This window comes from Antennarius striatus, chromosome 15 (genome assembly GCF_040054535.1).
Source record: "Antennarius striatus isolate MH-2024 chromosome 15, ASM4005453v1, whole genome shotgun sequence".
Lineage (NCBI taxonomy): Eukaryota > Metazoa > Chordata > Actinopteri > Lophiiformes > Antennariidae > Antennarius > Antennarius striatus.
Genome location: NC_090790.1, coordinates 7248583 through 7303184, shown reverse-complemented (window position 1 = coordinate 7303184; position 54602 = coordinate 7248583). Strand labels below are relative to the sequence as shown.

Genomic DNA, 54602 nt, shown 5'->3' with positions numbered 1-54602 from the left:
TAAAGCAGAGGAAGATGAACAGTCCTTTCTGTCCTGCTTTGTAAAGCATTACTTTTCAAACACGAAAATATTTACTCCAGGGTAGGTCAGGGTTCCCTGAAAGTAGTACCTGACAAGTGCGTAGTTGTGACCTTTCAAGGTAGGTCAAAGCTATGCACTAGCTTTGACCATAGATCAAAGCTAGTGCATGGATCTAAGCTAGTGCATTGATTTATGGTCAAAGCACTAGCTGCAGATATGAGGTTGGATTAGGTTGTGGATGTGTGTGTGTGTGTGTGTGTTTGTGTGTGTGTGTGTGTGTGTGTGTGTGTGTGTGTGTGTGTGTGTGTGTGTGTGTGTGTGTGTGTGTGTGTGTGTGTGTGTGTGATGGATAGGGACGTGAACCGGTAACTATCTGGAGATGACAGGACATCTGAATGTGATACAAAAATATTTAATTCTCTATGAGAATTAAATGGGATCCTCGTCAAACTTATTAATATTATTATTATTATTATTAATAATAATAATAATAATAATAATAATAATAATAATAATAATAATAATAATAATAATAATAATAATAATTAGTGTTATTATTATTATTATTATTATTAATGTTATTCATAAATATTTATATTATTCATAATAATTGAATAAATGTACCAGCGGGAACCCGTGGAAATTCCACGACAAAACAATAATATCAGACTTTTTTTGTTATCTTTTTTTTTTTGCTGTCACTACAAACCGCTGTGTCCAACAAAGCCGTGCCGGCTTCGTGTGTGTGGGACGGACAAACTCAAAGACGAAGGCCGCTTCGGCGTTACTGTCCGGCCATTGAGGTAGACGCCGGCTTTGAGAGTTTGGTGAATAAAGCATCGGGGTTCCCCACATGACAAAGTGAGGTCCGTCACAATTAAAGAATATAGACCGCTATGTTTGACGAAGCCAAAACGGCTCCGTAAGTTAGAAACATGGACAAATGTGCAGACCGGAGCTAACTCGGCTAGCAGGCCAAATTTCCGGGTTGACGCCGGAGGCGTGACAGCATGAGGTTTTCAAGTGAGCTTATTCAAATTCATATGTGAGGAGATGTGAGTGACAAAACATACATCAAAAGAAAAAACAAAGAATATTCATCAAGAAAAAACATTTTAGTTTTCCTTTTTTTTGTAAAAGCATAAAGAAAACTCTGGAAGATCCTTGATCTTCTGTTTGTTGCTTTTATTTAACATTAAAATTTTCAGGGATCCAGTACAACCTGGGATGGCTAATGATGCACAACTACATTCACGTTCAAGACCTACAGCAAAATGGTAGGGTCTCTTACATATGACATGACATGCAGTTCTAATTATAACTCCCTCTTTGTGCTTTGACCATCATGTATCCATTTTGGAAACAGCCAGAGCATCTTTGGCTGTGGAGCAAGATATCCATAACAGTGCATCCACCATAAGTGGCAGTCCATTTCCTTCCACATTAGGGCCCGGCCAAAAGGAAATATTTTTTCCACTTCTCATTGTGCACAACAGCATATCCGTCTTTCATCTGAGCCAGTGACGATCAATTATGCATGCAAGCTAGGCATGCTTTTCTAACTAAAGTACATGACAGCATCACAGCTGACGCTGTGAGGCACCAACATGTTTATGGAGGTCAATGTGTCGTCAGAGTCCCTTATTTGTGTTTTGCTTTAAACCTTCCACTCACATCACAGGCTGCAACAGGATACCCAATTTAAACTTTATTTCCACAAAATCTTGATCAGATGTGTTCTTGAAAACCACTTGTTAAATATGTCTGAAAACAGATTCTAACAATCAACTCTGCATCTTTAAGAGCCACACCCATTGTAGCTGAAAGCACTGCAACAAAGGGATCTGTAAGCCATGGTATATCCCTGCATTAATATTAATGTTAATGATGTGAAAGACCTGAAAGCCCATTTTCTAAATCAGCTTTTTTATTGTCAGGAATGTTTTCATCTACAGAACACTTTACTTATCAAACATGAAAGATAACTGTGATTAGATGTTTCCCAGTCTTTTCAACGCTTTGAAGTTGATGGAGGTCAAATTGTGTGCTTCACTTGCCCAGGCTGCTGTCAATCAAATCAGATCAAACTAAAACACCACAAGGTCCTGAAGAAAAGATTGTGTTTCATAGATATTTAGAGTTATAAAAGGCATTAATTCCTTTCTACTTTTAAGGAGGATGTATCGTATTTGTCAGTTTTTGTGTGTTCGTCCGTCCGTCTGTTCGTCCACCAAATCTTTGCAACCGTTGCCGATAGATAGATCAAAAAAAGCACATTACTTGGGCGGCAAAAGGATGAAAATGAGATGATGACCATGGTCTTGAGAAAACTAGGCCAAGGTCATGTTTCAACTTTTGTACACTCAGGAACCGGATAAGATAGAAAGACGAGAGAGAAGGTCACTGTAAGTAAGACCATAGATCAAAAATTGTGTTTTGATCTACTTTTGCTTTGATTTACCCTGATCTATGAAAGTAGGTCAGGGTAAAATTTTGAATTCTGGGGTGTCACAGGATGTTGCAGTCTCTGACTGCCCTGGTGTAGTTTATGAATTGTCTTTCTCTGGAGACTTCTGTACAAACCTCCCCTCAAGAAAAAAACAGCCGACCTCCAGTGGAGGATTTTGCACGGTGCCGTCGGTTCCAATGCTTTTGTCTCTGTTTTTGCCCCTGCGGTGTCCAGCCAGTGTCCCTTCTGTCCTCTTCAGGAGACATTCTTTCATACTTTCAGTGAGTGTGGGAGACTTGCAGTGCTCTTCACTCTTCTAACGAATGTTTTTAACTTGTTCAATGAAAACTTTAGTATCAGGAAATTCATCTACGGTGCTGGGTACAATAGATCGAATCAGAGAAAGTGGCAGCTTTTAAATTTTATTTCTGGGGAGGCAAAACTTGCAATTCATGTGACCAGGAAGAGGAAAATTGAAAACGATACCGCTCAAGAAGCAGCTACTGTTTTTTGCTGTAACATCAGATGTCGCTTAAAACTAGAATTTGGTTTCTATAAATTGACAAAAGACCTGAATAACTTTAGGAACATCTGGTGTTAGAAAAATGTCCTATGCACTTTAGTTGATGACCACCTCACTTTTGCAAACTTCCTGTTATAATGCACTAATTCTTATATTGTATTTCCCTTTGTTTCTTGGTGTTTAATGTTTTTGAGTGTTTAGTGTTTTTGAAATTTCATCTGATGAAAATTTGTAAAATGTTCTAAATGTTCTTAATGTTCTAAATGTTAAATGTGATTGAAGTTTGTTTGGAAAAGATGTTCTGAGGCACTTAAATGCTTTCATCTAATGTAAAACTGCAAAATGTTTGAATGAGATTAAAGTGTTTTTGCAAAAATCAAAAAATCCTCTGTTTGTTTACCTTTAGTTAGCAGCATGGCTTTGAGGAGTACCATATCAGATCAGTACTATGATTTTTTTGCTTGATGGATGGATTACCATGCATTTAAGTAATAAGATCCATGTCCTTCTAGGGATAAATTAGTAGGAATTTTTCTTTTAGCAATGCTTTCTCCTCAAAAGTTCAGCTTACAATACTTTTACCATTATCTTACTATAATGCTAAGCTAATGAGATAAACACGATGACTACATTTTATTATATTGGCATATAAACAGCTGATTTGCATTTATTTGCTTACTACTATGTACAGCTAAGAATTTGATGTTGGCATCAAAATACATCATTATATTAGTATTAGTGTTGCATGCATGCTAGTGTGCTAGCATTAGCGCTTATCTTACAGTCCTAGCAGTGTTAAAACTCTTATATGCACCATCTTGTGTGGCACAAGAAACATATATGTTAAATATCTCACCGTGAATTCAACAACTACTTTATATGAAGCTCCAATGCAGCGCCCTTTTTTTTTTGCCAGTGGTTTCCCTGTTATTGTTGTCCCCCCCCCCCCATGTAACAGAGTTGTAGCATGAGAAGTTTTACTTATTAACATACTCTGTAATTTAGGGCGGCAGCTGTACAGTAATTGTGCAGGATGTGCAGGAAGAAAGTAATTAGATCATTGCAACGCTGTGTATTGCCTGCAGCTGTCTGTTTTTCATCAGTTTTTTTCTAAATGGGTCTGTCACAGCCCCTTCTCTGTAGTCCAATTACATTGTTATTCATGTATCATAATTCTTTGAGCAGTGAATGATGGCTGTTTTAATATGCACTGGATGTGGCAATGGATTTACACAATGTCCACAGGGTGTGTTTGACTTGAGTAAAATTAAGGACATAACAGGGACAATTTCATATAAAGGAGAACCTGTTTTTCTAGAACATGTAACTCATTAGAGCTGAATTTTCCCCACCAGTTATTATTAATTAGTTACTTTGATGTGTTTCTGTAGCTGAAATACAGAATGCTGACCACATATCACATGTTATGATCTTTCTCAATTAATCAGATGCTTCTGAAATGGTGGACATCCGTTGCAGGAAGGGTTCCCACGTAATATTAAAATGGGCTGAAATGCATTGTTGGGTTGCTGTCATTCCTACTCTCTAGACAATATCTGCTCCTGATTTCTTAGATGTACTGTAGATTACAAAAGAGTATCTTGTAAGCACAACTAAATGGCTGTTCCCTTCCTTACTGCCTTCCCCTGAGCCTATTTAACCTCCACATGTTAAAAGATGAAGATGTCAGGTGTAGAAACAATTCTGTTAGCTTCTCTAAATAAACATGGGGACTAAACCTCTTTCTAAGTGCTTCCAGGGTCTCTGATAAGATCTATTTCGGCAGCTGAACCTAACTCTCTCCGTCATCTGTGGTGGTCTGTGATGTTGTCTTTGTTTCTGTAACCTCATGTCTTATTAATTAAGCTGGCCACGTCTTTTCAGAACTCTCTGTAGCAGAGGCAGGTTACCGTGGTAGCAATATCACACTATGCTTCAATGTGAATGGTGGTGTGTGAAATGGAGCAAATAACTGTCTCTTTTTTTTTTTTTTTAAGAATTCATAGTTATTCTAACATGTCCATTTCTGTTGAGACAAACAATCATGTGGCAGAATTTGAAGTTGTGTACAATTTTTTTTTTTTTTTTAATGGGGTGAAATGTATTGGTTGCTGCCATAGATATATGGGCTGCCATTGATGTTCTTGTCTGTGTTTCAGTGCGACATACAGTGTTTAAATATCATATATACTCTGCAGGTTTCACATCTGAACCTAAAGCAGTTAATTACAATGCCTCCTCCTTTCTTGTATTTGATTGTGACAATTATTAATTTAAAAAATGTTTTAATTAAGCTTCAATGTAGCCGCAAGAGGACACAAGCCAGTGTCTTATTGTGCCGTTCCCAAATCCAGATAAATACAGAGGGTTGTGTCAGGAAGGAGATCCGAAACATGTGAATCAAATCTATGACTTCTATACCGGATCGATCGAGGCCCAGGTTAACAACGACCGCCATCAGTGCTGTTCACCTACAGGGTGTCGGAGAAAATTGGATTACTGTTGGTCGGAGAAGAAGAAGAGGAAAGTGTGTTCGTAGGGAGAAAGAGAAGCGGAACGCCAAGAGTATAGGGACTGAGAGTAGGGACGTTGAATGTTGGAACTGTGACAGAAAAATGTAGAGAGTTGGTTGACATGATGCAGAGGAGGAAGGTAGACATACTGTGTGTCCAGGAGACCAGGTGGAAAGGTAGCAAGGTTAGTACTTTGAAGAGTTGATGAACGAGGAAAATGAGGGGGAGGAAAGACCAAAAGAGGTGACTGTTGTGGACCAGGAAGTAGCAAAGATTAGTCAGGATGAAGTGACGAAGGCATTGAAGAGGATGAAGAGTGGAAAGGTACTCGGTCCTGATGATATACCTGTGGAGGTATGGAAGTGACTAGGAGAGGTGGCAGTAGAGTTTCTGACTGGGTTGTTCAACAGGATCTTAGATAGTGAGAAGATGCCTGAGGAATGGAGGAGAAATGTGCTGGTGCCCACTTTTAACAACAAGGGGGATGTGCGGAGTTGCAGCAACTAGAGAGGAATAAAGCTAACGAGCCATACAATGAAGTTATGGGAAAGAGTAGTTAGACTAAGGGCAGAGGTGAGCATTTGTCAATAGCAGTATGGTTTCATGCCAAACAAAAGTACTACAGATGCAGTATTTGCTTTGAGGATGTTGATAGAGAAGTACAGAGAAGGCCAGACGGAGCTGCATTGTGTTTTTGTAGATCTGGAGAAAGCTTATGACAGGGTGCCCAGAGAGGAACTGTGGTATTGTATGAGGAAGTCTGGAGTGGCAGAGAAGTATGTTAGAGCGGTGCAGGACATGTATGAGGACTGTAAGACAGTGGTGAGGTGTGCTGTAGATGTGACAGAGGAGTTCAAGGTGGAGGTGGGACTGCATCAGGGATCAGCTCTGAGCCCGTTCTTGTTTGCCATGGTGATGGACAGGCTGACAGACGAGGTTAGACAGGAATCTCCATGGACTATGATGTTTGCAGATGACATTGTGATCTGTAGTGAGAGCAGGGAACAGATGGAGGAGAAGATAGAGAGGTGGAGGTTTGTCCTGGAAAGGAGAGGAATGAAGGTTAGCCGCAGTAGGACAGAGTACATATGTGTGAATGAGAGGGACCCAAGTGGAAGAGTGAGGTTAGAGGGAGAAGAGATCAAGAAGGTGGAGGATTTTAAGTACTTAGGGTCAACAATCCAGAGCAATGGAGAGTGTGGAAAAGAGGTGAAGAAGCGTGTACAGACAGGATGGAACGGGTGGAGGAAAGTGTTAGGTGTGATGTGTGATAGAAGAGTTTCAGCTAAAATGAAAGGAAAGGTGTACAAAACTGTGGTGAGACCAGCAATGTTGTTTGGTCTAGAGACAGTGTCACTGAGGAAAAGACAGGAGACAGAGCTGGAGGTAGCAGAGATGAAGATGCTGAGGTTCTGTCCCTCTGATGAGTACATCAGAGGGATAGCACTTGTTAGAGGTTTTGGAGATAAAGTCAGAGAGGCCAGACTGAGATGGTTTGAACATTTGTGGACACATTAAACTAGATTTGGAGAAGTAGAGATTAAAAAACAAAACAAAGTCAGAATGGTTGAAACAATTGATTAGGCATAGCTTGTTTCTCAATGAAATCAGTTTAATGTATTCCATATTATAAAACAAAGTGTGCATGAATCACCCTGCTTACTTTAGATGATCAATTTGTCTAATCAGACACAAAACTGTACTGCACGTCTCTCTGTACTTTTATTTATAATATTGATCTTTACTGCCAGACAATCAAGTTAATTCCAGAAAGTCTCCCTACAATTTATTATTGAGCAGTTTTCTCTTACAATTTGAAGACAACATGAACGTGTGACCTGCGTCTGTAGTGATAGTTGTTTTTGTTCTTTGCAATACTGTCTACAGAGTTCTTTTGTAAATACAAGGTTGTATTTCTTTTCTAAATGTGTTGTGATAATAGCTGACAGGCAATATTTATCCTTCATGAAGTGTGCCTGTGATTTTATTTCATAATCTGCTATCTTGGAAAATCTCAAGCCCCATATACTTAAAATTTGACATTATATATTTCTCCCTGCACAGTGGGAGATAAATTGGGTAAATTGTCTTCTGTGCTGGCAGAAGTTACAGCATGTTCCTATTATTCTATCAAGGCCATAAATAGTCAGAAACCTGTGACACTTTTAATTAAGCTCAAAAGCTAAAGCTGTCAGACTTTGTGTTCAGCCCTAGCCTTCTTTGATCTTAATGGATGCTTGTGGTCCATTATGCCTCAGTGCTGGATCCCCTGTGTCAGCTCCGGAGAGTGATGCTGAATAATGGGGCTCTGTCAGATCTGGTGGTAAATATGCATCATCACACGAAGACGTCAAATTGTCTGAGGAAAAGAAAACATCTCCTCGTCATTAATCAACCAATGAAATGAGGAAATGACCATGCACATGCACATTTGAAATTCAATTTCTAAAATGATAAAATGTAACATGCGATTGGCAATTTGCTAAATTAAGAGGTAAACAATTCTCTATCAGAGTGCATTCCCTGATTTGATTTAACAAAGAAGAGAAAGGGCAGAGTTTGGATGAAGCTTTGATGTAATGGAAATGCTCGAGGAGCATGAAATGGCATGTCGCATCTGGACCAACAGCACTTGATTTGCGAGGCAAGCCGCATGTAGTTGAATGAGCTCCACCATGTGACAAGACCAGGTCTGCTCAAGATTTGACAGAGTTCTTCATCTCTGCTTAGTCATACTGGTCTGCACTGATGGACAGGTAGATAAGGGATTACCATTTTGCAGCAGTCTATCAGATTGCAGTGTGAGGATGGAAATCCAATTACCACTTCATTCTCTGATATCATGCAGGGAAGGAGCTACTCCAGATAGAGGATGCTAGAAATATTGTTAAGGGGAAGAAAAACCTTGTTACGATGTACTACATGCAATTATTTTATATTTGATTAACAATAAATATATTATGAAGCATTTTAGCTTCTGCAATGGGATGAAACAGATGCATGAGCAGCATGAATTGGCACACATGGAGTCTCAGGATTGACCACAGTGATTGCACAAATATCAGCCACTCTTTGTTACTGTTGCTAAGTCAGGCGATTTTTTTAACAAGCATTTGGTGATGTCTGCATTGTTAAACCACCTACTGTGGTGAGAGCTTGTTTAGATTTTGGACACAGCACAAAAATGAAAGTGAAAACTTTGTGGAAATTGTCAGAATTTCTGCTCTGCTGTGTTTTGTGGGTAATGCCCAGGGTTGTCTCTTAGAGGCCAGTTCAATTCCGGTGTCACATTTAATAGGACACATTGACGCATTATGTCCCAACAATATGTCAACAGAAATATTGCCAAACAAATGAACAGAAAATGAAATACTGCATGTATAATATAGTTATATAAATTTTTTTAAGTTTATATTAACTGTTGGCTGTGGCAAAATTAGGTTATAAGCACTGATATATCATGTTTTATTAATATTAACTAAAAGGCAAAATTGACCAACAATGCCCCTGTTGTTCGCTATAATTTGACATGAATAAGTAGAACACTGTCTCTGTTTTTTGGTCTGCAGCAACTCCTGGGGAAAATATATGTAATTTCACCCCAATAAGATCAGCAGTTAGTCCTTAAAGTTGTTTTTTAGGTATTTAGTGCAAGGACTGAGGCATATATCCGATGAGTTTTTCTGCTGAAAATCTGCTGCCTGCTGAGCCTACAAATAATGCGATTGAGACAGTGACGTGCGGTCAGGGATGCAGGTGAGACACGGCATAATGTACATAATGTACAGTGTTTTTTGTCAACAACTGTATGTGTGTAACGTCTTTCTTGAGTTGAGTGATCCTGAAACCACTGGGAAGAGGCATGAAGTGAAGCACACAGTTCTCCTGCCTCATGGTAGGGGGCGCTGGTGATCCCAGGGTATCAGCCGATGATTCCTCTACCTCGGCCACAGTAGAGGTGACAGCAAACTACAGCCATTTGTTTTCCGCTCACCTTGCCTTACTATAAAAATGGAGGATTACATATCTAAACTTATTTTTTTTTTGCTGCGTTTGTTCAGAAGGAGCGGCACATGGACTTAATTTAAACGTAACATATAAACAAACATGTAGGTAACAACAGAATGTTTTTTTTTTAATCCAATGTGCTTATTTGTGTGTTACAGTTTATACGTGTAAAAAATTCTGCTCTGGGACTTTAAAAATAACCCACTCCCATTTGATAATTACATGGTGAATAAGCTACACTTTAGGTTCATATGTTTGTAAATCTAATTATGATGAAATCATTTCCTCACCAGCCATGAACCTCACCGCACGTCACTGGATTGAGACATGCCAGACTGAAATAAGGTAACAAAGTTGTGAATCTGTGATAGCTGAAATATGCTGTAATGCTCAAAAATGAACGACAACAAACCTAGGTTTTAACTCTTTGTATGTGTGTGTGTGTGTGTGTGTGTGTGTGTGTGTGTGTGTGTGTGTGTGTGTGTGTGTGTGTGTGTGGTGTGTGTGCGCGCGTGTGTCAGTGTGTGTTTGTGTGCTTAGATTGAGCAACTTTTTTCACATACAAGTAATTCCACTAGCCATATTAAAACTAAAATGTGGGTCACAGCACGGAGACAAGCAGAAAAGGATACCTGCCACATGGTACAGCAAAAGTTGAATTTTAAAAGTAATGTGGTTTCACTACCTTATCTCACTTGACCCATAAAATCCTTGCCACAGTATTTTTAATAAAATCCTGTGTAAAATCTAGAATTGCCAATAGACATTGATGTTTGTGTGACTGTTACTTCTTTTCTCAACAGCTAATATTGACATCATGTCTTATAATATTCCACCAGAAATGATCATTTAAACTAATTTTAAAAGGTGTTTTTTTTTTAAATAATAACAACAGGTCATAAATCTGTTACATCACAATATTCTATGTACCTTCTGGATCCGTATCTTCAGGGATGTGAGATATTTTATATGTACATGATGAATAAAGTTCACCAATTTCTCACCTGATAGAAAGATATGTATTAAATGGAAATTTTACAATTAATATCACAACATTGCTAATGCTGATGAGCTTATCATTTTGAAAGAGCTTTTATCTTTCATTACACTTTCAAAGAGAACAAGAACCAATGAAGTCAGAGACTGCAAGATCCCGCAACACCCAGAACTCAAACTTTTACCCTGACCTACTTGCATAGGTCAGAGATCAAAGCTAGTGCTCTGACCTACTGTCATTGATCAAAGCACTAGCTTTGATTAACAGTCTTACTCATACCGGCCTTCTCCCTTGTCTTTCTTTCTTATCCAGTTCCTGAGTGTACATAAGTTAAAATTTGACCTTGACTTAGTTTTCTCAAGGTCAAGGTCTTCATCTCATTTTCATCCCCTTTGCCGCCTGAGTAATGTGTTTTTTTTGTTTCGTCTTTCTATCTGCAACAGTTACAAAAATGGTGAACTAACGGACGGATGGCTGAAGAGACAAAGGCTGACAACTATAATACATCACTTCTTTGAAGCAGGATGTAACTAGAACCACAGCAGTCAGAGACTGCAACATCCCAGGACGTCCCTGAATTCAAAATTTTACCCTGATCTACTTTCATAGGTTAGGGTAAATCAAAGCATAGGTAGACCAAAGCACTAGCTCTGATCTATGGTTCAATCGACGGTCTTACCCAAAATGGCCTTATCCCTCCTTTTTCTATCTAATCCGGTTCCTGAGTGTACAAAAGTTGAAATTTGACATTGACATAGTTTTCTCCAGGTCAAGGTCATCATCTTATTTTCATTCCCTTTGCCACCTGAGTAATGCTTTTTGTGTCATCTTTCTACCTGCAACGGTTGTGAAGATATTTGGTGGACATACTAATACACGGACGAACAAACGGACGGAAAACACGATACACTGACAATTACAACACATCACCGCTTTGAAACGGGATGTAATTACAAACATCCCCTTCGTGGAATGTAAAACTTTCAAAATGAACAATATCCAAGTTATCAATTGAAAAATAAGCATTCACTTGCATAAAGCATGTTTTTTGGCAGATTGATTAAGAACCTTCTAAAAATCTCCAACACACTAAACATTGGAAGAGAAATTTGGCTGATTTTGGCTGAATCTAAATCAGATGCAAGACTGATCAGTTGCCTGGCAACAGTGTTGGTATTGGCATCAACAGTTTTTTTTCCAGCCTACAGCCTCTAAAGCCATGCCTTTTGTCATTCTGTGTGTTAGTACAGATACACCACATATTTTTTAATTGAAAATAAATAGTCCTTATTATTAGGAGGTTAAAATAATAATAATAATGACAGTTATAATTTAAGGCAAAAGTTACAATACATGAAAAGCACCATAGTCTATAAACACTGATCAAGTGAAGTGCTGAATATATTTAAATGCCTGAAAGCTCCTTTCATTGCTTTCCTCATCCACACTGTGTTCGAACAAGGCTGAGTCATGATCTAGCTAATCTGATCATGTTGGAACAACAAACAAAGGAGAGTTTTCATACTCAGACTTCACCTTGGCTCATCCTAAACTCCTGCAGAAAACATCTTTGTATAAAACTTTGAATAAATGTTCAGATAATGTTGTGTAGAAGATGTCATATATATTTCCCGAAATAATTTTGCATCCACAGCTGTTAAGCTCTATGGCCATGGAGTATGTTTGACCTTTGGATCTTGCTTTTTTGGGGGTATTTTTTCAGCTATGTGGACTGAATAAAGAAATATGACCTATAGACATGTATTTTTTCTTTTCATATTCCTCAGGCATGAATAAATATCAGTTTAAGCTGATAAAATGCAAAGGTTAATCTCTTATAACTCATATGACACCTATACAGCTTACAGTTTTAACTGCTGCAGATTTACCATCGACATTGTAGTAGTCATTCATTTTGTACCATTTCCTTCGCTTTCACAGGTCACAGGGATTTCACCACCAAGCTCATTCTTAACATTGTAAAACTTTAGACATACAGTACTTGACATCATACTAATAACACCAATGTAAATCTGTTGCAATGTTGACAAAAGTCATTCAATATCTACAAAACCTCTTATTGTTTTATTGTGCCTCATGTCTTATTTTATTAGTTAAAGTGAACAAACTTACTCAGCTAAAAGCACAAGGAACAAGATGAATCATGAAGAAGAACCAAAGGGTTCTATATAATTAAATGTAAGTTGTAGTCCTGTTATGTTACTCACAAAAAAAAAAAAAACTGATGTAAAACACACAAAGCACCAAGTATCATTGACGCTGCAAGACAGAGCCTTTCTCCCTTCATCTTCTCCTTTGTTCTCTTTGCACTAGACTGTGTGCATTAGCTATCAGGAATGTGATGGCACAAGGGTTGTCTTTTAAACCTTGAGCTTTTTTTTAAAATCCATTTCAGTTTCATGCAAACTGAACCCGGTCCTGAGGTTTCATGAGAGGTGGGACAGTCTTTGGTACAACCTCGGTTATCTTGTTTCATGTTCCAATCCTATCTGCTTTCATCCCAGATCAGTTGTGTAGGTTCTGGTCCTGTTTGGTCTACCTGTTCTGAAATAGAAATAAATACTAATTGAACCTGATTAGTCTAACAAAATCCAATATCTGCACTTCCGTTTCCAATGATGATGAGTGTGTTATTGTCATACATTAAAGAAAAAAAAAATATAGTGACGTTCAATGGAGCCATCCCCATGGTGATACTGTAATATTCATGAGTTGTTGTTTCCAGCTCACTGGGAATGGATAAATGAGCACTTAATCACTATACATTGCATTTCTTTAAAAGAACAATGCAACGTTGTATGCTAAGGTAAAACTCTCATCCTCACCAACTGATGATGTATCACAGAAGACATGAAATAAAAGAGATACAGCTTCTGCACTTGAACAAAAAAAACAAAGGTCAAGTAGGTAGAAAAAATTTGTCTTGTTAAAGATTCGATGCTTGTGTAGATTGTCATTCAGCCAGGTCATGGTTATGTTTAAAGTTTCTATCTAAAGCAACCACTCTTCTAGGGGTTGAAGATATTTTACCTCTCATCCAAGAGACCTGAGTTTTATCTCACTGTCACTGGTTGGGAGTACAAATATAAACTCTTCCAAAGTTGATAAAACACTGATAGTCATCAAGGTCACATATCAGCAGTCGATTCTAACAGCATTGTTATAGCTCATTACAGACTTTGAGAACATCAGTGTGGATGCCTGTATGTTGTAAACTGTATTTCTTACATTAATACAATTTTAGGAGTAAGTGTTGCTGTAAGTGTTGTTGATGAATGTAATCGCCCTATGTTTGTGACAGTCCATTATTTCAGAACTCCAGGACTCAGAAAAATGACACACTGCACCAAAGCCCATTTTCTAAAAAAAAAAAAATATATATATTAACAGAACAAAGGGTATTTTCACCCATGCAGTGACTACTGGCCCTTTCCATAGTGCTGATTAAGAGTACTTGTATTGCGCTTTCCTAACCTAACCTGACCTGACAAGAAAGTGATTGCAAAAATCTTCAGGAAGCATCAGGACAGACTTGAGTTGCCATGCGTAGAATTATTGAACCATGAAAATCACTGTTCAAGGAACAGCACAAATATATGTGTTCATAGCAACATATACAGAATTTATATCCAAGGTTGTATAACTTTATACATGAGACTCCTTATAAGTGTTGTCAGTTGCTAAAAAAATGTATTGAGTTAATCATGAAATGAAATATTAGTATTAGTGGATTTCAAACAAATCGATATGTTGTGGAATGAAGAAAGGCATGACAAATTGGTCATAACAATCAGAGTGTTTTTACTTAATGATATTCCTGCTTTTCTTTTTTTAATTCTTTTTTTAACTACACATAGTTCTGGCTGGTCACAACGAGACTTGTATTACATTAATTGAATGTTTTAGTGGACAGGGATTCCAGCGCACCCACATAGCTGAAGCAGTGCTTCTACTTTGCCAGCTTATACTCAGTTGAGGTTTATATGACTGAATTGTGTTTCTGTTCTGCTATTGTTGCCTTCATTGGGTAATGAGTAAAATTCCAACATGTGGATTCATCCTGCATGCTTCATCTTGAGTGACTCCTCTTCTTGATGATGACAGGCTTGATTCACTTTTGGCTCAGTCATGTTTGTAGAGCTGTGTTTGAAAAATAAACCTGCTGTCATGGAGAGTCACTGTGATTACCCTCTGTGTGATGTGCACTACACAGGACATCTGCTCCTGCAGTGGACTCCTTCTTGTCATGAGCACTGTCGAGGACAAATCTTCAGACTTGTTGTTCTTCGGTTGAACTATAACTCATAAATGCAGAATGTGTGTAAAGCTTTGGTTTATCTAAAATTCTATCTTTTATACAATGCACTGCAGTTTTGTATCATTTAGACACAAATACTAAATGATACATTTAGTATCCGTATTATTCTTTTTACAATGATCTAAAACTGCACATAATTTTACAATTTTCAATTGATAACAATGCAAACATATAATGTATGCAGAAGATCACCATTGAGGACAGCATGTCCAAAACTGCATGAAAAGGATTACTAAAATAGTTGCCTTTCTTTATTCTCTTTTAGTGACCAACCAAAAGGAATACAAGTGTTTGATCCTTTCAGGAATACATTTAACACATCATGTGAAAGTGTTTGTTTCAAGAGAACAAGTGAAGACTGAGTACCACGATAGAAAATATGATACAATGGCAGGCATCACACTGAAACCAAGTTTTTCATTTAACATAAAGGAATGATAGAATTATGATAAAACGGAACCACAATACAGGATGTGAACAGGCTGTATGCACAAACACCGTACTCCATAGCAAATGTCATATGTGATTGTTTCTTGGTTGATTGGTTGGTTGGTTGGTTGGTCAAAGGGACAGATTTAGGATTTTTTTCCCCCTTTCTTTAATGGGATTACTGGACTTTAAAAATAATAATATATATTTTCTTGCGGAATAATGCATGGATTTTTTTTGTTGAGGAAAATTCCATGTTATGTATCAGTATGTGCAATGTGATGTACTAGTTAGCATCTAAATGCAGTAACCTTAAAATCTGCTTATGTGGTTTTGCGTCCGACCATAAATAAGGGTTGACTGAATTTCAGGGGGACTGCTAGGTCTTGGGAGAAGTACTTCACAAATGTTTTAGTGGATAACAGGATAAGACATTATATTTAGTTAGAATAAAATGTGAGAACTGTGTGTAGGACAATATTAGAGCAAATTTGAACTTAATGAAAGGGTGCCTGTCAGATGAGTCTAAAGACACATGCATATTGAAACCTTAGAAATGTTGTGGTCTCTTGTGCATTTTGTGACTTTGCAGTATTGGCACCTGTGGTAAATATCTAAATATTCAGATATTCTCTAAGAATAGATCAATAATAGAGCTTATTTATCCCATGTTGCAAATTAATCCTAAATATGCCAAAACTGGAGCACAGCTCTGTCCCAAGGGACTTGTCTCTACCTCAGATTTCTGCTGTAGTGGCACTTATTGAAGTGAATCTGTGACTCCTGTACAATCAGATCAGTGTTCCTACAAAGGGTAATATCTTTAATGAGCAATGCTGAGGTGCTGATTCTGATCACGTTACCTCCCTTGTGACTTCATTATGTGATTGGTTCAAACAGTTTGACTTGTTCCACTGCAAAACTTCCCTTATTTAATTAGTTATAATTATATTAAACAGTGTGATAAATATGATTATTTACTTTCATGGAGATAGTTAGATGAAAAGATTGACGCCACTCTCATATTAATCTTGTAGATATGCTACAGTGATGGTACTTCAGCTGATTAGCTTATCTTTACACTTGGGGAATCAGGGGGCACAGGTAGCAAATCCTCAAAAAGCACCTCTAAATCAGCAGTCATGTGGCATTAAGCAAGTCGTTCTCAATCCTCAGGGAATGCAATTCAGTACTGAAAAGGAAGACAAAGAAAAAGGAAATGAGTGTAGTTCTAAGATGTGTGGGAATCCTGCCACTGTGAGAATGTGAGTGGACCATGAATAGACTGTTAATGGTGGCATCCTAAGATCATTATTCTAGAGAGAACATTGAGCCATTACTTTTTACTTTGCCAGCCTTTTTTGTCTTTTGAAAAGGATCCAAACATGGCTTTGCTCCACATCCATCCAGAATGTATTTCTAATGAATAAATACAAAAATAGTTTGATTCAAATATTACAGACTAAACAAACCTGATGGCTAAAATGTTACAGATAATCAAATTGTCAGAAAATTTAAAGAATTTTTTTATTTTTTTTTTATCTCAGGCAACTTTTGATTCTGTGTTTCTTTAATTTTGGATGAAGATGGCTCATAGCACTCAAATTTGTGCATTGCCCAGCCAATCAAAAGTGAATGAAAATGTATTTTATTTGCTCACAAGGTGGAAAGATAGTGCAGAACATACCATTACAATTTTTGCATTCTGATTTGGTGGACCGACAACAACCTGCCCCAAAATCACTGAGTCACTCTAGTCTCATATAGACAGTTCAATCTGACGCTGACCTTTTCATCCACTGTAAAAAAAATGAGTTGGTGACTTCTCTCAGTTTGTGAATGCTGTACAACTTACAAAAATGAATATTCTGAATTCATCTAGTTTATCCAGAGCCACTAACTTCCAATTGCCATGCTCTCTCTCTCTCTCTCTCTCTCTCTCTCTCTCTCTCTCTCTCTCTCTCTCTCTCTCTCTCTCTCTCTCTCTCTCTCTCTCTCTCTCTCTCTCTCTCTCTCTCTCTCTCTCTCTCTCTCTCTCTATCTGTCTGTCTATCTGTATTCTTTTTTTCAATTAAACTTGACAACAAGCCTAGTGCTGCATCAACCAATGCAACACTTTCTCATGCAGATAGAAAACTGTACATTGTCTAAGTTAGGAGCCATTTATATAGTGAATTCCAGATTGGAAATATTTCAGAAAACTGCTGTAACCTTGTCAGGTAAACGGGTAAAACACAACTCTGGCCGAAAACAATGACGATGTTGTTTTCTGAATGTTTTTTTTTTTTTTTTTTTTTTTTAAATAGGGTTCCTAATAACTTTCTTTATGTTCATAGACAACAAACAGCCTTTGGCCCGAACAAAAAGAAAAATTGACTGTGGACTGTCCATCTCTGTTTGTGCTACAAAGTACTATACTATATTTTGATTTTACACTCCAATATAGATTTGTTGAACCACCACTGTGAAAAAGCAACATCGTGGTAAACATCCTGAACACATCCAAACTCAGCGCTCAAACACACTGTCTCAAGGCATGCTGGGAATCCAGCATACCTACACCTATGGTGTAGTTCAGAGGTGACTGCAGAAAAAAAATGCATCACATGTAGTTAGGTGAGGGGTTGGGTTACCCCTGTGACATACCATAGCCGACAATTTCATTCTCTACCCCCTCTGAGAAAAGAGGCCAAGCACCTCAAGACCAATGGACCCATGTGCACTTAGGCCTTCATTAAAAATGTATGGATTTCCATTTGAACCAGCAGGCTGTGGAACAACATAGTGGGACATGGTGCGTGCAGTCGTTCATACATTAAGCATATATCCTGCTGGACAGCCACCGGAGAACCTGCCTTTCAAACTGCTGTAATGACACTGACTCAGCTTTAAGCTGTCACACCACATATACAAATTAATTTACAGTACAGTGTATTATATCGTGTGTGAGGATATTTAAGGAATGACAGCACCAAACTTCAAAAGAAAGAAAATAAAAACTTACAAGTAGGTGGACTACTACTTTTCTCGTAAGTGATCCTATTTTTTTTTAACAAATCATGATCACCGTGCAGACTTGATGTTGGAATAAATCAATTGTATTAAACATCTTAAATTAAGGGAATTAAAATTATTTTGAGAAGATAGAAGCTTTCCTGTGACCCAGCTACATAGACAACTGTGACATGGCCATCCCAGTAAAACCTTTACATTAATTAAATGACTGAACATTTAAAGCCAACAAATGATATTGCAGGCAGAATAAATCAGTCTCGTAATAGGAGGGAGATGATATATAATTTGGATGAGACATTTTCACAGAGAAGCACGGCTGAGTTACTTATAGAATTATTTGACACAGAGCCCTGAAATAATCAGTGGTTTATTGAAATGCAGATGGACAGATTATATAATCCCAGTAATATACTGGAATGACAGACATCAGATGGATGTAACTTCTCAAATGTCAGATATGGCCTCTTTTAACATCCATATAAATAACATGGATGCCATTCCGGATTTAATAAACCAGGCAATTTTCTCAATGATGTCACTATAAACCGTAAAAAAGCATATAACTTTAACTACTTCCTGACCTCATTTTGATAACAGGATTAACCCAAAACTGATCAAAAAACAAATTCAGTGATAAAACATAACAACTGCTTGCAGTCTTACATAAGTAATATGCTTGACCACTACAACGTGAAAATGCTGTTTAATATCAAATAACTTTTGAAGGACTATTGTAATGAAAGTCAAATTAATGCGGCCAAATGAATAATTATTCAATTTCTTGTTAATCGAAGAGCGTCTGTAAATAATTGTGGGGCCTTGACCAGGCAGGAGAAAGAGTATCCATTATTTTCAAAACTCATATATTATCAATTGTTTATCTTTGTGAGAATCAGAACCAGAATTTTAAAAATAAATACATTACCAAATTTTTAAGATTTCCATCTTTTTACTGATCTTGATTTGCTTGCACGACGTAACTTCATGTCTCCAATGTCCAAATGCCTGACTTTTGCCATAATGTGAGTCAAATGTGAGTGAACCCAAACAATTTGTTAGAGATGAATCGTCTTGTCTTCAATCTATTATTATGGAACGCCTTGATCAACTGGATCCTGGTGATCCAGCTATTCAAGGCGTTCCAGGACAACCACTGACGCGCCTTCAAGTTATCATCCAAAAATAATCACGACCTCCTCACATGGGGAGGGGGGGGGGCTTCAAATATGACGCTTAATAACGCTTGATGTAACTTCAGTGGCCGTCAGTGAGCCTGCACCAAGCTGTCCTCCTGCCAGCAGGCTGCTGTGTCTCCTGAAAAGCTGAGGGAGTAGCTCAGGAAGGAGGAGGCTGGGGAGGACAAAAACAACCAAAAAAAAGGAAAAAAAAAAGGTTTCAGCACCGGAGCTGTCCGCGATCTTGGAGAAGTCTCTATTTCTCTCAAATGGAAAGCTGCTTCCGACTGTAAATTTTCTCAGTGGGACCGTAAAGGGGGAAGGATTAATAAACTGCCGTGCCATTTATCTCCCTGCGGGGCTGCCGACCTGCGCGTAAAGGAGCACTTACTTCATTCGAGCAAAGTCTTGCCATGCTGGACGGCCGGGCTTGAGACGCAAAAAAAAAGAGACTAAGTCAGATCGGATCCTTTCAGTCTTAACGGTGAGTCCTCTGGTAGCCTCTTGTTCTGCCTTTTGCGTTATATAACAAACTGTGCTGTGTGTGTGTGTTTTTTTGTTTTTTTTAATGTTGCAAATTATGATTGTGTTGGGAATCCTCATTACAGATGGCTTGTATGGGGATGCATATTCAGGTCATCATTCACATGGGTGTGGATGGTTGTTCTCAAACTACACGAGTCGCTAACCTGGATGGCTTTAGCTGCCTCCCTCATCTTTTAGTTGTTTTTTTTTTTTTTTTTTTTTTAAAGAGAACGCATTGGAACGATCTACGGAGGTGAACGGCGGATACACGTCATTCTAGAAAATATATTCAAGCTCCAGGCTTCTTCTACCACTTACACAGTAAGTTGTGCCAGTGAGAGCTCCTGCAACTAATGGCAGGGTTGGGTAATTGTGAACTGATGCTGCTCGCTGCATTGGACGCACTGTGTGGATCTCAATGTCCCCAGCTGCTCTGCACACTTCTTCCAGCGCTGTCCCACAAGGGGAGTGCTGCTATCCATTAAACCCCCCCCGCCAGCCTGTGCTTTCAATCCAGTTGTTGTTATACTCTTAACCCAAATACATCCACCAAACAAGCACATTTCTCCTTTTCCACGGAGCCGTGGCAGAATCCCTGCAGCCCGAGCTGCTTCACTGCCGCCTGCTCAGTGGTTCTTGTCAGATTCTCTCACAGTATTTGGGGGCTGGCACACTGCCTGGCAGCGCCTGGTGTCTCCAGACTAACGATGCATTGAGATTGAAATTCCTTCTCCATTTAGGCACTTTTTTTTTTTTTTTTTTTTTAAGGCTGAATTAGAATCACTCATATGTATTTGTTGCGCCATTGGTTTGGTGGAGAATGCGTTTGTGTTCAGGCGATAGAGGAGGCGATGAAACCACAAAAAAGAGAGATGGAGAGAAATAGAGACAGGGAGAGAGATTGGCAGAGAGAGGTTAGATGCATATAGCAGTATTTTTCTTTCACTTCTTTCATACTCATGCATTTATGTCTGTGTGTCCAACTGAATGTACACGCATGGTTTAAATGACTGTTAGTGATTCCACTCACTCACCACTGCGTGGATCAGGGAGAACTCGTTAGCGTAATTAGTTCTAGGTCTTTGCATCCCCGGTCCGTGGGTGAGATCTTGTGGCGGGAGGGAGGAGGGAGGGGGGGGTCGGTTCCCATGAAAAGGCATGCTTTGTGGAGCTCCCATTCAAAAAAAAAAAAAAAAAAAATCCGCCCCCTCCCCTCCTCTAGCTCCAAAACAACAACGACTGAAAAGCAAGAGCTGGTTGGGATTCTAATCAGCACACAAACAGTGACATCCAAAAAGGCTTTTGGGAAAGGAATTAGACACAACGCATGTGAGCAAATCCACATACAGATTTCCGTCCTTTTGAAAAAAATATAAATGACTGATTCCTCCCCTAACTTGATTATCCACAATCTAAGAGGTCCAGAACAAAGTTGGCATGATAAAAATGTGTTGAGAATTTGAGAACAATTTAAGTTTCAAGTTTATTTTTGAAAAAAGTTTTGAAATAGGCAATTCATTGAAGGTGTGCCTTATAGTGCGTACAATACTGTAATTGACAACCATGAAAATGCAACTCCTCCTGAAATACTTATTTTTTTTTATGTTGTCCCAAATAAATGATGGATGAAACAACAGCTGCCATTGAACTATATGCTTTTCTTTTTCCATTTTAATTTTGACATTCAGAATTAGTTTACTTTGGAGAACATGCAAACTCCACACAGAGCAGGACTCGAACCCAGAGCCTCCTTGCTGTGTGGCGACAGCGCTAACCACTGCGCCACCATGCTGCCCATAGGAAAAATGTGTCTCAGCAAAAGTATCGACTCCAGACTGTTTGAACGTCAATGCTAATATTTCTCAGCAGTGGGAGGTTTTTTGCCCCCCATAAAATGTGAAATGGCAGTTATATGATCTCCCATGGACCTTAATAACACCTCCATGTGGAACAAAGACTGAATAATAATTTTCACTGTTGGGTGTTCCTTTTCACATCTAATATACTCCTGTTCCCGTGAGTCAATGGATCCAATTCTAACTAAAGATCTATATCTTTAATTAGATATATATATATATATATATGTATGTATATATATATATGCATTTTTTGTATGTTTCATCATTGTACTCAGTGCCTGCTGCCAGTCTGTGTGAGAAAAATAGATCTAGAACCTCTTTTTTTTTTTCTCATTTGTCGGTGATGTGTAACATTTAGAAAATGACTTCAGGTGGAATTGATGCTTCATAAAAACAGTGCATATGGAGAGAAGGTTCATAGAAAACTCGTCTGCCATTGTCTGGTATTGTTGAATAAGTGAGTGGACTGTCAACTATCTTCAAAAGGATTACTTGGAGTGGCAGAAAAAAAAAATATCACAAGGGTTTTAAGAGCACTTTAGTGCCACCTGCATCACAAATTATCAATATTTAACTAAACCAAGATGCTCCTCAGAGCTTGATGAGAGCTCATCATCCTCTTGCTGACATGAAATATTATCCTGAATGCAGACTGAATAAGGGATACAAAAACATTTGGAAAATGTGAAAAATCAATGCTCGACTTCTTTGTATACTTCTATTTGAGATTTGCATGTGTATAGTAGTATTGTAGAGCTTGTAATGTAACCAAAATGTGGAAATGAGCAACTCACTGATCTGCGTTCCTATTTTAGAGAATAGTCTGTTGCAGCTTGACAGAATAACATTTTCTCAGCCACATATGGCAGGTTCTGCCCCAAGGAGTGGCCCTATTTTCCTTCTCTTGGTCCAGATCTTTTTTTATCCAGGGGCATTTAAATCATTCAGAGGGGTTCGGAAAAGAGAGCAGAGCTGGAGATGCAGCTGCTCGTGTTGAACGTCAAGCCTAAGGCGGTTCATCCGATCTTCGTCAAATTTTATTGCCTTTAAATGTAATGTGAAGGGTGAATGTGGACTCTTCTTGAGTCTCAGTGGGATCATTTTTTAAAAAAAAAATTTGGCAATTGAAGAAATGTGTTCCATTTTCCACAACATATGTCTGGTTTTGTTGTTTGTTGTATTACTACTTTGTGCTCAAGAAATTAATCATTACAATCTGGGAATCTTGGTAAAAGACTTGTTAAATCAAATAGGTTTTATGGATTTAAGCATACAAGTCACAAATTAAGGAACAATCATTCATTCATTCATCGTCCACCACTTGTTCCGCTTATGGCGGGTCACAGAGAAATAAGGAACTGTATATTAAATGTATAATTGTACAGTAAGTTTCTTACTTTTACAATAGAAGCAAGTGACATCCTTACAGGGATTGAAATGAAAGTTTTATTCGGCAATGCTCAGACAACTTTTAAATGCCAGTTACAAATTAATGGATTGATTTTTGTTATTTATAAAGTGCTCATTTATTCATAGATCTACCATAGACTCACTTAAATTTTGAGACATCTCTGTTGTAATATCTTTTCTCTGACAGTTCTTGTTCAGTTCTTCCTTGGATAGGACACCCTAATGGGATGCAAGGTTCACCTTGTGAGCCACCTGGGCACTTTGTTTGTTTCTTTTTTTTTTGCATTAATTGCAATAGCTGAAAGATGATAGTGGTCCGATGTATGTTCAACTTGTTTTTCAAGAATATAGACATCCAAGAAGGGTCCTAGCTAGTCCTCTAATGCTGAAAAAGTGCAGCAAATGGGTGGGACTGGACTAGATTACACCTACGTAATCAAAAAGTCTCATTTACATGGTGTGTAAAATTTCTATGTGCATGTCTTGTTTACACTTTCAACAAAACCAATTGATTACTATATTGATTTTATCACTTCTATCAGAGGATAGAATAGCTTTTCTCTCTTTTGTCCAGTCCTTGTTAAGCTAATGTGTATATCAGATCAGTCAGCCAAAACAACATCATCCCTCAAAGTCACAGAACAATATCAATAACAAGATCAGTAATGTACAATTTATTTACTCCACCAAAGAGACAATGTTTTTACAGGTGTGTCTGATTACAGACACACACACACACACACACACACACACACACACACACACACACACACACACACACACACACACACACACACACACACACACACACACACACACAGACACAAAATAAAACCTACTTGACTGACTACAGTGAAACTTGGAAAAGGTGAGCACGTGCCAGGAAAGAATCCAACACAGTTTGGAGCGGAGCTGGATGAAGCGGCAGATCCAAGACTTTCCTTCCATCTCGTGTCTCTGGCGTCTCATCTGGGGTGTACCCCATGTGTCTCTCACCCATAGCCAGTCGGGATAGGCTTCAGCAGACCCGTGACCCACATGGTGGCTAAGCCGCTGTAGACGGGACAATTGTAATCATTTCATCTACAAGGGAATAGATGGTTAAACTATTCATGGTCAAATCAAAGAGTCATTTTATGAAGATTGCACTAGTTTTGGATTGTTGAATTCTGGTGCAATAAAATTGAGGGGAAACTGAGCTGCCTTAGCAGAAGTTTGGACTCAGTATTTTGCAGTTTCATACTAAATTTTTTCATATTTATAATAATTCATAATTACGTCTTTTATAATTAGTAATGATAACCGAACTCATGAAACTAAGACTCAAGGTCTTCTGAGCTGTTACATCAACATGGATTCATGCAAAATGACACAACTTAGCTGAATATACTCACTAATGTGCATTTATGGATGAAAAACAAATACATCAGCAGTGTCTCACAAGAGCATGAAGTTCACGCTTTGGTTGAGCTGCACAAACATTGCTGTCAGTCAGGCAGAAAACAGGTTGAGCAATTTGACAGGCTTTCGGTCAAAAGCTGTTGGATCTCAGACTTGCAAAGGCACCCAAGTGGCATGTTACTTAATGCTATCTAATAAGCTGAAGTATCAAAGCCAAGGACTGACCCATTTGTGTCAGAATCAACTTGTGCAGAGAGAAAAAGAACACAACAGCCTTATTTAAAATTCTTAATTTAACCTGGAAGTGACAAGGTCGACTGTGAGCTCAGATATGTCCTCAGCAGCAGTGCCTTTACTTCCTGCTCTATTTGAAGAATGAAAACCATTGTTGTTTTTTTTGCTTTGTTGATCTATATTTAGCATTTTTTATGTTCTATATTTAAGAAATTAGATTTTATTTTCACATTTTGAGAAAAGTTTTTTTTTTTTTTAACATACTATTGAAATTTGTGTTGTTTGTTGCTGGCATTGATCTAATATACTGTAGACATTCAGGCTTGTAATAGCACTTAGTTTATTGTTATTGTTACTGATCCCCCACACTGCTGTTTCTGAAGCCTGTTCACTTTTCCGGCTATTAAAGCATAATTTGTTTATTGTTGATCATCTCATTTAAAATTGTATGGTCCATTATCTGCACTGCACAGTCTAGTATCCAACTGTGGCAACTATTAGTTTGAGTCTTTTCCTTTAGACATATCTGTGTGCCAGCACTCTACTGAGCCAGAATGGAAAGGCCAGCTATAAAGGCCATAATAATGATAATTGCAACCTGTATTGTGATGGCTACATAACCTGTGTTATTTTGCAGTGAAGATATTAAATGTATGAAACCTTCTGCTAAGAGATTTTTATTTATTTTTCATTTTTTTTACTTTTAATTTTATAAACTGATCTGATCCCGTACGGGAATTTACGAGCACACTCAACAGTAGTTAGTAAATACTTGAAAAACATGCATACGTGTTATTTTGTACAGGCCTTTATAGCGTACGCACACACACACACGCACGCACGCACACACACACACACACACACACACACAAGGGGGCTTGTAGGCATGCAGGGGGAGGTAGAGTGGTGGGCAGACCCTTCGTGGGGTACCCCAAATGAGCAACTTGTAAAGGGGGACGGAGCCTTGCTCAAAGGCTCCAGAGGTGAGCTTACACCTCCCACCGTCAGTTCACACGCCGGGTGTTTTTTCAGGCGGGAGCGGGAATCGAATTGCCGAGCTTATGAACAGTGGCTCTACCACTGAGCCACTGCCAGGTTAAAACAGCATTCAAGCTCATTCTTGCTTGTCATTTCACTCCATATCAGTCATTTCCACTGTACCACTTTGATCCAGACAGGTGGAGTACTTGATGGGTTATCAATAAATGTTTTATAGACATCAATATTTCCTTGAGGAACAATCTTGGAGATGCTCTGACATATGTTTGATTACTGGCATCTAATCGAAAAGAAATGAAAGGGAACAGCAACAAGCAAAATAAAATTTATAAATAAAACTAGATATTTAATAGATTTTCGTGTCATCACATTGCAGAATGTTTCACTAAACATTGAACGGTCAGTCTGCATTTCACTTTATTGTTAAGGTTCTTATTGTATTTAGAATTGCAATAAATTGAGAAAATATTGAATTGAACATTGGACACTGTCACACTAACACTTTGTGTTTTGTTTAACTCGGAGCCGCTTTCCCTATTCAGAGGCATTGTCAAAAAATACAGTCACCAAATCACTGGAACATTTTAACAAACCTGTTTGCTTTTTAGAGTGTAACTTGTATTGTAATTCATTCATTGTTTATTCATTGTGGTCACATGGTATACCCAAAATATAGAAATAGTTTTTATTATAAATAAATTTATGATGCAAGAATACTATGCTCTAACCAACATTATATTTTACCTTATTCTAAAGAGGCTCCAAATGGATGTTCACTGCAGAAAACAATCAAACAAAAAACTAAAACAATAAAATTAAGGAGCTTTGTAGTGTTATTTTGTTTTAACTTATGCCTTTTTTCATCTTTTTCGATCCTGTCCCAAGTCAGAGATTACGTGTACTGAAGTATGTGGGTTCCTGTTATATCTTCCATATATGAAGCATGAGTACATCAGCAACCTAACGTCATAAGGCTTGGTAGATTATTAGAGCTTGGGTGGAGGAGAGTGAGAATGAGCCACATTTTACTTCAGATAAATGGGATAGAATTTCACACAAGCACTTATGAGGGCCATGGATGGATGAGGTTGCATTTTAGAGTCAAGACATGTGTCCCATAAGTACCATGTAATCAACTTGAATCCATTATAGATGCCATTTTCTCAATAACAGCATTAATGGTTGTGTCTCACTTAAGTGCAAAATGAGAAGTAAGTCAATTTTTACATTTTTTTTTCAAAGCTCAATGTACAATGCACCATATTTAATGATATATGATCGCAAATAGCATGTTTTAGTGGGGAGTTGCTCATAGATTTAACATATCTCATAAAAAAACACATAATAAAAAAACTGACCAATCAAGACTTTAAAGGCTATAAAATAACAACAACAAAAAACCCTGAAAATATGAAGCACGAGTGAAGTTATTTTTATCCAATGAGATCAATATAACCCATCTTACCTTGAGTCATTTCATTTGCTTAACAGCCAGAATAGAGGAGAGATGTTATCAGATATCCACAGCAGCTGAGCTCAGCAAGTTGTAGTGATTGATGCTGCGTATGAGTACTCTACTGTGGAATTAAAATGAGGCATACATTTTATATGCACACGCAGCAAATGCTTACTCTTGAGGGATTCTCCAGTATCTGAGCAAAATCTGGCCTCTTGACATAATCATTGATGGTAATTTGCGTGGTAGGAAGCAGGTGATGCTTTCTGCTGTAATGCAGGTCAACAAAGTTGACCTTTGGAAACAAGGTCATGCCAGAAGAAATCTATGGCCATTTTATAAAATTTAGTTGGGGAAATCCAAATAACTTTTTCAGCATGAAAAAACAGTTTATTAGATTTTCTGAATCTGGACTAGACTAGTCAGATATGTCTATACATGAGGAAACATGGGTTCCTTGAAATGCTGGCAGTACCACATATAACGTAAGTGAATGATGTATTGTCTCTGCTCTCCAAAGTACTGATGATTTAATGATATGCAATGGATGTGTCACTATTCCCATGACGAAAAATTAGTTGCAAATAAAACTCATCAGAGTGTAGCCTTCCAAAAGTAACTGGGGCATTGTTCCTCTGAAGACACTCTGCTGGTCTTTTGTGAGCACTGTTAAGTAACACAAATCAAAATTCCATTCAGCTACCTTGGATGAGAATGAAGGCTGGAACTAAACCTTATTTTTGAATTACTAATGACTGGGGACATACAGCTATGATTCCATGTGTCTGGGGCCTCTTGCATTAAGTAACTTTGGAGTTTACCAATATTTAGCAGTGCTGTCCTTAATAAAAACCTTGCTTCATAGATAATCATCATAAAACATAGGAATTAAATATTCATATTCCCGCTGAGGGCATGTTTGCCATATTCTTGAAAGCGTACACACAGAGATATGAAACCAATTAGTGACACATTTAGAAGTGCAAACATCCAGTTGTAATGACAACTGTGTGTGTATGTGTTCGTGTGTGTGTATGTGTGTGTGTTTGTGTGTGTCTGTGCATGTGCGCTGTAATTTGAACAGTTAACAGAGATACACAATTTATATATAGGCTAAACAGTACATTAGGACTAAAAATCCATTAGTACTAAATTATGATCAATACATCAGGAAGATGGGGATGCAAAACCATTTAGTCCTTCAAAAGCTTGAAGTTCTTTGTTTGTAGTGTTGTTGTTTGATGAGCAGCAATTTAGTGGCATTTAAATCTATCATATAGTGAGTCATTGGAATTCACTGGCACATACTGTAAGAGAAAAGCTTATTGACAAACATTGATTTGTAAAGTATCCTTTTCTTCGTGATGGACTGAAAATGAAACTTTGGATATGAAGGAAGCATATAATTTACTGTGTTAGTATCCATCATTGCATGGGCTCTAAGGTGTTATTTAGGAGTTTTCGACCTGGTGTACATTAAAAAAAAAAAATGCAAATAATTGTTTTTTTGTACTGACTGTCCTGGGACTTTCTTCCTCCGTTTTGTTTTTATAGTCTCCACCTAGACTTTCCAGAGAAATGCTTCAACTCACTTTTGGAACAGGAACAGAAGAGCATCAGGAGAGGAACTTCAGGAATATTGCTGCTGATAGAAAGAGATCTGGGTGTGCTGAAAGGACTTAACAATTCAATTAGATCTTACAAAGGAAGTAACCATAAAAGTAATACGCAAAGAGATGCTTTCATAGGCTGACAATACTTTCATGTTGGACCGCAAGTCAGCTGGGTTAGACTCCAGCAATTCGCGCGACCCGCCATAAGTGGGACAAGCGGTAGGCAATGAATGAATGAATGAATGGATCAACTGTCCTTTCCTGAGAGTTCTGCTGTCATGGTTTTCTTCTATGCTTGTCTCATTGGTTTGAGAGGGCAGAGCTCAAATGACAAAATATGCAATTTTCAAGTATTAATCACAATCGAGTGATTTCTGAATCACAGTTGAATCATAGGTTTTTGTTTGCCTTTGTTTTCAGCACTACCATTTAAAACTTTTCAAACCACATCCACACTGATGTATCAGAGTGGCTTACTTTTGGTATATATCTCATAAACATAATACTCAGGGATGGTTTTGAATTACTTTAATTGCTTACTTGGTCAAAAATATATGGAATCGGTGAATTGGTCAAAATTGAAAAATACATTTTCTAAGACATCTTCAATAAGTGTGCTGCCTCTGGCCTGGGGAATTTTTAATGCAGCTTACTAGCGTAAATATTTTCTTCTTCTTTCCATTTCGATGTCTGCAGCCATGGGAGTGCTAATGTCAAAGAAACAGCAGGTGGAGAAGGTGCAGAAATGCACTGCTGTTGTGTCTGCCTTCCAGGCGGGCATTAAAGACCGTCACCCCCCGGCCAAACAGGCAGACAGTGAGGCAGAGGAAGGCAATGGGCCCACCAAACCATCAGCCAATGCTGATGAAAAGACCACAGAGGAGGAGAAGAAAGAAGAGACAAACAATAGTGCATGTGCATCAACCTCGCAACAGGCCTCGGCGTCATCCAGGGTTGAGTGTAAAGTCAACCAAGAGGCTTGGTCCAGATTACGAGATGGGAAAGGAGTGGAGCCTGAAGATCTCGACAAGAGCCATCAACTCACGCCACCAGCTTACGTGCGGCCCAAAAGGGAAGCCGATGATGATCAGCCTATAGAGGTGGAGCTGGACAAGAAAGAGCAGGTATGAAACAATGGAGTTTTTGCTAATGAACCCAATACAGTAGTCCCTCGCTTATTCGTGCGTCAAGATGCGCGGCTTCACTACATCGCAGATTTTTAAAATTATATATATATATATATATATATATATATATATATATATACATATGTTTTACACACACACACACACACATATGTATTATATATTGTCCTCAATGAAATGTCAGTTTCATGTCATCGACGGACAAGGGAAAGAGCAAGAGGTGAGGAGCAAGTGTCTCCCATGAGCTGTAGTCACGTAAGACTGTAGGCGCATGCTATTGGCTGAGAGCATCTGTCTGTGCATTGCCTTCCGAGACTAAGTTCCTCCTAAAAGTTTACAAAAGCATTTTAAACAGTCTATAAGAGTGTTGGAAAAGAAAACACAGATATAAGGTGGTTTAATAGCACCTTAGATAGCGTTCGTAAATGTTTAAATTATACATAAATAATAAAACCAATATTAGGTGGCTATATTGCCGATATTTGTTTTTCGCGGGTGGTCCTGGAACACATTAACGTTATAAATACTCACATTTTAGAATAAAGAGTGCCTCAGATATGTCAACAATCTCCATGGCAACAGCCGCAGATCAGCTCTTTTCCTCTCAGGTTAGACATTATGATAAAGCGTTGCAGCCAGGTTGAAAAGGGAGTGTTCAGCTTTATCTAAACACCCTTGTTGAAGGTGAAAAAGTACATTTTGAAGTACTTTTTTCAAGCCTCTTTATCTCCTCACTTGCCGTGAGATGTGTTGTTGTGTACAAGGACTCTTCACAGCATGGAACCTGTGGGCGGGCTGCTTCGGCTGGCTCGGAGAGGTGGCCATATCCAGGGCCACACTGATGACAGGGGTGGGAGTGAACAGGAGCACTGACACCATCAGGGTTTCTATTTTGTAAAGAATAAACATTGTCTCACAGTCGCACTACCGTCGCGGTTACATTTTCCCGAGAGGTTCAGAAATAGCAGCGTCTATCTGCATATATGCACTTAGACTCTCAGACACTTAATGGAAATCTCCATACCACAACAAAAAAAAATATATTATGGGTTAGTTTTGCTAACCCAAAAATGGCTGTTTGTCTGTTTTGCATGATGTTAATAAGTAAGTACTTTATTTTGGGTACATTCAGTATGGAATGCTTCAGGAATCAGTTTTGGGACCACTTTAGTAATCTGCATACACAATTAATCCAACAATAAATACTCACTGATGCATTGTGTGTTTGCAGAAATCACTGTGTTGAGTAGTGCTGAGTAATTACTTACCTTGAACTCCTAACATCAACCAGGATATTTTTTTTATTTTTTAGAATTTTTAAAATTTTTGCCTGAGTCAAAGTCTAGAATTGCTAGAGAATGGAGTTTTGCTTTCAAGAGACAGACTTCAAAGGAAATTATTGTGAATAATTGTAATCCCAACCCTCGGAATGTTAATGAGTCAGATTGTTTTATACAGTACAATGATTGCTCTCGTCTTTTTCCTCGTCTTTTTCCTGTTACTCCATTCTAGAAGTTAATGACCTTCGCTACACAGTATACTCCAAGATTTTATTTTGGCTTTGGCTATGATGCTTTGCCCACATACTGTAGATGGATTCACATGAATTGGGTTATGATTATAAGATGAACTCTGACTGAAGTAATTTGCAAAGATAGCATATGTTATGTGTCTGCAGCTTTTACACTGCTGCAACATTGAAACATTGAAACTGTCACATCTAAAAATTGTCTTTTTTTTTTTTGATGTGACAGCTGAATGTATTTTGGTTGTAAAAGAGTATACATAGAAGTCAGGGAAACAATAAGTGACAAGGAATAAATATTATTTTTTATGATGTACAGCTAAGCAAAGAACACAACAATGAACCACTGATATGTATAAAACAGCCACCCCACAATACCACACTCATACGACTGACGTAATGACTGACATGTAATATTTCCCCGTCACCTGTCTACTCCAGCTTTGATGGACATGAAAGTTCTTTTATCTGCTCAATGTAATAATTGCAAACTCAAATAAGACTATAAATAATGCAATCTTAATCTTCTCTCAGCCACCAAGTGATGAGATGTGCGACGTGTGTGAGGTGTGGACGGCCGATGACCTGTACCCCTGTAGGATTTGCACTCGAGTGTTCCATGATGGCTGCCTGAGGGAGCTAGGCTACTTACGTGCTGAGGCCCTGCAGGAGATGCGAGATGCAGCCCACGATGTTGTCGGCTGGAGCTGCTATTATTGTGTAAGTCTGCTCGTTCCACTTCAACAATTTATGACTGAATAAAAAAATATATGTAGGCTTAACAAATGTAAATCCATTCCGAAAAGAACATGCACACTGTAGGTTTGCAGGAATATGTGTTGTCATGTTTACTCAATATTGATATTAAGAATTTATTTTGAATTATCCTTTTTCTTCCATGGAATCATCCAGAAAGCAGGTGAATTTATATTTGCTTTCTGGGTGATTCCATGCAATAATTTAGCTTTGTCACACTTAAATGCTACAGATATGTTTATTGCATCAACCTAACGTAACAAAGCTGTGGTGGTTGGAAACAGAGAAATTAAGAATATGGCACTGATTTTTTCTTTCAAAAATAGTTGATTTGGACATTAAAAAATAATTTTCTAGGGTAGTCAGTAATTTCACGAAAATACATATTTAGGATTATAACTACCAATGTCATGATTGTTTCTTTCCAAGAATGCACAATACAATTACACAGTACAGTATTTCATAAAATACTCTCATTAATTCAGATAAAGCCCCAGTTAAGCCATTGATAAGGCAATATATCTTTAATGAGAGGTCATAAATCAAATTCGGACCTTCAAAGAATTTACGCATTGGTTTATTGAAAGTTTCCCTGGCAGATTCACACGGCTTGTTTGCTGAGTTGCTTGTTAGAGAAAGTCCAGTCCTTTTTTCTTGAACAAACATGATAATGTGATGTGAGATGGAGTTTATTATTTCACAGAAAAAATAATCTGGCTAAGCAAGAATATAAAGACAGTAACATGAGAGGAGGATAATAACCATACACCAAATTTTCATGGCAGACACCCAAAGTCACAGCAAGAAAACACAGAGGTGGAGCTGAAATCACAAACAAGGCACCGCTACTGCTCAGTGTTAGACAGTTAACACTAATTAGCTGAAGCTATCACTGATAGTTACCATGGCAAATGATCTGCCTGTAAGTCAATTCGTTACAGCTTGTTAATATAATAGTAATTATTACAGTGTGCTCAAAACTGTAGATTTTACCGAAGAACATTTGTGTTACTTTCAAAGGGAATTATTTTTCTCTGATATTGTTCAAATGTGGATCATTGCTTTTTTTTTAGAAAGTCACAAATTGAGTGGATTTTCAGCACTGTGAGCTGAGGGCTCAGAGGTTTTTGCCCTCTAGTATTCATCTGTTACTGCAGATTTTCTGTCCACGTTCCATGTGGAGCTTTTGCGCTGTACAACTGTGATGCCTGCTATCTTTATTGCAACAAACAAATACTCAGCTTCTCATCAGGAATTCCAGACCATTGACAAAGCTGATGACTCTCTGGTGAGCATCGCCCCGTTAGAGGCCTAATGCAGTCTGTTTTAATCGAGGCACAAACAGCTGAAGAGTGCTTTTGCTGGAGAACCCTTCAGAGTGGAGTAGGGGCTTTGCTGTTTTTCTGCAGACTTGGGAAGTGAAATTGCTTGCCAGGGTGATGTTCTTGCACAATCTGGGGGGAGGCCATGAGTTTCTTTTTCTTCAGCAGGCTTTTTCAATATGGGTGAAAAAAAGACAATTCCAACATAGGGAGAGGGTGAGAGATGTTCGTTAAATTTTGAATTCTAAGCTTATTTGTCAGCACACATCATTCAGCTGTTACAAATCCCCTCGTTCTGTTGCATCTGACATTTAATTTCACACAGGCACTGGACACATTTGCTGGCAGATGGACCAAGTTGCTTGAAAGTGGATTTTCAATCAGTCCTTCAAAGCAGACTTTTGGGTGAATGGCTCAGTGGCAGCCAATCCTACGCAACGGGGGGTATGGAACAGGAGTAACGTCATGACTTATGCTTGGTCTTGTGATGACAGTTCTGGACAAATTGATGAGCGCTTGGTAAAAGGGGCATTTAAAGCTACACGTGTTATTGACGTGAAGCAAGAGTGGCAGAGAAGTATGGTAGAATAGTACAGGAGGTGTGCTGCAGGTGTGACAGAGGAGTTCAAGATAGAGGTTGGACTGATCAGGGATCAGCTCTGACCCCCTTCATGTTTGTATTGGTGATGGATAGGCTGACAGATGAAGTTAGATGGTCCCTATGGACCATAATATTCACAGATGGCATTGTGATCTGCAGTGAAAATAGGGAGCAGGTGGAGGAACATTTAAAAAGGTGACAGCATTTGTTTGGGAGGAGAAGAATGAAGATTATGCAAAGGAAAACATAATATTTATGCATAAATGAGAGAAATGGAGAAGGAAGAGTGAGGCTACAGGGAGAAGAAAAAGCGAAGGTGGAGAACTTTGAATACCTGGGGTCCACAGTTCAGAACAACAATCAGTAAGGAGGTGAAGGAGGTGAAGACACAGATCCAAGCAGGCTGGAACGGGTGGAGGAAAGTGTCAGGTGTGTTATGTGACAGAAAGTCTCTGCTAGAATGAATGTCAAGGTTTATAAGACAGTGGTGAAGCCAGCCATGATGTACGGATTAGAAGTGTTGCTGAAAAAAGAAAGGATGCTTTGCTGGAGGTGGTGGAAATGATGTTGAAGTTGTCTGTAAGAGTGACCGTGTTGGATAGAATCAGAAATTAGTTCACCAGAAGAACAGCCAAGATGAGAGCGGGCGGCACAGTGCCACAGTGGGTAGTGCTGTCACCTCAGCAAGACAGTTCCGGGTTCATGTCCTGTACTGTGCGGAGTTTATATGTCAACCCTGTGTTTGCGTGTCTGGAGTGTCCCCCACCTCTTGCTGGTAAGTCCGCTGGGATAGGCTCCAGCAACCCAGCGACCTGCAAAAAGTGGAAACAGCGAGATGATGAATGGATGAATGAGTTAGAGACAGCACGCTTTGATGGTTTGGACACATCCAGACGAGGAGAAATTGTAAGTACTGTATATTGATAAAAGGATGTTGAGCATGGCGCTTCTAGGCAAGAGGACACAAGGGGGAATGTGGATGGATGTAGTGAGGGAACATTAAATTTTATTATTAAATTTCAATCTACAGTATAATCACCATTTGAGGTCATTTGAATGCCATTGCTACTCTAAAGTCTAGTCTCTAGACCAAACAACATTGCTGGTCTCACTAGTTTTGTACGCCTTTCTTTTCATTTTAGCTGAAACTCTTCTATCACCTGACACTTTTCTCCACCCCTTCTATCCTGCCTGTACACACTTCCTCACCTCTTTTCCACACTCTCCATTGCTCTGGACTGTTGACCCTAAGTACTTAAAATCCTCCACCTTCTTGATCTCTTCTCCCTGTAACCTCACTCTTCCACTTGGGTCCCTCTCATTCACACACATGTACTCTGTCTTACTGCGGCTAACCTTCATTCCTCTCCTTTCCAAGACAAACGTCCACCTCTCTAGCTTTCCTCCACCTGTTCCCTGCTCTCACTGCAGATCACAATGTCATCTGCAAACATCATAGTCCATGAAGATTCCTGTCTAACCTTGTCTGTCAGCCTGTCCATCACCATAGCGAACAAGAAGGGGCTCAGAGCTGATCCCTGATGCCCTCCCACCTCCACCTTGAACTCCTCTCACACCTACAGCACACCTCACCACTGTCTTACAGTCCTCATACATGTCCTGCACCACTCTAACATACTTCTCTGCCACTCCAGACTTCCTCATACAATACCACAGTTCCTCTCTGGGCACCCTGTCATAAGCTTTCTCCAGATCTACAAAAACACAATGCAGCTCCATCTGACCTTCTCTGTACTTCTCTATCAACAATCCTCAAAGCAAATACTGCATCTGCAGTACTCTTGTTTGGCATGAAACCATACTGCTGCTCACAAATGCTCACTTCTTCCTTTAGTCTAGCTTCAACTAATCTTTCCCATAACTTCATTGTATGGCTCATCAGCGTTATTCCTCTGTAGTTGCCACAACTCACTGCACATCTCCCTTGTTCTTAAAAATGGCCACCAGCGCACTTATCCTCTATTCCTCAGGCAAGTGTACCATATATCCACGGCATACATCATACAGCAAATTACAGTCCTCTCAGATCCATAGGCAGTAAAAAACACGAAAGAACCGCTTGTCATTATACAGATGGTACAACAAAATTATGGTGGTGCGCATTTGTTCGTATTGCTGAATGTTCATATGTCTAAAGTTTGTAAGGTGAGGACTACCTTTGTTTAGTGTTAGCATCATGTTTTTGCTTGTAATTGCTTCTAATCACATACTCTGTTGAAGATATTTGGGAAAGGAAACTTGAGCTTGATGAGGCTTTATAATTAGCTTATTTTAATGATTGTTTTTGCACATATTAATTAAAGTTCATAATCTTACAACAATTTTACAAAGTCCTGATGGATTGCAACCATAATTAAGGGCAATTCATGAAAACTGGAGTTGACTAACCTCAATAATACAAGAGATTGTTAAAGTTTTATAAAAAAAAAACCATTCATAATATAAATAATGTACACAGAAATAAATAAATATTTAAATCACTATTTATTTCCCCCCCTGCTTGCTGATTTGTTGATGTCCATGCCTGGCTGGGAAGATATATCAAGAGCACATCTCATCAGATTGATTTTGTTGGATGTTTTCCAGTGTCCATAACAACGATTAACTACACAGTTTAACTTTATGACCCGACAATATGTAAATATAGATGAAAAAAATATTATGCTTCTTTTAAGGAAAGTAAGCAACTTTGAAGGAAACATGGTATCGATGTAAAGGTTTGTAAATTAATGGCAAAATTGAAAAAAAAAAAATCATTTCATGTGTATATAGAAGACTACGCATTTTTTATGACAGCATGAGTTAAAGATGGAATATATGTTCATCTACATCACACATAATTATGAAATATCAAGGACAAATTACCAACATTTTTCCTAACCTTATCTGAAGTGCTTGTGTTTCTTTCCATGTTATGTTAGCATTGAGCTAGCCGCCATTCATTACTGTTGGACTGTGTGGAATTACTGACAACTCTAGTTTATATTAATATGTCTTGTATTTACGAATGTATAAGGATCAGGACCTGACATGCTGTTTTTGTATGTTTTATTTCAGTGTCACAGATGTTCTCAGTAAAATGACCTGTCTATCACTTTTGTTTACTTTTTGTGAGTGCCATAATCGCGCGATAATCTGGTCATAAAACATTTATACAATACCTCCAGTAGCTCCAGACATGAATTAATTATCCACTAAACTTTGGAAATTCAGAGTAAATACTATGCATACTATGTCCAAAAATGATCTTACCTTCAAATCGTTTTGGAAATCATCTGAGGTAAAGTGCTCACGACAGATCCTCTGATCTTTGGTCATTTTGACCCGGATTATCCGTGCTCTCCATCTCCTTCCCAGCTTCCCAGAAGGTACTCTAAAGAAGGATAGGTCCTTGTCTTTGTGTTTTCTTGATGTTCTGTTGACACACCTCGCAGGTAATCATTATATTTATAGTTAATCGCGTAGTGGATCGCTTTGCTATTTATGGCAGCCAAGCTAAATTGGTCGCCAATGACGTATGATGCCCACGTGACCTCTGAATGTGAAAGCTGCTGCGGCGCAGATTTTAAGATTTTCTGACCAAAGGGATGATGCTACACATATAAAATTTCTTTTTTCTTCTATTTTTCATAATGATGAATCACATATATGTCACTTAAAATTAACTTTACTGTCCCTTTAAATCTAGCCACAGATTCTGGGAAAGTGCAGTGCAATTTTTACATTTGGCTTTTGATTCATTCACAGAAATGTGCTGCCGGCACATTTATGATTTATGATAACGAGATTCTTGAGCATTTGTGACCATGTACAATCCAGATTTAGATATTTATCGTGATTATTTGATGAGCCACTGTAATGTTATGCAGAACATAATACACTCCAACCTTAATTTAAATGAACTGAAAACCATCATGAGAATCACACTGAAATTATAATCCTTTTTTTTTGTGTGTATTTATGATGAATTACTGAAGCACATCTTGGGCTGACTAGTTAATTAGAGCACATGTATGTAATGTACCATTTGACTTCCAAATAAATTATTTGATCTTTTTTTTTCTTATTACGGGAAATTGTCTGCTTTCGTCTCCTCATTTTCTGCAGGATAATCTGAATCTGCTCCTAACGGAGGAGGAGATGTACAGCCTGATGGAGACGTTCAAGCAGTGTAAGATCATTCCAGGTGAGTCTCTGTAAAGTGAAGCTAGAAAAAAGGCTGTCACTTCTTTTTAATATTCAGTTTACAAAAGTAATTTAAATTGATTTACTACTTGAAATCAAATTGAAAGTTAACACTTTGATGTTATGTGGCAGTTAATGACTATTGGTTTAGCATTCTAATGGCAAATTTAACAGGTTAGCATTAGCTCACTGTACGCCAGCACAGCCTCACAGAGCTGAAAGCAGTCACCACCTCTTTACATTTCCCAGCAGTTTTGCATATAGCACATAAGTGAGGATTAGGCACATAGGAGAAAGAAATATTAATCAGTACACAGCATAAATATATGCCTGTGGTCTGATGCATATAATAAGTTGTCAATTGAGAAGTCTGTTGTATTTGTAATATGCAGGCAATGTGTCTTAAAGAAGGCCCAAATCATGGATTTATGCTTGTTTTATCTAACATATGAAGGGTAATTAGAATATTAAATGAGTATACATTAAATGGTAGCAGCTCCTCCACCAACAATATATGAACCAGAAAGCATTTACTTTGGCATGTTAAACAGAAATTTGAACCAAACTATTTGCGATGTCACTGCTTTTTAAAATTCCACTACTTTTTCTTCTTCTTCTTCTTTTCCTTTCGGCTTTTCCCTTTAGGGGTCGCCACAGTGAATCATTTGCCTCCATCTAACCCTGTCCTTTGCATCCTCTTCTCTCACACCAGCTACCTCCATGCCCTCCCTCATTACATCCATAAACCTCCTCTTTGGTCTTCCCCTAGGCCTCCTGCCTGGCAGTTCAAAACTCAGCATCCTTCTCCCAATATTTTCACTATCTCTCCTCTGGACATGTCCAAACCATCTCAGTCTGGCCTCTCTGACTTTATCTCCAAAACCTCTAACATGTGCTGTCCCTCTGATGTACTCATTCCTGATCCTATCCTTCCTGGTCACTCCCAGAGAGAACCTCAGCATCTTCATCTCTGCTACCTCCAGCTCTGCGTCCTGTCTTTTCCTCATTTCTATTGAGTACCAACATTTTTTTGTAACATTAATGCATGAGAAACAGTCTTATTGTGTCAGACTCAAAGCTTAAGTCAATCACTGGAACCAAAAGACTCATATTTCAAAAGATTTTCTGAAGACATTTTATTTGACTTACTATGTTGAGTCTTTTCTTCTTACATTCTTACATTGTCACTTCTGTTGCCGTGAAATGAATTTGCTCCAAGGTTCCTTTCATTTCTGCACGCTTACAACATCCATTTACGAGAAGAAACAAATTCACCGGTGAACGTTGGTAACCGGTATTTGACCCGACAGTCATTGTATTTTTCTTCTTTTTTTTCAAAGTGGGTTGTCAGACTTAACCATCATTTGATTTCCTACCTATCTGCTTCTCAGTGTGTGGTATTGTTCCATAACTTGGGTGAGGGACAATCAATGAGAGGTGGCCTTGCCATTGTTGAGAATGAGTCACCACAAGGTAATTATTTGTAGAAGACTGCACAGCAACTAATTAGATCTGATGTGATAAATTGTTCCTTGCTGCTGTAGAGTCATGCCTGGTGTCAGATGAGCTGCTTCAGTACCGTCACTTTGTATCCAAGCAGCAGTTTGATAAGGACCTGACTGATGAGCAAGAGGAGGAAGTAATGGCCCAGTTTGCGGCGCTGGATCCCGAAAAGAAGGGCCACATCGAATGGTCCGACTTTCTGTATTTTGAAACACTAGCGGTGTTGAGGAAATTTCGCACAGAGGTAAAACATCCCATGTGGAAACTGCACACTTTGTGACACTTTATGACCATGTCTCATGCAACCAAATCATTTTTATGTTCAAACATTCTCTGTAACTCACTACAGAGTCATGTGTCAGTTGCCTTGACCTTGTTTAGTCTTTAACACAAAATAATGGCAGGTTGATGCCCCATAAAAAGCCTTGAATAAGTAGTTATGTACTTCCTGCAGCCTGATGTTTTTCTCCACAAACTGTCAAAAAAAATTCCTTGAATATTGAGACGACTGAATGTTTTTTAACCGGCAAACCATGAATTTATATCTCTGTGAACCTTTCCCTCTCCTGTGATGGCTGTCACTCTTGTTTTCCCTCAACCGCAAACCCAACACGAATCCTAGTAGTAATTTCATACTACAGTCTATGGATAGTAAAAAAAAATGCGATCAGTAATACTCAAACAGAGGAAAAACTGCACATTGCAGGGACTTTTCAATGCTCTTTTGCTGCCTACGCTTTGAAATTCGCTGACATTATGGAATATGTATATACTGTATACATAGACAGAATCTTCAGTGTCACAAGAGCAAGTGTGATGCTGATGGCTGCTGTGTAAACATAGATATAGCACACTAGATAAGAGCTACTGCTCAAGCTCATCTTCGTATGTTGTACAGAATGCATGAAGAGTAAACAATATAGAAATATGAGGATATGGGATTATTTTTGGACAGTATGAAGAGAGGCTAAAAACCTTATAACATGTAGCATCATCTATTACAATTATGGATGGTATAATCATTCACTAGATGTATCCAATTTGCTGACAAAAATGTTACCTTTAGTTTCAAACACTGGGAGGATAATGGATGTCTGCATTGGTTGTCAACATACTGCAGTTCACTGTGTGATATAAAGTAGTTAGAGTATTAAAAAGGGTTGCTGTGTGTCACTACTCAGAGACTCTTGAAACATTTTGAAATATGTTCTACTGAATTTTGAATTGTATATTTTGTTATTTTTTCTTGTAGCAGTGGCGAATAAATTACATTTAAAATGTTGTGGTACTTATAAAAAGACAAGACATATGATCATGTCATATGATGTGTAAATAATCCAAATTTAGTTTTATATTTTGATGAAAGGTATCTTCCAGCCTTCTGGGTGGGTTGTCTGGCAAAGGCAAACCTTACTCTCATAGATGCAGGCCAAAGAAAATTGGCTTGCTTCTTGAATTACTCTCTTTCATTGTCATTTGTTGCCCTGACAGCAGGTTAAATACTATTTGTTTCTGGCTTGGCAGATTAATTTTACGATTTGCAATTTGTGACTCTGGGTTGACATGGGGTAAAGCATTGCTTGCTGCTTATGTCAGAAATGTGACAATGTGATGGAGGAAGATTAAGACTAATACAATCAAAAATAAAAATACATTTTGAATTCCTCTAAATAACAGCAACACAATACATTTGAAAGAAAATCAAAATTGACATGATACAAAGGAGGACATCCAGGCCAACTGATTACTTTAAAAAACATTTATTTCCAGAACTCAATGGTGCGCCTGTTAACTGCCAAGGAGAGAGACAACGCACGATCAGTGTTCCTGAGTCTGGGCCTGGATAAAGACGGCATGATTACAAGAGCTGAATGGCGCCAAGCCCAGCAGTCCTGGTTCCAGAAGCTCAACAAAGACACGCAATCCTGCAATGTGAGGTAGGCAAACCACAGAAAAAATCCAGCCATGTCAGAGTCAAAACCAGTCTAACGTTATTTTAAAAACAAATTTATTCTATTTTCAGACTAACAACAAACATCTGCATAAAGTCCCGCAGACATGTAGAGAAGTTAGGGTTTCATCTGTATGTAAATTGTAACTGTCAGAGGGGGGAAAAAAGTTTGGCTCCTTTGGGAAAATAGATAATAACAAGATAACAAGCTGTTATCTCGTACTCATGTTGTGGACAAAATCTGAGGTAAAAAAAAAACTACATGGTGCAGTACACACTTTTTTATTTCTGCAGATGACGCCCTGCTTTAATTGCCAGGGATGCCAAAATGATTGTCATTTTTTTTCTTCCCATCATCAGTTTTGGACACAGAAAAGCCTTTATGTACCTGTGTCCTTGTCTTAATATTTGCTTGCTGCTGCTTTTACAATACAACCCTTCTCTGTTTTACAGGAACACGTTTTAAGTGATAATCATGCAATAAAATTCCTTCTAAGGGTTAGGATTAGAGAATTTTTGTATCTTTTATTCTTTTGTCTTTTAATCTTAACTTCGATCTATAGTAACATGCCAACATTCTGAATATATTGCATTGGCCAGTTCTTGTTCATAAACAGATTTTACAGCTGTCTGGATCCGAACTTCATTGTTTTGTTTCACACTCATACTGTAGTTGTCAACTGCAATGTGAAGCAATTTTCTGAAGGAAAAAAGAAAGGCATAATAAAAGGAATTTAAAAGTCCTACTGTCTTGATTATAAATACAAATGTTCCATAAGGGCTATACATAAATATACAACTGTTATCTAACTAGTTCAAGGGATATATATCAATGTAAATAATCTCAAAATGTTGATATAAATAGGGATTTATTCATATCATATTTGCATATTGATCTTTTAAAGAGATACATCTTGTCATTTTGAACTTGATTCACTTATCTTGTTTCACCAATGTACTGTGATGACTGATGGATACTATGATATACTGTAAATCAACGAGGCCTCCATACAGTTTCTGTATTTTTACCACAGGTAAATCTCATCTACACCGACTGAATTAAATATAAGTAGAGGAGTCAAAACCTCACAAGGTTGCAGGGCTCAGTTGCTCCAGCTGTTAAAGCTCCCGTCAACAAAATATTTTTGTTTTTTTTTCTGTATGCAAATGAGAAAACTATATATCTTTGGAGATGGAGGAAGAAGATTTACATTTACTATTTACATCCCATCACATTTTGCATGCAGAATAATGACAATGAATATGAATGCTAATAAGTTGAAAGACAGTATTTTGAAAATAAAAGCAACATGGATTACAATAAGTAATATGATATTTGCTTCTGTGAACCAAATTGAACTTATCACAAAACAGTAAACTCATTCAGATCTATGCTATATTAATGTGTTTTAATCGATAACTGCCAGTCAAGTTATTAGTAAGCACTTACTGCCCTCCATTTGGAGTATGACGGACTTCCTGCTATTAATAAACTTATTTGATTGCCAGGGCCATTTAATTTTTCTTGAAACTCACTTAAAAATGCATTTTCCAGGACATTTAGGCAGATAGAGCTCAGTTCTGGGCTCTTTGTGCCTTGCTTGGCCTGAGATCCGTTCATGTTCAGCAACTTATACAGCTTATACAAAACAACAAAAACATAAGGGCGTCTTAGAGGATTCAGTACAAACATGCAGCAAATGTACATATACAGAATGAAAGGATATATTTAACAATAAAACATCATCTGGTACAACTTGAAAAGGACCATAGAAATTAATAACGTCTTCTGTGACAAAAATCTGTCATTGCTGGATGGTTTTTATACATGATTGCATTTCCTTGTATTCACACTGTAAATCCCATAGTCTATATAAATATCTTATTGTCTTCTAAAGCAAAATAAATAATTGCACAGATAATACATGGGATAGACAAAAACATCTCTGCAGATACAGTAGTGTTCTACTGACACACACATCTCATTAAATTCATAATCAATATAAATATGTTTAAACTCCAACTTGATGAGGCCACATTTAAGTGTTTTCATTTGTATTTTTGTGTTTATATGTGTAAGTTGTTGAAAAAACATCCTGTACTGATGTAATAGTAGGATGCACAGAATTTAGTATCTTTGATTCTGTGGACTCTTATCACTCTTCCTCACTCATGCACTGCCCCATTATATTTTATAAACTTTCCATGTGTTTTGTACGGAAGGATAGAGCTGCCAGACCAAGAAAATAAAAACCGGGACGTATCACGTTATTTCGTGATACGTATCTCGTTATTTCATGATAGTATCACGTTATTTCGTGATAGTCTCACATTATTTCGTGATAGTATCACGTTATTTTGTGATAGTATCACGTTATTTCGTGATACGTATCACGTTATTTCGTGATAGTATCACGTTATTTCGTGATACGTATCACGTTATTTCGTGATAAGATGTTATGTTGACCCCGCGACCTGCGTTTGCGGATTAAGCGGTTTAGAAGATGAATGAATGAATGAATGTTATGTTGAGATGATGGAGCTTGTATCCATGCAGCCGACCGTGTCCCTCCAGCTCATCAATGAGGAACGACGCTACCTCAAGAGGGTCCGACTCGTTTTTCCTCCGGTATAGCCCCATCTTTTTCAAATGTCGTCTTAGGGTACACATGCTTATATAAATTTCATCCACGGAGCCCAATAACTGTAAAATCTCACCATGTCTCAAGCCAAGCATGAAATATAATTCAATAGCATCATGTAAAGGAGCCATGATTTACTGATGGCCAGCAGACAGTAAATGAAACCACTTTGAAAAAGTCGTATCACGTTATTTCGTGATACTATCACGAAATAACGTGATACGTATCACGAAATAACGAGATACTATCATGAAATAACGTGATACGTCCCGGTTTTTATTTTCTTGGTCTGGCAGCTCTACGCTGCCGTAGTTTTGTATGTGATGTCAGAATTTGAATTATAAATACCTGTAGTGAAATATAGTAAATTTCACACATCCATCTTGTGAATGCCGTGGAACACCAAAATATGAAATAAATGAAGTATTGCAGATTTCTGTGGCTCCTCCACCACCTCAGAGAGTGTTTTAAAGTGACTGCATGCATGTGAATGTGTTTGTTACTGCTTATAACTTCTTGTGCTGACACATCTCCTGTGCTGTGCCATTTGATCATGCTCACCCATACAACATGCGACATTCCCCACAGACTCATGGGACTCTGCTCTCCTATGAATTGTGGGTGAGTGTGACTCAGCGCTGCATGGCTGTTATCCTTCCTTCCTCACTTCATCACTCTTGAGGTTTTTGCAAATCTCAAGTATTTTCAGACAACCCCTCAATTTAGATTTTATTTTTAATTTAACCCTCAGTCTCCATTCCCTCTTTATTCTCTATGTCAGAATTATTTCTGAATACACAGCAATCAAAGATGCACGCATGCTTGAATGAAGTGTAATGAGCATAATGTGAGTCCTTCATCTGATTAGGTCTTGTTATATAGAGGCAAGCATAAAAATCACACTGGCCTCTGATTTATAGGGATAAGAAAGAGAGGCTTTTTCTCTATTTGGGAGAGCTGTGTTTTAAAAGCCTCACTTATTGGCATAAGCTGTGGACTTGAAGCATGTGAGTGCATATCAGGTCCATACATAACACTAAAAGCCAGCCATGCTCATTAAAAAGAAGATATTGAATGAGCCTTAGGACTCTGCTCTCTTTTGCTCTCTGGATTAAAGTCATTATCAATCTTCAATGTGAGAGAGACAAGACTTTTTTTCCATCAGTCAGAAGAATTCTCATAAGAACCTCTCCCTGATTCTGAAAGATTAAAAACGTATAGAAATGTAGAACTCATTCAGGATCATACTGAAGCATTTGCATTGAACCCCACCTGCTAGCTTTCAATAGTTCAACAGCAAATTGTGTCATCAGAGGAACCCTGTAAAAGGGGCTCAATAACCCGAGAAAAAACAACCTTGTGAAAATACTTTTTAAACGTGCACAACCAGAGATCAGTATCTTAAACATTAAAATGCAATACTTCATAAAGTGGAAATTATAGCATCAGTAATAATGCTGTAATATCGTTATTGATTGGTTTACCACTGACAAATTTCATTATTAATTAATCATGTCGGAAGTTCAGTCTATAAATATTAATAATTCATGTTACAAAACAATGAAAGTATCATTTTTGTGTTAAATATGGTGGGAGGGAATCATGCCATCACATACATTCTAAAATACTAATGGTTATTTCTCCAGATAAACTCACATTTGACTGAAATAATTGTATTTCACTGCTTACTCACACTTGAATGTATGTGTTATATTGTCAAAATTGGTTAGATATTATAGGAGCCCTGAGACACAAAAAATATTAGTGGTGCAGGCAAATTTCCATGTGACAAGCTCCATAAATACCTTGTTTGTCCATCCCGGACACCAGATCAGAGTTTTGTTTTTTGTTTTTTTATGATGATGAAATATTAATAAACTTTAAAATGTGAAATGAGGAGAAATGACAATTAAAGGGGCGGCAGTAGCTCTGTCTTGGGCCGAGGACCGGAGGGTGGCCAGTTCAAGGCGTATGTGGACCAATATTACTTGCTGTGTAAACTGGCTGTTGGAGGTGCCAGTTCACCTCTGGAGCACTGCCGGGGTGCCCTTGAGCAAGGCACCGTCTCTTTACAGGTTGCTCTTTGAGCGAACCACAGTGGAACTACCGACTGCTCTATTTCTTATTTTACGCATGCCTGCAAGCCCCTTTTGTGTGTGTGTGTGTGTGTGTGTGTGTGTGTGTGTGTGTGTGTGTGTGTGTGTGCGTGCGTGCGTGCGTGCGTGCGTGCGTGCGTGTGTGTGTGTGTTAGGGGCCTGTACCCACATAAATTGGTATGACAAATAACAAAGTCTACAATGGAAAAATAGATCTCCCTATGTGGCATCAATACTGTTCAATTCTTCTCCTGCTCCTTGTCCTTCTTCTTGTTTGTTTGGTTTTTTTTATAAGAATTTGACATCCTCTCCTTTCATTGAACACTAGCATTCTATTCAAGTCATGGTTTTCTATTTTTATTCTTTGTCTTCTGGTACAGCATAAGTCACGTCGGACCCATATGCGAGAGTAGTCCAGCCAGTTCTGGCAGTGAAAGGAGCAAAACCGACGAAAACAGGTTTGTCTTCAATGGATTTAGTGAGTATGTAAACACATAGGCAAGAAATATTAGAAGGTAACATCCACCCATCCATCCATCATCCATCCACCCATCCATCCATCATCCATCCATTTTCAAAGGTTTATCTGGAGTCAAGTCACAGCAAAAGGGTTGTGCCACACCCTAACCCTAATCCTTGATTTGATTTCATTCACTCTGGGGTTTTAAACTTCCTAGTGTGGCCTGTCAACTAGGCCCTGTTTGCCATGGGAGACCCTACCAGTAGCATAAAGCCAATGAGATCATTCGGGCACTCAGACTCTCCCATCACAATAAGGTGGCTGTTCAAAGGGTAACCCAGTCCAACAGATTTGCTGCAAATACCAGCTGGATGAAACTAATATCAAATAGGTTTTTAACCCTGCATGATTGCCTCAGCAGGGAAATTTACATAAACTTGGTTACCGGTTACTTGTCAGCATAAATCTTCACTTATCTCGACTGGACCAGCCTACAAATGGCCTTTATGAACTTGTAGAGGTCCATTTGCAAAGGTTGTAAATATTTCATTGTATCAATTTGGAGCAAAATTATTGGACCCAAACAGCCTGTGCCCTTGGCAACAGGGTTCTCCCTCCAGGCTTTGCAGCTTCTACAACAGATCTCAAACTCACGTTGTCACCAGACAGTGAAGACAAATAACTAAAGTCATGTTGCTATAATTTGCAATAATTTTGAGATAACTCATTTGGTCTACTGGCATCTACAGATGCAAACTGCAATAAAAAGTGTATGAATGCTTACACAAAATCAGCAAAAGGCAAAATACATTGGAGCACAGAACAAATACTTCATCTAATGTCACAAAAAGATTTGTTCTTTTTGGTTACTTTATGCAATTTTGTTCTTGCATATATGCTTTTTTAAACATGCATCACATACATTCACTTTAAGTTTCAAAAGGCCTATGGAAACTGTTTTTTTTAACTTGAGTAAAAAATGTAAAATGTGGTAAAGCACATATGGAACACTAGAGTTTGAATTGGAAATTGGATCTTCTGGCAGAATATGACCAAAAAACTGTATTGTATGTGTTCAGTGATTGAACAAATGTCTTGCTGTGAAGCAGAAAGGTGTAATTAGATATTTTTTGAGAACAGCAGTGCTCTGTGGCAAAGAGGAACAACATATTTGTTTCATGATAAAAAAATATTTCACTATTGTTCTTTATGACCTTTATTTCTGAAGTTTTTCACAGTTTTTCTTGCATCACATCAACGTTTCCATTCCCCCAATATTATTTATACATTTGGAAGAAATATTGGTATTTAACTATGAAATATGCTCTTTTGTTTATTCAACAGACTGATGACCTGGGCAGACTTTTTAAAGGAGAGTGCCATCTATATTTTGGCTGCACGCCCCAATAGCTCTGCCTTGCACATCCGTTTGCCTCTATAGTCCCGGATGGACCACTGCACCCCCAGCAGAGAGAGGGAACGAGAGAGATAGAAGGTGTACCTTGTAGTTTACAGATGAGCGGAGCAAGACGGACATGATGACACAGTGATACGAGGAAATCATCTAAGAGGACCAGATGAGCAACTGGGAAAGAAAGTAGATCAAGCCATCAACAGAATCTCTCCTCCTCTGTGTCAACCCTCACCCACAAAAACTGACAACACACACATACCGACTGACAATAATGGAAGTGACAGCAGCTGTCATAGGTCTCCGACTAAAAAACCTGAAGGATTAAAGCCAATGGTAGGATCAGGCTGTCAGGGGTGTTTCTGAAACTCTGAAGTGTAGACATTCACAAAATGAGACAAGGTCCTAGGACTCACCCTCTGTTAAATAAATCTAGACTGCACTGTACGGCCATCAGACTACATAACCCACCTCTACATGTGGTTACATCAGTGTGACAGGCTGTTACTCTTTGTTATTCACCATCAGAATTGTTAATCACACTGCGCAGGGACACATACAGATTCCTTATTGGTACTCTTACTTGGGATGGGCTTATAGGAGGGGGTTAACCCTGCAGCTGTCATTATCAGAACATATACCAAACAGGAATGAAAGCTATGTGCATACATACTATTATAGGAGAACTGCTATTCACACCAGTATAAATTAATGTTACCCATTAAAATGCTGTATTTATTCCTGTATCCTCCCATATATCCTGTGTTTTCCCCATTAACATCCAAGGATCTATGTTCTTCTAAAGTGCTAACTGTGTGCAGGGATGTGGAGTGAAGCTAATCTTGTAAGTGATGTTTATATACTGCCATATAGTACATTAAGTTCCTGTTTGTGCTCAGAGCTGCACTTTGAAAAGGTGGAGTTGTCTGCCCCTGTTGCTCGAGTGTCAATATTGCTAAAGGACAATGGGAAATGTTTTACAAGCATTTGTCATTTGTTAATACAAGTTACACATGATGGAAACTTTATTGTTACAGGTTTCGTAATGAATTAAATGCACATGAAATTTCCCATAGACTCACTTGAAACATGCTGTAACAAAAAGATCATGTAGTGTTCATGCCATGTTATGAAGGGTCAATTTCAGGTTGTGTTAGTGAATAAATATGGTTATGAAATGAAACATGATTGCCTGACGGATATGTCACACTGCTGAAATAAATGCATGGCATTTAGTCTCCATTTTGAAAATATTGATTTTGCATCTTTTTTTTTTTGTATCATCAATGTAAAAAACAGAAAAAAACAAACGATAATATAATGAAGGTGCAATAATTACCATATAACTCATAACAATGTTTTCTCAACATAAATTACGTAAAATCTACAAAATTTACATATAACACAGTAATCTCTCGTCAATTAAAAAAAAATACTGTGGGATCACTTAGGGGATATGTTGCATGGTGGCACAATGAGTAGCACTGTTTCCTCTAAGCAGGAAGGTTCCGAGTTTGAGTCCCTTCTGTGTGGAGTTTGCATGTTCTACCCACTTCCACGTGGCTTCCCTCCAGATTTTCCAGTTTCTTCCCACCTCCAAAAACATGCAAAGTAGGTGAATTGATTACTCCAAATTGTCTGTAGCTGTGAGTGTGTGTATGAGTGGTTGCATGTCTATGTGTGGCCCCATGTTGCCCTAGCGATGAGTCAGGGGTGTACCCTACCATTCGCCCACAGTGTGCTGAGGCTGTAGTCAACACAATTATGATCATCTCATCTACAAGACAATGGATAGATTGATGGATGGATGAGATCAGTTATGACAAATCAATGTTATCAAAATTATATATGTCAATCCAGCCATCCATTCATCCATAGATACCATCCATTCATCCATCTATGTACAAGGCGAGAGTACAACCTGGGCAGGTTGCCAGTTTTTCTTTTGGTTTGTCACATACTCACTGTTGACAAGCCATTAACATTTATGGGCTGTTTTTGAGAGCCGAACATTATGATTGAAGGTAACATCACAAATCTGATCTTTTTACCATAACAGTTCACATTTATCTTTGTGTGTGACTTGCATCTGACATACATTAGGTGTTAACAGATCTGCAACAGGTCCCCATATTCACAACATACATGCTGATTTCTTTTATACTTGATGTGGTAATCTTGTGTGATGTCAGTCTGTCAACCTTTGAGGCTGAGAGGACAAAAACAGAATCAGACTCCATATTGGACTTCACCCACCACTGATCAAAACACTGATGTGAGTCAGTTGGGTATGAGAAAAGCCAAATAGACTCTTATCTGACACCATCATCAGAAAGAATCAGATATCTATTATCTAGAACCTTATAAGGACTCCTACCAAACATTTATCTCTTGTTCATCATATATAACAGCCAGGTTGAGCTCCACTCCTCATCATATTCAGATCTTCAGCCACTCTGTTTGGGTTCTACCAATAGCTTTCCTAATATACGCACGGCTTTGCCTTTGCCAAGCTGCCTTAAATAGGATGACATTAAGAATGGGGATTAACTGCCAAAGGCTCAAAGATGATTTCATCTTCATAATGCATATGCCAAAAATAAAATTAATATAAAACATGCTCACACAGAATAAAAACCATTAGGTTCATTGAAGCTGCATTGAATGTTCACTTGTTTGTAGCACACTTAATTGTTCATTCTCATACGATGGACACCTGCACAGTTTTCCAACAGGAGCAGAAAAAAAAAAAAAAGATCAGTTCTTCATTAGGGGCGGCACGGTGGCGCAGTGGTTAGCGCTGCCGCCTCACAACACGGCGGACCCGGGTTCGAGTATGCTGTCCCCGTGTCTGCGTGGGTTCTCTCCAGGTTCTCCGGCTTCCTCCCACCTCCAAAAGCATGCGCTTCAGGTTGATTGGCCGGTCCCAAATTGACCGTAGGAGTGTGTGTGTGAATGATTGTTTGTCTCTATGTGCCCGGTGTCGTGCCCGGAGTGTCCCCTGCCTCACGCCCTGAGACTGCCGGGATGGGCAACGGCTCCCCCACGACCTGCGGGTTAAGCGGGTTAGAAAATGACTGACTGACAGTTCTTCATTAATTGTCACTGGAGACAGTATTCCACAAAGGGCCAAGTGCTTTCCCTTAAAATAGCTTAGCAGGTAAGAACTCAGATGTACAATGCACATCAAGAGGACAGGAGCCCAGATCTCACAGCACCATGCAAGTGGATTTGTCACCTGCCTACAATAGAAATGAAAATGATTGCCTTTTATTCCATTAAGATGTTGCTTCCACACAAAGAGAAAACATTGAACAGTCTCTGGTTCAAGTAGCATTGTTCATGAAGGCTTGTCAAATTGCACAAAGTCAAACTGGTCGAAATAAAGAAGGAAAAAATATGTGAAGTGTTAAAGTCAAAGAAAACCTCTGCTGCCTGAAGCTACTGCTATTCTTTTATCTGTCAGCAACACAAAGAAACCAGCCAGCAGTGTCTCTCCAAATGCTGAACAGAAGGTCAAACTGTAAGATTTGGAGAAAGACATTTAGTCGGAGATGGAAAGATAAAGTCATACAGAGATGAGCAGGAAATAGAGATGAAAGGACACAGGCAATGAACAAGTGTGTGTGGTAGAGAAATTGCTCTGAGGAGGATGTTATGCAACTGTTTCATAACTGATTGAATGATGATGCTCTTCTCTGGGTTAATTACTACATTAGAAGCAGAGTCAAATGTGAAACTTGAGCTTTGAAAAAGTCCAAGGTTATTCATCTGAAATGGCCTCACATATTTACCAGTCTAATATGAAAGATCGTTGACCTTGAGATGTAGACTTCATGCCATGTGGGACATCCGGTTTAGGAATAATCCCTTTTATCCTCAGATGAAACTGTACTCCAAATTTATTTTAAAATTTACTCTATACAATGATAAAACTGAATAAGACTGTTACTTTACAGAATAAGAACAATTTTACCATTGAAAAGCTAAGTATTTATTGGAATTATGTGTAAATTAACATATTTTCATCTTGTTCACGTGTGTTTTCAAGGCTTGAAAGTCTCTTTACAGGGTGAATGAAACAAAAAAGAAACCTTGGGCATTGTGTTTCAGCTTTTTATTTAATAAAGATATTAATTTAATAGAGAAAGACATTGCATTCTTTACAACAGTGATCTGAATCTAATCTAGTGATGTTTGCCTGTGGTGTAGTGAATGCTGTAAATGGAAGCCTCCTTTTCATGAAGTTGTTCCTGTTAATAAAACTTTAAATGAACCGTAGCAGATCTTGACAAGATTACAGTGTAACTGACCGATCGAGCAGTAAAATGTCTGATGTCAGAGCTGTGATAAACAAGCATAGGCTGAACTTCCAGCTGTTTTCAGGATATACATCAAAGTGTTAAATGATGGGCTAACAGGAATCTTCATTTTTCTTACAGTCAACTAATCTCATTAAAAATAACATAGAAAAGATTGATTCCACTAACCAATATTGCTGCATGCACACATGTGAGCCCATAGACTGCCAAGGCTAGTGCCAGTCATTATCCCCCATGTTTAATGCAGAGGAGCTCTGTCTAAAGGTTATCTAGCTTGTTCCACAGTGAGTGTATGAAGGCTAGGTGATCCAAAGCGACTGGCCGCTGCTTTGTGATGGCTCCACTCAGCAGGGACAGGCATAGGTATGCAGCAGTGACAGTGTGGTCATGGCTCACGGAAAGCGGTGCTGGAGCAGAGCCTCAGTGAAATGCCAGCACATCACAGAGTTCATCAACAGGTCTGTGAGTCAATTCTAAACCCCAAACTGGCTCTAATGAGCCAGTTTGGGGTTTTAGGCTTTTTTGACATGAGAAAAAAATGACTTTCAAATTCGTAAGTCATTTTAGCATTTCTAAAAGACATTCTTTCATTTTCCGAACTGCTTCTTCCGCTTCCGTGGGTCATACAGCCTATCCCAGCGGACTTATGGGCGTTAGGCAGGGAAACACTCTGGACACGTTACTGCTTAATGTCACATTAAATTTAATAGGTTGATATACCAGTAGACATCCTTGGCCATAGATCTCTCTGAAGTGTTTGTATTTCCAAATCAGATTCCAAATACATGTAATACAGAATACACTACATCCCCCCTTCAGCATTCATGACTCAATTCTTCCATGGAGCCCATTCAGTTCCTGAAGCTGCTGTGAACCAATTGCAGTACTAGAATCAGGTTCAAGGGTGGTCATTCTATGTGCCTGGCTTTTTTTTTTTTTTTTTTTTGAAAGTTGGCTATGATAAAATGTTGAAGTACGCTGGTTTAAAGTGATTCCCTACTGCTTCTATCTGCACAAATAAACCTTTCCATAAAAATTGTTACTTCATGCAATAACAGTCGTACTGTTTCCACATTTATTAATGATATTGTCTGAGAGATGTGAAGCCTTCTGAGGAGAAAATAATATACACTCTTCATTAGAAAGCATAAAGGCTGTGAAGGGAAACATTAGATCTCTGTAATTGAACACCCAATGTGGACCAACGTCTGTGTACTACTACAGTATGACCCCGTAATTTTGGGCACTGGCTGCTTTGATGTTGAAGATAACAGGGCATGGTGTTATATTATGTTGTTTAAAATAGACCTTGACTTGGTTCAAACACCTCTGCTGGACACATTTTTTTAATTTTGTGTCTAAACCTTTTGCATTTGCTGCCTCCCATGTTTGAAATATCAATGTGCTCTATGGGGTGCACATCATTAGTTCTATTAAAACTGTTGAATAAAACTACAGTATATTGTTACAGCTTTAAGTAAGTTTGTCCTGCTCAAATCTGCGTCATCTGTTTCCAAGTGCACTGACACCAGTGGTCATCACTTCAGCACTGCTTGGGGATAATATGGCCACAGCAGCTGTCTTCTGTTCTAGTGTCAAATTGGCCTGCCCATCTGAATGATAAGTGATAAGCTCTATAAATGTATCCATAATGAATGTAATATTTGTACACATTGCATTGTACGGTTAAAAAAAA

General features: G+C 38.4%; 1 protein-coding gene across 2 annotated transcripts; it reads left to right on the top strand.

Moving 5' to 3' along the window:
* Nucleotides 1-19587: 19587 nt before the first annotated feature.
* On the top strand, nt 19588-49724 carry phf24 (PHD finger protein 24). Of its 2 annotated transcripts, XM_068335052.1 has the most exons (9): nt 19588-19953; nt 29663-30090; nt 32171-32356; nt 38444-38522; nt 40066-40268; nt 41795-41961; nt 45206-45238; nt 47094-47171; nt 48518-49724. In XM_068335052.1, the coding sequence occupies exons 2-9, from the start codon at nt 29665-29667 to the stop codon at nt 48612-48614; spliced, it is 1269 nt and encodes a 422-aa protein (XP_068191153.1). In that variant the 5' UTR covers nt 19588-19953; nt 29663-29664; the 3' UTR covers nt 48615-49724. The 2 variants fall into 2 exon arrangements, with proteins under 2 accessions (XP_068191153.1, XP_068191154.1); XM_068335053.1 differs by lacking the exon at nt 45206-45238.
* The last annotated feature ends 4878 nt before the right edge of the window (nt 49725-54602 follow it).

Coding starts and splice junctions, on each gene's coding strand:
- phf24 (XM_068335052.1), top strand. CDS start 29,665: ATGGGAGTGCTAATGTCAAAGAAACAGCAGGTGGAGAAGGTGCAGAAA. Junction 32,357..38,443: donor GCTGGAGCTGCTATTATTGT/GTAAGTCTGCTC, acceptor CATTTTCTGCAG/GATAATCTGAATCTGCTCCT. Junction 38,523..40,065: donor GCAGTGTAAGATCATTCCAG/GTGAGTCTCTGT, acceptor TTGCTGCTGTAG/AGTCATGCCTGGTGTCAGAT.